Source organism: Notamacropus eugenii, chromosome 3 (genome assembly GCF_028372415.1).
Source record: "Notamacropus eugenii isolate mMacEug1 chromosome 3, mMacEug1.pri_v2, whole genome shotgun sequence".
NCBI classification, from domain to species: Eukaryota; Metazoa; Chordata; class Mammalia; order Diprotodontia; family Macropodidae; genus Notamacropus; species Notamacropus eugenii.
This window is the reverse complement of record NC_092874.1, coordinates 386,246,364-386,318,452: the sequence shown is the minus strand read 5'-3', so window position 1 is coordinate 386,318,452 and position 72,089 is coordinate 386,246,364. Positions and strand designations below refer to the sequence as shown.

Here is a 72,089-nt window from a genome sequence, read left to right as displayed (position 1 = left end):
CTACCTCTGTGGAGAAAAGGGAGATACATTTCACTATCAGTCCTTTGGAATCAGGATTGGTCATTGTATTGTACTGATCTGAGTTCTGATTTTTTTTTTAGATGTAGTACCTACCCAAGGATATCTTTCATAATAAGCAAGCTCCCCAGAAAGCTGCTCATTGAGTCACAGTGCACTCAAACTATAGCTCACATGCTCCCACCAATGTGTTTACTTTTATTTGTCAGAGAACATAGATTAAACAAAAAGACATCTAATCAAACAGCATCACAAATAAAGTGACAAGAAAAGATTCCCCCACGTATACATAGAGTATTCTCTCCCATAGGTTACCATTTCCCTCAATGGCATGAGCTGGGTATGTATAATCAGGTAATGTATATAAAGAACACATGTAAGGAACACATGTGACCAGCATACAGATAGGAGATATATGGTCAGGAGATGTGTACCTCACACCTCTTATTCTGAGGTGTGGCTAGTGTCTTTTGGTAATATTATCACAGTGCTCTCTGCTGGGTTATTGGCTTTGCTAGATCCATTGTTTCTTCTAGTTTGTATTCTTCAAGTTTTTCTTTCTGCTACCATTTTCTGGGCTTCATCTTTTCAGGACCATCTGCAAAGATTTCAGCTTCCACTTGCATGGGGATTTGTGCTTAGAAAACTTCTCCCAGAAAAGAACAGGCTAATAGCTTGTCCTGAACCAAAGCTATAAACTACCGTGACCACTGGCAAACAAAACCAACAAAAGCCAGTTGAAGTGCTCTGGACTGGGATTGTCAATTCTTTTTGATTGCCTACGCCTGATGCTAATTCAGTCTGTGGTTCTAGACAGCTCCTTGACTTAAAGTTGAAAAATTCCTTTGTATATGGATATGTGTACCCCAAATCATTTTGGGGACTTCAGTATGGCATCCTTCTCTTTGTCTTTGATAGCCTAGGAGTAAGCATTCCTTCTGTAATATTCTTCCCTAGGATGTCAAAGCAGCTGTCAGAAACAGAATGCTAGATTGGATAGGTCATTGGTCTGACTCATTAAGTTGGTTCTTACATATTTTATCTATTTAGATTTTTGTTCTCAAGCAAATCCAAGTACTGTAATGAATTTTTAGTTTGAAAGTAGTTTTCAAACCATATTGTTTTTTAAAAATAGTTTATATTAAAGGAATTTTGCTTCCAACTGGTCTTTTCCCCAAATATTTTGACTAAAATGGTGTTTCCAGAATATTTTTGTTTGAAAAATTTTGGAACTACAAAGTTAATTTTCAAAATGTTTAGGTTTCAGACTATCTTGACTTTAGGATGGATTGGTTTCTAAAAGGTTTGGTTGAAAAATATTTTGACTCCAAAATAGTTTTTAGAACATATTCTTTTAGAAATGCTTTGGGAGTTGGGTTAGGGTAGGATACTGGGATGGAAGAAATTATGGCAGGATATTTCCAGGGTGAAAACTTATTCTGAGTAAGTTTTCATAGTTTTTCTTATAGGCTTATAGAATGGGATTTAAGAATTGTGAAAGAATGCGGTACATTAAAAAGAGCATTAAATTTGAACCAGGAGCAGTGTGTTCAAATCCTGGTTCTTCTACTTACTACTTGTGTGATTGTAGGGAAACCAATGTACCTTTCTGTACCTCAGTTTCCTTATCTGTAAAATAAAGGGATTAGACTAGATCATCTCTGAAATCATTTTAACTCCAAATTTATGAACTTATTATTTGGAAATGGTCTTGGGCAGGAATTTTAAAACCACTTCAGGGTTAGTTGGGAAAATGCATGAGGATGGTTTTGGGATGAATCATTTGGAATCTCTTTAGTTTGGTAAGTTCATAAAGTTTCCAAATATTAGAGCTGGAAGGGATTTTAGAATATCTAATCCAATTCTCCCATTTCATAGGTGAGGAAAGAGAGGCCTAAAAAGGGAAATTGATATAGTCAATTCCATAGCCTTGTGACTCCCAATACAGGGTTTCTCTGATCCTTCCTCACGCCCTCCACTTTTTCTTTTGATAACTTCATCTAGATTTTCCCAGCCTTGATCTCTAAGGGGCTTACTTTAAGCTATGTATTAAGCTCCCTGAAAATACTTGTTTTGCCACTGAAACACTGAATCATTATCATGAGTGCCATATCATTAGTTATATCAGCCTCTGACATTCCTAGAGACAAGGTCAGATATAGTCTTTCAGTGATCTTGGAGTTCTAAAGACCTTGAGATCTCATATGACTTTCCATGAAAGATCCTGAGAATAATTACAAGGTAAAGGGTCCAGGAAAGTTAAATCTAAACTTGTCACCAGGCATTTTCTTTTCTTCTTCTTTTAAAATAAAATTTTATCAGTAAATTTTTATATCACTAATATTTTCCTCAGCATCCCTATTCCTTCTCCCTCTCAGACAGTTATTCTGTATAATAATAATGTTTTTAAATTTTAAAAAAGAGGGTAAAAATCAGCAAAACTGATCAATATATTGAAGAAGTCTAAAAATATATTTAATGAACCATATCAGTGGACTTCTCATCTCTGCCCTGCATTCCTCTACAAAGGAGTTCAGTGGGATGATCTTATTATATCTCTTCTTATATCTTTTATGTGTCTTCTTATATCTCATGGCTTTGAGCTATGGTTCGTTTTGATATTTTTTGTTTGTAATTTTGCGTCTTTCACTTGTTATTGTTTTGTGATAATCATTTTCTTTTACATTGTTCTAACCCATATATACATATATATATGTTGTTTTCTTGGCTTTGTTTACTTCAGTCTACATTAGTTCATGTAAATCTTTTGATAACTCTGTATTCATCATATTTGCTATTTCTTATACACAGTACATATTTGCTGTTTCTTATAATGTAATTCCATTACATTCATGTTCTACAGTTTGTTTAGTCATTCCTCAATTGATGGTTATCTACTTTGTTTCCAATTCTTTGTTATATAAAAAAGTGCTGTTATAAATACACATTACTGGTGTATATGGAAACTTTTTATCAATCATCTCTTTGGGAGCCTAGTAGTGGAATCTCTGGGTCAGAACATATGGACGTTTTAGTCACTTTATTTGTATCATTCTAAATTAGTCACAGCTCCACCAATAGTGCCCTAGGACAAGAATTTCATTTTTGCTCTATAGACCTTTTTTGTATAGGTAAGATTTGAAAATTGCACCTCTTCCCCACCCTCACCCCATTTGAAAATCAATCACTTTTTGTGTGAATCTCCAATGTGGACTTTGAACTTTCACTGTAAAATGTGTGACCTAACCCAAGGCAGATATCTACCATGTCTTGAAGAGGAGGATGTTCTGATTTTAAAAATATGTACATTTATAAAAAGTCATTAAGAGGTGTTTTTTTGAATGCATCTTCCTACCTACCTTATTTTCAAAGGTGGGAGACTGTGGGCGTGGAACATATAATACTCATATTGTCAGACTTGGTTGATGAGTTTGGTTAATTTTGCTGACTTGTTCCCCTCTTCCCCTTTTTTCTTTCCTTTCAATTTTGTTACAAGAACTGGCTCTCTAAGGGAGAGGAGGGGGAAAGGAAAAATTTGGAAGTGGAGGTGAGGTAAAAACAAAATATCTCAGTACACATTTTGGAAAAATTAAAGTGTCTTTTCTTATATGTACACTTCACACATCTCCTCCTCTAACCCTCCAAATATGTTGTTCCCTAAGCTGCTGCCTTCCTTACCTACCTCTAGTGGCTGGCTCTTCTCTCAGCTCTGTTTGTAAGAGACTTAGAGCACCAATGTGAAAAGGCCTGAGGAGAAGCAGCAGCAGTGGGATTTGTGTTTGGCTTGGATGCTGGACAGTTCACTGTGGAAAAGTGAGAGGTTGACTGGAAAGTGCAAACAGCCAGCACAGAGCCCTGAGCCAGCAGTGGGCTCTGGTCGGAGGCATGAAGCACTGTGGGCATGGACGACTGACAGCCTGTTTTCCACTGAGGAAAAGTCCAAAGCAAGAGAGGAGGAGAAAGGAAAAATCCAGCAATTTATTAAAAACAGCTCTAGCCAAAGAATGAATATAGTGGAGCAGTCAAGGTGTTGACTCCCTCACATCCCTTTCATACCATTGTTGCTACTGATTGAGTACAGAAAAATGTGTCCAAGCTTTTGAAAAGTACAGATCAAGACTGGATAGCTGGTCTATAAACAAAACTGTGGATTAGGCACTGTGTAACTCCTTCTCCCCTCCTATCTCCCTTCCCATTCTTAGCATTCCATTTCCTCTGATGAGTAGGATTCCTCACCCAGGTCTGTTCATCTCATAGCAATGCCTGGGGATCTGGACTCCCATAAATACCTGCTCCAAGCTTGGTAGGGTTTAGAAAGGATCTGATGTGCTATTTCACACAAAAGTGCTAACGTCAGCTAACGATGGAGCTCTTCCAGGAGTATTTAGATGAATGGAGGTTAGTCAGATTTGGAAGGACCCTTAGAGAACCAATCTAATCTCATTTTAAAGAGGAGGCAACACCCTTGGAAAAGTAAAGTGAGATGACCTACTAGAGATGACACAACAAGGTGATAAGAGTGGGGAAGATACTAGAATCAAGCTACTCTGATCTGCATACATAGCATGCTTCCCCTTAGAGAGGATACCAGGAATAGATCTGAAATGATGACATTTTAACCATCAGCAAGGGCTTTTAAGGGAGACCTTTCAAAGATGAATTTCAGAGATCAAAAATTTCTTCCTTTTCTTAGCCTGACAATTACCCTAATCACTTCAAGGAGGATTCCTTCCTGTTTTGCCTCTAGGTGAGTTAGAAACTGGTTAGGCATTCCATAAGAATAATGCAAAATTATTTCAGTTCAGGAAATTATTTTCCTAGAAGGTTGAAAGAAGTATTGATGAGGTTTTCTTCATTCACATAAGTCTAGAAATGACTTCAGATTGGAAAAATGTTTATTTCCTAATATTTTCAAAAGAGGGAGGAAAATTATGGGGGATTGTGTGTGTGTGTGTGTAGTTAGTGTGTTTCCATGACTGGATCATCTCAGAGTCCTCTTCTAGCTCTAGCCATCAGCAAGGACTTTGGTAGAAGACTTTTTTTATGTTGGGTAGAAAGATGAGACCTAGATCTGAAATTTTATGAATCTCTGGTTCTATGTAAAGATAGAGAAGAACTAGGGACTGGACTTCAATTTCAATGAGCATTTCTTAAGATCCTCCCATGTGGAGAGTACTAAGTCATAATAAGTCATAATAAGTCTATACTAGAATAACAGAATTTTAAAACTGGAAGGGACCTCAATAACTATCTAGTTCAATTTAGACCTGAAAGGGAATTCCCACTATAATATATAAGAAAAGTGGTCATCCATCCTCTGCTTGAAGACCTCTAATGAGAGGGAATCTATCAGCTCCCAAGGCAACCCATTCGACTTTGGGGCAGCTGTGGTGGTTATGACATTTCCCCAACACATCTAGATTCAATTTTCCTCTTAGCCACTTTGTTTTTTATTCTACTCACTGGGCCCAAACAGAAGTCTAATCCTCCTTGCCAACTACAGTCCTTAAAATACTTGGACAGCTGGCATGCCCTCTTCTTATCATTTCTTCCTCCTGCCTCCTCCCCAGTCTTCTTATCCTCAGGATAAGCACCCAAAGTTCCTTCAAGCTCTCTTTATATGACATGGTCCTTCACTATTCTGAGTACCCTCCTCCAGGTACTCTCCAAAGTGAACACAATATTCTAAGTGGTTTGACCAGGACAGAGTAAGACTATAAATTCTTTATTCTGGCAAGTTGTAACTTGTCTTTATGTAGCCTAAGTTTGCATTAATTAATTAATTAATTTTTGCCTGTGTGAGAAGCAATAGGAAGACCTGGGTTAAAATTCTGTCTCTGCCATGGGCTGTGTGACCTTGGACAGATCTCTTAAACTTTCAGTGTTCTAGGCCAGAGACATTCAGCATTTGGGGGTGGTAAGGGTTGGGTTGGGGAGACGGCAACCAGATGGAAGTATTTAACAAAATAAAGAAATAATACAATTTGTTGTTCAGTCATTTCATTCATGACTGATTCTTTGTGACCCCACCTGGGATTTTCTTGGCAAAGATACTAGAATGGTTTGCCATTTCCTGCTCCAGCTTATTTTGCAGATGAGAAAAATGAGGACACAAGGTAAAGTGACTTGCCCAGGGTCACACAGTAAGTGTCTGAGGCCAGATTTGAACTCAGGAAGATAAGTCTTCCTAACTCCAGGTCTGGTGCTCTGTCCATCAACAGTGAATTAAACTTGTTCTGTACGCAGACTTTACAAGTATTTGACTTCTAGCCCTGAGGGGTGGGGAACCTGTGACCTCAAGGCCACATGTGGCCCTCTAGGCCCTCAAGTGCCCCTGATCTTTCCAAAAGAGACAGAGATAAAAAGATAGACTATTTATCAAGCAGTTACTATGTGTCAGGAACTGTACTAAACATGGGATACAAGGCATTTATACTATAAGAGAGCTACAGTGCAGAAAGGGGAATTAGCAGGATAAAGGAAGAAGTCCACACATGGCAACATGGTTTGGAAATGGTGTCAGGGCATCTGCAGAAGAAGCAATATATTGAACTCTACATGCACTTGAACAGACTAGGAATCACTCCACAAATGTATGGATTGTAAGTGTGTGTGACTTTTAAAAATAACTGTTTTATTCTAAATTAGTATTAAATTCCCATGGTATATAAAATTTTCGAAGAGAAAGATGTTTTAAATGATTGCTTTGGTCTTTTCATAACCTCTGTTTTGTTTGAAAGAAAAGTGTCCTCAAGCAAAGGGACAAGTTAGTGGAGTCCTTCACCTGGGAATTCATTTAACAGAGCCAAGAAAACTCTACTGAGATCAGGAAGTAGAGTGTAATAGACATAAGGCCAAACTGTGCAGCATTATAGTTACTGAGCAGTGATACAGTGGTGGGTTTGGTCTTCTGGCCTCATTATTTTGGAGTACAAATTGTCTTTTTTTACCTCAACATGTAATTTTTAAATCAACAGAATAAACTTACATACAACTTACATTAGACATAAAATAAATATAAACTTTAAAAAAATATGCCAGGAGAGATTTAAGAAAAATATTCTCATATATAAGACTTCCAATCCATTCTTTTGTCTATACCTCTGAGGGCTCTAAAAGGGGGCCAATACAAAAAGGGGCAAGAGGATAATTGAAAAAAAGGGGGGCATAATTAAGAGAATCTGCTCTGATTTTTCCTGTTTTGTTTTGTTGAAACCAATAACTCAAGTCCTTTTACTTATAAGATCACAGGCTACAAATCTGTTAGGTCCTATTATTTGGGAACCACTGTAATAAAATTCCTTACTCAGTGAGGAGGCTCACAGCCTTGATTGAAATAGCAGGACAAATAGGCATAGAGATGATAGAAAGGGATAATTGTCCTCTTTAATCATGCCACTATCCACCCTGCCTGCCCCCAAACCTTGATTCACATTATTTATGTACCTGCCATGTAACAATAATACCTCTCATATATAAAGTGCATTAGGCTTTAAAGAATGCCTTTCCCACAACAACCTCAGAAGGTTGGCATTGCAGATAGTATTATGTCTGTAGATGAGGAAATGGAAACTTAAAGAGAGTGGGTGACTTGCCCAGGGTCACACAGCTCATTAGGGTTGAGGCTGCGTCTGGAAACAGAAGCCATCCTCATGGTCTGAAGTTAAAAATAAAAGGCTTTCATTTTTAAGTCCAGGCCTTAATGCCCCATTGGGCTTGTTCTGATAATATCTCATAAATGTCCTTACTCAGTGTTTCAATAAACACTGGTGTACTATTTCAAGGCTTGAATTAAGAGTTAAGAGGCCCCCGAGGATCCCTGGGCTTCCCAAGATCTGGTGGCAGTCAGTTCTGCCACATCCCCTCTTCTCTCTGAGTCTGATTCTTCACTCAAGAAATGGAGACGCTAATACCTGTACTCAAGATGCTAATACCCAGACTATTATCATAGGTTTTGTAAAATAAAAATTAAAATAAAAGTGTAAGCTCTTTGAGTTTTTAAAGAGATTTAGAGATTTATGTACATTGGTACATAGTGGATAGAGGGCGGCACTCGGTGGGAAGGAGTCCTTTGTCTAAGTGCGGCCTTGGACACATACTAGCAAAGCCATTCAGCCTCTGAGTGCTCCAGGCACTTGATTCATCTGTTAATTACATAATATTTGCTGCTTTGGTAGAAGCAGCTTTCTCACTTGGAGATGCCTACCCTATGGAAGCTCTGATATAGATTCCCCAATATCCCTGATGAGCAAAGTGTCTAGTCATTCTGGTTCTGAATTTTTTCCCATCTCTGCATATTGGCTCCATCTCCTAATCTCAATATGGCCTCCATTTTCTTCAGTTGGAAATGAGTATGCTATAGGCAATAATAAAGAACAGGGGCCCAAAGCCCAGAAGCCCCAAATGATTTTTTTTATACTTTAAAATAAAGTTTTATTGTATTTAAAAATGTAAAAACTATTCTTGGCTCAGGCTGCACAAAAACAGGTCATGGGCTGGATCCCCCTCACCCTTTGGTAATAGTCTATCACCTATCAACCCCTGATATACAATATTATTCATCAATGAAGTATACAATGGGAAGGATATGCTAAAAATTATGTCTATATAAACCTATGCTAAGCTATTTATTTATGTGAAAGTAAAAAATCAATACTTAGGGTATTAATTCTAGTTCTTTTTGTAAGTAGTTAGATTATTCTTAAATGATGACACTATTTGGAACCAAAAAAAAAAAAACCAAAAACGGAAATGGTGTGAGGAAAGTAATGTAGGAACCTGTTTCTGAGTAAGACAAGGTGAAAATTCACTACCAGAACCCAGCATTCAAGCGGCTGAGATAAATTGAAACAGAGAAATTTAGCTTATCAATTCATCAAGACCCTTAACCCTAGCTTTTCCATCTGGGGCACTGAGGAGGCCCATTCCCAATGGGACTAGAGAACCAGAAAATCAAGTTTTGTGTTAGTGTTAGTTGTGCTTGTTAACAGTTTTATAAGTGAAATAGAGTGAATGTCACAATAGTTGTAGGGGAGAGCTGACTAGATGTCTGTTGTGCAGTCTGATGGAGAAGGTGACCTCCGGGTGAGGGTGAGAAGAAAGAGATGTAGGGAGGAAGTATAGACCGGAGGAAGAGGGAGAAGGAATCGCAGGAGGTTGTATGGTGCGCCTCACTGTATTTTTCTCTTCTCCAGAACCCAATCACTCTGCAACTGGTAACCCAGTGTAGCCAGAGGGATGGCTCTGGTCCTAAGTATTCACTAATAGAAGCTATTTTCATGGGCCAGCTGCAGAGCTGAATTCAGAACTGAAAATACAAGGATTTGGGTCTAGATGGTTAGAAAAGTTTTCATGACCAGTGTTCTAGTTTCTTCATTTTTAAAAGAGTTCTTTCTACTTGGCTGCTTCCTTGAGTTTTTACTAGGATAAACTGGAAGTAGAAGGGTACTTGCAGAGTTCTAGAAGTTTCTTGGAGAAAGATTTTCTGAAAGAGACTCAGGAGATGTGATCTTTGTAGCTCTGTGATGGTTTTAGATGTTGCTCTAGTTTTATGGATGAACATAGATTAGTTTTTGGGCCACAGTGCTTCGCAGGGTTTGGGGTGGAGCTGGGTATAAATGACAGACAGTGATCTTCACCACACATCTCCGGCTCATATGTGTCAGATCCTGACTTTGCTAACACGTTCATCTATCACTTTGCAAGTTTGTTGTTGTTGTTTTTAACGGGAGGGTAAAAGACATGATAAAATCTTAGAATGGGAAAGGATTTCAGGGGTCACATAATCCAACATCTCAAATAGTGCCTGATAAAGGCTGGAGTTTGGAACAAAGTATTGAAGTAGATAGCAATGCTTCACCACAGACCCACTTATTTATTTTTTGTTTTTTTATCTTTCCTCCTTCTCATTTGCATGAGAGACCCAAAGAATCTTCTGCTGAACGAAAATCTAAGTGACTCAGACCACATTTTTTCACAAGTCTGCCTCTCAGAATAGTTTTGTGTTACAGCACCTCCATAAAGGAGTTAAACAGAAGTTACAAAGAAATTTTAACCTTAAATCAGAGAGTTGCCAAATGTGATTTAGTCCCAGACATAGTAGGTTCAAGCAGAATAAAGGCCTGTGGACGCAGATAACTGACGGGCTGTTTTCTGTTTCAAAGGAGCTTGGTTCCTAGAGGCAAAAACTGTCCAGCAGAGAATAGCCACCCATTGCTTTGAGACTTTGAGAACTGACAGCTCTCTTCCTTATGGAGAAAAAGGCAGTTGTTAATGTGTGTATGAAGGGCCTGCCTCTCTAAAAAAGCTGAAACTTAAATATTTAGGATTTAAGCAAACAGAAATTTCAGAGAACACTCCAACCAAAGCTACAAACTGGGAAAAAATAAAAAAGAAACAGTCTATCACTACAGCTGTTGGATACCATAGGATCTATGCATAGGTCCATAAACCAAGCAGAGAGCCATATCCAGGAGAGATTACATGCGGCACATGACCACCATTACAGTGATAGCACCAGAAGTGTAAGTCGCCCTTTCATGCATATGTCAAACATTCTTGAAGTATTCCTTATATGCCTATTCTTTTCCCTGATGGTGCATCTGTTTGTTGGAGGACATGCCCTATTTGTGGGGAAAATATTCTATTGCTATTTTTCTCATTATGTTTTATCATTAAATACCTTTTCTTTGAACAAATAGTGTCCTCTGCATGACTGGTACAGATAAACTCTGTGTGGGGCTCATAAGCTAGGTTTTGTGAGTGGAAATGTCTCCATAAAACATCTCAGACCTTGTGTAGCTTTGCTGCTGCTGGTGCTGCTAGTGGTGGTGATGGTGGTGTGTGTGTGTGTGTGTGTGTGTGTGTGTGTTGGAGTGCCCAGGTGCTACACAAAAACAAAACAGTTCCTGCCTTCAAGGAGCTTGTATTTTATTGGTACATGAGTCTCCCCTTTTCAAAGGTGACCTAATTTCTTTTTCTCTTTTTAGTAGAACAATCAGCTTCCTAGTATTTCAGAAGGATTATAGACTATCCTTTGTATGCAGTAACTTCAGCAGGTACTCTTTGTTTAGAGGCTCACACCTCAATTTTATTGAGATATATGAACTTGGAGCAGAGCTGAGGTTAATCTGTCCCTATTATGCCTCTCTCACAATGACCACATTTGTTCAGTCTAGCTGACTGGTAGTATTATTAATGGATGTATGCCTTGGTTTATGCAAACATCTTATGCATTATATAAAAAATGTCAGCTTTCACATTTCCTAACCTTTGCCTAAGCATGTGGACATGAGAGTTTGTTACTATGAGATTGTTTATCAGTGAGTACTATTAGTAGGCGTTTCTCCAGCCACAGGAGTCCACATCTGACTTTGTATATGTGTTTTTCTGTTGGATAAAAACCAGGGGGAGAAGGCATACAGACACTCATCTAAAAATATCCACAGGCATCTGCCTGGTCAACAGGCAGATTTTTCTCTGTGAGAAGTGTCTGAGTTGGGTGTTTTGATGGGGGCGGGGATTAGGAAGAGATTAAATAGCTAATTTCTGACCCAGTGTCTGACCCTGTGTGTTTATGATAGGTTAATGCAAGATCCAAGCTCCACAAATGTTATTCATCATCTTTTCTCTTCTCACTCAATTTCTGGGTTGGAGATATAATCATACAAATTAGAGCTTTATCCCTTGTTACCTTTCTCTTTCTTACTTATGAGGAATAGCTGCTTGGGCAGGGGAGGGGGAAGGGTAATATTCAGAAATGATGATCATGTAAAAACAAAAGTGCTTTATAAACCTTTAAGTGCTATATAAATGCTAGCTATTAGTATTTTCATTTTTAACGTTTAAGAACTTAGAATTTATTTCCTTTATCTGATCCCGATCCCTTATCTTTTTATCTCTCCTTATGCTTCACTGCTCTTGAACTTACTTTGTCCTCAAGGTGAATTTACAGTCTCACCCTCCCCTAGGTTATCACCACTGCTCTGGTTATGTTCTTATCACTTTGAAATCTTGACCCCTTGGTCTACCCTATCTCATCCTATCACTGATCATGCCTTGACAACCCCCCATCCTAGATTACTCTCACCATCTACCTACTTGAGTGGAACTGGAGGAAATCATGGCTATGATGACTGGGTCCTGCTAATTTATGGAATCTCATCTCTGCAGGGCTCTCACAATAGCAAAGCAATGCTATTACCCTTCCCTAGTGGATTCCTCATCCCTATCTTTCTAGTAGCTGATTTGCAACTTTTCTTTTTCCCTTCAAACCTCCTTCACCATTTTCTTACCCCACCCTCTGCACTGACAACCTTGCCTCATACTTGACATAATACATTTTGATCATTAACAGCAGCTTCCTCTTGCCCCCTCCTTTTCCTTTGATATCCCTCTGACATTGCCAAAACCAGCCCTTCTACATGTATCCTTGATCCCTTCCCCGTCCTTTCTCTCCAGTAGATTGCTCCCATCATCATTCCCACTCTTTCTTTAGCCTTCAACATCCTCCCTATCTACTGGATATTTCCCCCTACCAACAAGCAAGCCCAAGTCTCCCCCATCCTTAACCCCACCCCCACCTTACTATGCCTGCTAGCTGTCACCCTATATCTATCTATCTTCCTCTTCCATCTAAACCGCTTGAAATATATAACTATAATTGGTGCCTCTGATTCTTTTCTTACTTCTGTACTCTCTGCAACTTGGCTTCTGACCTAATCATTCTACCAAAACTGTCCTCTCCAAAGTTCCCAGGGATCTGTCTTTGACAAAAGCACTGTCTCAATCATTATCTTTCTTGACCTTTCTGCAGCATGAACACTTAATCTGAGCACCTTCTTCTGGATACTGTTTGTTTTTTCTCCTTGTTCTTTTCCTATCTGACTACTCCTTGATCTGTTTTTTGCTGGATGTGCATCCACGTCATGCCCAATAACACTGAGTAGCCCACAAGGCTCAGACTTGGGTCTTTTTCTCTTTTCTCTCTACGCTCTCTCGCTTGGTGATCTCACCAACTCTGATGAGTTCAGTTATTACCTCTATTTTTCTGGTTTTTCCCCTGAGCTCTAGTCCTGCATGACTTCACTCCTGTTGGACATTTCTAACTGAAATTCCCAAAGGCATCTTAAACTCTACAAGTATAAAGCAGAGTTTATTATATTTTCTCCATAACTCACTCTTCTTCCCAACTTTCCTATTAATGTCAAGAGAACCACAATCCTTTCAGTGAACAAGGTTCACAACCTCATCTTTGATACCTCTCTATCACCCCTCATGTCTAAATCAGTTGTCAAATCTCATTTATTTCTGTACAATATTCCTTACATATACCCCTTTATCTCTATTCTCATAAGCAGTAGCCTTTTCAATGGTCTCTCTATCTCAAGTCTCTCCCCACTCCAGTTCATTTTCCATTCAGCTAACAAAGTGATTTTCCTGAGGCATAGATCTGACCATGGAACTCCCTATTCATAAACCAAAGTGGCTCCCTCTTATTTCTAAGATTAGAGAGAAAATCCTTTATCTGACACTTAAAACACTTCACAATCAGGCTTCTTCCTCTTTCCCCCAAAATTTTGTGTTCTACTTCCCTCCATGCACTCTCTGCTCCAGCCATAATGGCTCACTTGCTGCTTCTCCCACCCAACACTCCATCTCTCATTGCCTTTGTGCGTACTGGCTACTCTTCATTCCTGGAATGCTCTCTCTCTCAACCTCAGTGTCTTAGAACCTCTGACTTCCTTCAAGATTCAGCCCAAGAACCACCTCCTCAGAAGACTCCAAGAGTCTTGTAAGAAAGAATTAAAAAGAAAAACAGAGGAAAAGTAGTTCAGCACCGCCTTTGCTGGTTCCCTTCAAACTCTAGTGGTATCCTCTCTAAGACTACCTTCCATCTGTTCTGTATTTATCATATGTAGTGGTTTATTTACACATTGTTTCCCCCATTAGAATGTAAATTCCTTGAGATGAGGGATTTTTTTGGGAGGGGATAATCCATGGAACTATAGCAAATGCTTAATAAATGCTTATTGATTGATTGGTTATAGTTTCCATAATGACTACCCTTTCACTAGTGTTTTGTAGTTTGCAAATCACTTTCCCTACATTTTGCACTACTCTGCAAGGTAGTTAGTGCAAACAGTTATTTATCCTCATTTTACAGATCAGGAAACAGGTTCAGAAATGCAAAATGACATTAATGGTGGAGCTAGCACTTGAACCCAAGCCTTCTTGTTCACTAATCTTTTTACTCTGTCTCACTTCAATATGAGATTCTTGATCTGGCACTGAAATACCACTTGGCTGAGCCCACAGGGACTGGAGGGATTACCCTTCCCTGCTTTGTACCCAGCCGTTTGGTTTGGATTGGATCCGGTCCTGGGAAGCCTGGTCTCAGGGAAGGGGAGGGTTCCCTTTTCTCATACTCATTGGTTTATGTAATCCCTCAGTCTGCTTCCACAGGGACAATTTTATTAAAATAAATGAAATTATGTTTCATACGTCTCAGAGGTTCCCCCAAAAGTAGGATTTTAAAAAGATATTGAATGTGCAATATGAATCAGATATGATATTTAGGTATGGGTAATTTATTCCTACACAGACATGAAAGACTAAACATAACAAAAAAGAAAACAAATCTTACCACCACATGTTAACAGATCAGGATTTAGTAACAATTTATACCTGTTGGTACCATCTACTGAAAGATTGATTCTTAAACTTCATCAGGACATAAAGCAAGACTTCTAATTAGGCATTTTTAAAAACTTCATCTGGTCATACACTGTAGAAACATCTGGTTCTTGGTAATGTGGGCATCTTCCCTTGCTGCCATTCAGTTCCAGTCACCAAGGGGATGTCCAGTGGGTCCTTCAGACCTTTTGACTTCACAAAATCCATGAGATACTTGTTTGCTTAAAATCAAGAAAAAACACACACGTAAGAGGCAAAGGTGGCCAGGACCTGGGCAGAAGCTTCCCTTGTTGAGTCCATGTTCTATCTGGGGAATTACAATGAAATTGCTATAATATTATCCCTTCCCTCTACTCACTGGAATCACATGGTATGTTGCAGCCCTTTAGGCTCCAACAGAATTATAAACTCAGCAGTTAAGAAGGGGACTTTGGCACCTCAGGGTGCAGTCCCTTCATGCCCTAGTCTTTTATGCCCAGAGGCTAGCCCCAAAACTCCCCCAGAAGGTCAAACCTATGTATTTAAGACTGGGCTCTTACTAGGAGTATGATCTTACATACTAGGAGTACCACCGTAGACAAGTCTCTTCATCTTTATGTGTCTCAGTTTTCTCATCTGCAAAATGGGGATAGTAATAGGAAGGCAGCTCTGTTCCCCTTTTGCATTTAGCACCAATTGAATTTCAGATATTAATCAGCAAAAAAAAGCACCTTGGTCCCTTGACTAGGAGCATTTATTTCTCTCTGTACTGAAAAAGATGTGGCTGTCTGAACATAGAGTGTAAACTTTTTCTGAAGCAGCCAAGCTTTTCCCTGTGGCTGAGTTTCAAATGTATTGAGCATTCAAGTCTAGGTTACTTAATTTTTCCTCCAGTTTAATTTGCATTTTGTTATTTGCACGAGTCTTCCTTTTGCCAATTTCTCCGCTCTACTTGGGCTTATTTAAGGTCTAGAGTTCTGATTTCTCTCACTCTTTCTCCATCTTTTGTGAGGCTATTTTGGGAGCTAAAACCCCAAGGATCCAGCTATAATTATCTCCTATAGTGGAGGAAAGGAAGGACCTGACCAGCCCCTGGTTTTCTTCTGTCCCTCTGGGATTCCACTGGCGCAGGGAAAATGGGAAGCATTTGATATAGAGACCTGCCAGCTAAACACAGTGTATGAGAAATAATGATGGGGAAGTATACACGCAGTTTCAAAATAAGCTCCGTTATTTTCTTTTCACCTGACAAAAGCACGGTCTCTGGAAACAAGTCTAGATTTTGACTTGGCTCTTAGCATATGTATGCAGACAAGCCCAGTGGCTTCCCTCTTATCCAAAGTCCTTCATTTTTATAGTCTGTTTCAACATGCCTAGTTCTCAGTCACTCTGCCTCCTGCTACCCTTACATCCTTCTGAAACAAAAACCAGGAGGCAACTGCTTTATTGCTAATTCCTTCTAAGTTTTCAAAATAATATCTCCAAATTTTTTATTGATATTTTTCATTTTTATATTATCTTCATTTTCAAATATATCCCTCCAAGAGTGATTTCTTGTAAGAAAGAATTAAAAAGAAAAAAAGAGAGAGGAAAAGTAGTTCATCAAAACTAACCAACATATCAACCAGGTGTAATGGTCTATGGCAGGGGTGGGTAGCCTGCAGCCTCAAGGCTTTCTAGGTCCTTGGGTGTGGCCTTTTGACTCAGTCCAAGCTTTACAGAACAAATCCTTTTTATTAAGGGGATTTGTTCTATAAACTTTGGATTCAGTCAAAGGGCCACACTTGAGGACCCAGAGGGCCACATGTGGCCTCGAGGCCACAGATTCCCCACCCCTTATCTATGTTATATTTCACATCGAAAAACCTCCCATTTCTACAAGAAGGGGAGGAGCTACATTTTCTCCTCTCCTGGTCCAAATTTTATTATTATTATACAGTGTTCAGTTTCATTCGTTTGTGTTCTTCTTTCCATTGGCATCACTGTGGCAATTATATTTACTGCCTTTCTGGTACTGCTTACTTCATTTTGCATCAGTTCATAGAAACCTCCCCATACTTCTTTGTATTTCTTCTAGTCATTGCTTCTTATAGCATAATACTCCATTACTTTCATGGACCCTATTTTTTTGGCCATTTTCCATTTGATGATTCCTAAATAATATTGACAATATTAAAACATTTGTTTTATAAAGCACATCTCTCACTCTACCACTGTGAGGTGATAGTTCAAATGATACCATCCCCATCCTATAAGTGAGAAAACTGAGACTGAGAGATGAAGGGACCTGTTCATACAATTACACGGCTAGTAAGGATCACAGCCAAGGTTCAGAGTCATGAATTTCATGCTTCCAAATCAACCACCATGTGTGACCAAGGCAAGTTCCCTAACCTTTCTGAGCCTTGGTTTCCTTATAAAATGAGAGATTTGGACTAGATGACTTCCATTTATCTAGTCTAGAGCTAGAAGTCTTCCATTTATCTAGAGTTAGAAGTCCATTCTAGCTCTAAATCTATGATCTTGTGACCACTTGACCTACACCAGACCTCAAGCTACTTCCTGATATTTCTAAATACCCCTCCAATAATTGCTGCTCCCTGTAGGTTCCCCTCTGCGTACTTTTACAACACTCATCTATCCAGCCCTACAGTATCACAAACTTCTGATGTAAACAGTGGAGCACATTCCTACATTCTCTCATATCATTTACTCTTGTTTGATGAGTTTATTACTGTTGTTTGCCCCTCTAGGATGTACATTGCTTTTTAAATTTGTTTTGTGAGATTGGAAAACTCATTTAACTTCTCCAAGCTCCAGCTATGTCATCTGTAAAATGGGAGGAAATAGCCTATCTGCCTAAAAACAAAGAGCCAGACTAAAAAAACTCCTTGGTTTATTGTTTCATTGATTGTACTTGACCAAGTGATGCCAAGGTCAATAAATGAAGATTAAGTTTAAAAGCATGTCATGTAATTTTTTTTTAATAGAATCCGTTGTTAAATCCTTACCAGCATACCACCGAGGACAATCAATCATGGTGGTAAAGAACTTCCAGATCATGATCAAAGAATGGAGGGTGCTTGGCTTTGAAAAGAGAAGATGGGAGGAGAAGGAGAACCCAATAACTGTTTTCAAATATTAGAAGGGTTGATCTGTGGAAAAGATACAGCAGGTAAAAGTTACAAAGGGGCAAATTTAAGTTTGATGTAAAGAAACAACTTCCTAACATCTAGAAATACCCAAAATTCAGGAGATAGTGGATTCCTTCTCACTAGAGTCCTCAGGCAAAGGATAGACATCAAGTAAGTTGTAAGAGGGAATTTTTGTTCAGGTATGAGTGGGATTAGTTAGCTTCTGAGACTCCATCCATCTCTGAAATTCTGTGATTCTCTGTTCTCTTAGGCCAATTCTACTTATAAATCCTACCATCAGGAAAGCTAGTGACCACATAATACCATTCAGCTGTAAGTATAACCCAATATGATTCAGCTGGAAGTATAACCATGCATAAGACCCTTTCCTGGGTACCGTAGAGGAGGAAACTGGCCTAAGTACTGGCAACTAGGTGGCAGAGTGGATAAAGCCCTGGACCTTCAGTCAGGAAGACTCAACTTCCTGAATTCAAATCTGACTTCAGACACTTATTAGCTGTATGACCTTGGGCAAGTCATTTCCCCCTATTTGCCTAATTCCTCATTTTAAAAATAAGAAGGAAACAGCAAACCCTTCCAGCGTCTTTGCCAAGAAAACGCCAAATGGAGTCACAAAGAGTCTTATACAACTGAAAAACAACAACGAAGTATTCCCAAACCCTTTCAGGTGCTTTAAATCTCCAACAAAAGAAATTCCACTCTCTGGCTTCCTGTGAGTCATGCTTTCGCTACAACCCAATGCCAAGTTCTTCTCTGGAGTTTTGGCAGAGTCGTTGCCACTTTTGAATGAGCTCAGCTGGAAGGGAAATAGCGTGTTTGGTGTTTGTGAGGAGTACTTTGTTTTCAGTCAGTTTTGTACTCAAATAAATCAAAAGCATCTTTGTGCCACCACTTAGTTATTGGCAGAGCCCAGGCTCTCAGCGCCGAGTGCGGACCCTGGGGAACTTGTCAAAGAGTTTAACGTGGGCTTTGTTTTCACTCCCTTGAATTGTAGATTTCTCCAGGCAAGGGTCACATTCCTGATTATGAATAATAATGGTCAAGGCCAGAATGCATAGGCTTGGGCTAGTCCTGGGATTCATTCATGTCTGTATTTATCCATTCACTGAAACATTGATTAAACATTTACTGAATGGACAGCCTTATACTAGGTCCTAGTTGGGAAGGTGGGGATGACTGGGAGAGGGGAGAAAGATACAAAGTTTGAATAAGGAACAGTTCTTGTCCTCATAGAGCTTATAATCTAGTAGGGGGATAAGGCCTAAGTTAAACAAAAAAATCCTTACGATATACACTAATAGTTTATAAAGTACAAATCATGTGAGGTGAGGTCCGAGAGGGAGAGGGCCATCAAGGAAGCCTTCCCAGGCACGCACACACATACACATGCACACACATGCACACACACACATACACACACATGCACACACACACGCACACACACATACACACAGATTTTCAGCTTTCTTTTATTTGCTGTTTTCCTCCTGAAGACAAGGGCTATATTTTTGCTTCATCCTCAACACTTAACACAGTGCGCAGCATATAAACCAACATGGTAATAAATGCTTACTGACTTGGTTTGACTCCTCTTTACTGTGCTCTCCCTTTCTTTCTGTCCCACTCAGACATTCCTTGTGCTCCCAACTCAAATGCCTCTCTGTTTGCCCTGGCAACTGGAAGTTCTCAAAATGAAATTCTCAACATGGATTCGCAGATTTCAACCTGGGAGGGAACTTAGAGGCCATTGAGTTCAACCCCCTCATTTTTAGAGGAGAAAACATGCAGAGTGGTTAAGTGTGTGAGACAGCATTAGAGTTACTAGACAATAAAGGTAGGATGTTAGTCTCAGAAGGCCCGTAATAAAATGCACAACAATTACTTGGGAGCTAAAATGAAGACTCCCTAGTCTCCCCTACACCCATACTAGAAACACATGTCTGTTAACACTGAAAGAAATGAAACTGGAATATCTTATAACCCTCTGCTTAGGTATTCTAGAATCGGGAATGTGTCTGTTCCTTTTCCAGTTTAGAACCTTTTTTGTTTGCATTTATGTCTTGATTTTTTTTGTTGTTGTTTCTTACAAAAACATAGATAGGAAAACAACAAAGGAAAATTCTCAGGGAGTCAGTTTATTGTTATCATGTTCTTCTAGTTTTAATCTTTTGATTTATATATTTTACTTTAATATCGCTTTCATTTCTGAGTGTCTTTTCCCCTTCTCTATCCCCCCCATCCCTTGTCACAATGAATAAAAAAGAAAGGAAAAAAGGATTCAACAAAGCCAACCAACACACCACATGTCTGACAGTGCGTGCAATATCCGCTCCCACAGCGTCCTGCCTGTAAGGACAGGAGGGAGGGGCATTTTCTAACGTCTTGGAGCCAAGTTTCATTATTATAATTATGTAGCAACATATAGATTATTGGGTAATTATAGCTAATAGCATCAATATATAAATAGTAAGATCAATAATTAATTTGTATAATTAATTTTCTTGTATTCTAATAGCTGTGTATATTCTTTTTCTTTTTAAAAAATCAATCTAATCACATTAGTTTATAAAAGATTGTTAATTTGTATAATACCTTGTTAATTGTTCTTTCGGAGTTGCTCACTTCAGGGGGGCTAGGCGTCCCAGTGGACCTAGAATCAGGAAGATCTGAGTTCAGATTTGGCCTCGGACACTTACTTAGCTGTGTGACCCTGGGCAAGTCACTTAGTCCTGTTTGTCTCAGTTTCCTCCTCTGTAAAGTGAGCAGGAGAAGGAAATGGCAAACCATTCCAGTATCTTTGCCAAGAAAACCCCCCAAAACAGGGTTGCGCATGACTGAACTCCTGCTCTACAACTTATCTTAGGACTGTAGATTTGGAGCTGGAAGAAATTCCTAGAAGAATTAGGAGTTTCTTATTTTTTTTTAAGAATAATATCCTACTTGTTTGAAGCAAAAGATTTGTTTAATATGTAGCTTCTCTGCTCAGTTACTCATAATTTTCTGTTGTCTTTAATAGGAAGTATGTTTATTTTAAAATAGAGACATTGGAATCTCATTTTGCAGATAAGGAAACCAAGTTACAAAGAGGATAAATGAATTACGTATATAATATACAAAATATAGATATTATTTGTATAATATAATATATAATATACTATATATTTATAAGAACTATATGTAGCTAAGAACTATATATCGACAAGAACAATATATGTAACTATATGTAAGGAGGTGGAATTTGAACCTACATCTTCCTTACTCACTATCTAGCCCCCTGCTGTGATGTGCTCCCTCTGCAGAGTTTTGTGTGATACCTTAGCAGGCTTTCTTAGGAATGGCTCAGGAGACCCCCTTGATCTTCCACCAGGCTAGCGATAGCAATGCTATTCTGTTTTCCCCAGGGCATTATCCTTCCTGCCTCAATGAATTTAGTGCTTGCGTTCTTAAGAAGTTATTCTTTCTAACCATATGGTAACATTCCTGCAGTCATGGATCACAACTTATTTGATCATTCCCCAACTGATGAGTATCTATTTCTCCTGGCTCTGGTTCTTTGCCAATGCATAAAGTCCTAAAATTCTTTCTAATATAGTGATTCCCAAATTCTCAAATTATGAATAACCTTTCTTAAAGTTATAGTTTTAAAAAATCTTCGCATAATACTAGTTGTACTTAAAAAAACCCAAATGTTAATGTTAATTTGTTGTAATCGACCCTTTTGTAGCTTCTAACTAGCTCGGCATTCCACAGCACCATTACTGATGTCATCGATGGTCTCAGCGTTGTAACCCACAGACTAGGCTGTTCCAAATGTCTCTTTAATGGTTCTAAAAAGATCTCTTGCCAATGATTGGTGCCTCATCTGCCAAGCAATGTTGATAATCTCATCGAGACTGATGTTTCCACCTGTTTAATATTTTTCTACTCCTTCTGAACTGAGGAGGTTTCTTTAAATCTTTAATGATCAAGGCTGAGCAGAAGGCACAACCTCAATCTTGGCTAGTCTTAGCCTTTTCCGTTAACCAGTTGCCTTGGCAATGTCATCACCACTCTTTTGAGGAGACAAATCCAAGGGACCAGTTTTGGAAGCCAGAGCTGATATGGTGCCAGTGTTCCCACCAGTGTATCTTAAAAATATGACTTTAATTTCATTAGGATCAAATTTGGGCAGCATGGAGGATGAAAGTGGAGGCTTAATCTGGACCCTGCAGGATGGCTGCTGGTGTTGGATGACCAAAAGACATTGTATCTTCACTACCCATGAGTGGGGAATCCAAAGAGTTGACTGAGAAAATACAATATGACAGAAAGATCCCAGGAATAAGTAATACCTTTAAATGTGTTTATATTTTATTAAGCACAACAGCATCCATATACATCTGAATATTAGCAATATACTTATATGTGAGGGTTGTTGTGTTCGTCCTTCATTGCTGAAGAAGATCACGCCATCAGAGAAATGATGACATGATTTGCACTTGACTCTGAGTGAGGGAGGGCTGTGCAGGTCACCAGTCTCACTTCTCCTCCAGAGCCATCTGGATCCAGTGACCAGATATTCATCAGGATGACTGGAGATGACCCAAGATGCACTGAGAGACCTTGGCCCCTTTAGGTCAAGGTCTATGCAGGCACGCACTTAGGGTGAGGTGATACCCATTCATTGCATAGACCTGTTTAAGAAGTAGCCAGGGCATGGCTCCTTTAGTGAGACATTCAGTCTGCAGAGGACATCTTTGCTTATTTATGGATGTCACTACGTATTTGTGGACACCTTGCCCAATCTCCCATCTATCTGCAGCTTGAGGTCTCAGAGAATCTTTGACATAACAGATGAAATGGCCTCATTTCATGAATGAGGAAACTATGATCCAGAGAGGTTAAGTGACTAGTTCAAGTTCACATGGTAACAGGTCAAGGAACCACTGTTCTCATACAGTAGCAGAGATTCTTTCTATTGATTAAGTAATGAAGATTTGACTGTCAGAATCAGAAAACTTGAGTACAGTTCTCTCTTTCCTTCTTACTAGCTCTGTGAGCCACCCACCCAGACCTGGGGCCACATAGACTCTACCCTGGATTTAGGCACTTCTGGTAGAGAGAAATAGAAAATTATCCTTGGAGGAAGGAGGCTTGGTCTGCAGAGTTGCTGCCATTTACTGATTGATCTGGAACAGGTGATGTAAGTTCTCTGGACCTCGGCTGTCTCATTTTAAAATAAGGAGGTGTCTCAGAGAAAGAACTGATGGAGTCTGAATGCAATTTGAAGCATACTTTTTAAACTTTATTTTTTGCCTTTGTTTTCTTTTGCAACATGGCTAATATGGAAATATTTTGAATGACTACATATGTACAATCTATATCAAATTGCTTGCCTTCTCAAGAAGAGGGAAAGGGGGAAGGAGAGAATATGGAATTAAAAAATTTTTTTAAATTGAGAAATTGAGAAAAAAATAAAAATTGAATTCAAAAATAAAAATAAAACAAATATATAGATGCCTTTTCTGCAAGAAACGAGGAGTTTAAGGTCCCTTTTTAGTCCTAAAGTCTATACAGGTGTGGGAAACCTGTGGCCGCGAGGCCACATATGGCCTTCTAGGTCTTTGGGTGCAGCCTTTTGACTGAGTCCAAGTTTTACAGAAAAATTCCTTTTATTAAGGGGATTTGTTCTATGAAATTTGTTCTGTGATTCAGTCAAAGGGCCACACTTGAGGACCTAGAGGGTCACATGTGGCCTCGAGGCTACAGATTCCCCACCCCTGGACCTTACTTCCAACTTTGTGAGAAGCTATATAGAGATTGACCCTCTCACTCAGACCTGTAGACTCATGGCTCCCTCATCCATGAGACTTCTCATAAAAAAAAGAGAAAGAAAGAAAGAAAAAGACCAAGGAAGCCTCCGCTCACTAATGCCTGGGGAGAGGGAAAGGAAGATCCATTTTGCAAAAAAAGGGTCTTGTGGTCTTGTCTACAGAGGCTTTACCACAAGGGGGCAGTGTTGGCCCAGGAAAATGCCCAATTCTAAAACAGCACTGTAATAGTGGGGAAAGGGTAAGCTTTCCGTGGATCACCATGGTCTCAATAATTGGATCAATGGGCAAGTCAATTTTGTCCTCTGGGCTTTCATTTCCTCCTCTGCAAAATAAAGGTATTGAACTAGTTGAGTTCAGTTGACTAAAGTTTATTTGGGATTATCAGTGCTGCTGCTTCCCCAACTTTAGTATAAATAAGCCAAGAATTGGCTGTATTTGATTAAGACCCCTCATTTATAGTCTGTTCCTTGTAATTAGGGATTAGAAGTCATTCCCTAATTGATACGGGGTCAAAAGACCCTCCTGGCATGCCCTGAAACCCAACAAGCAGTTCTCAAAGTGAAGAAATCTAAGCTATCTGTAACCATATTTTAAAAAAATGCTCCCAAATCACTAATAATTAGAGAAATGCAAATGAAAGCAGCTCTGATGTTCAAGCTTATACCCATCAGGTTAGTGAAGATGGAAAAGAAAGGAAAATAAGCTGTGGGAGGGGCTTGCAGAAGGACAAACACACAAATGCATTGTTGGTGAAGCTGTAAATTAGTGAATTGGGAATTTTAGAAAGAAATGTGAAACTGCCCAAAAGTTAATGAACTATATACTATCCTTTGACCAAGCACTACTACTTTAGTGGGCCTAAACCCCAAAGAGATCAAGGAGGGAGCAGAAGGACCCCAATGCACCAAAATATTTTTGACAGCTCTTTTTTTCCCCGGTGGGAAGGAACTAGAAATTAAGGGGGTGTCCATCAATTCAGGATTTGACATATGAATGTAATGGAATATCATTGTGTTATAATATGTGATGCAAAAGATGGTTTCAGATAGACACTGGAAAAGTTTTATGAACTGATACAGAGTGAAGTGAGCAGAGCCAGTAATGGCAACATTGTAAAGACAGACAACTTCAAAGGACTTAAGAATTCTAATCTTAATGACCAACCATGATTTTAGAATTCCAGTGATGAAGCATATGGCTCACCTGACAGGGAGTTGATAGACTTAAGGTACAGAACAAGATGTAAGTTTTTGGGATATCACCAAGGTGGGAATTTGTTTTGTTTACCTTTGATTATTACAAGCGGGGTGTGTGTGTGTGTGTGTGTGTGTGTGTGTGTGTGTGTGTGTGTGTGTGCGTGTAAGGTAAGAGGGAGAGAAAATAGATTATTCTTATTTGAAAAAATATAGTAAAATTAAAAAAAAATCAGGGATGGATGAGGTAAAGAAGAAATTTTCCCCTTCTCTGGGTCTCAGTTTCCTGACATGTAATGGAAGAAAATAAATTCAATGATCTCTGAGGGCCCTCAGCTCTGACATTCTGTAGTTCTAGAATTATTAATTATTGTATATTATATATTATAATATAGATTATAGAATTATTATTAAAATTATAGCATATTAAAGTGGAAAGAGCTTTGACTTTGGAGTGAGAGCACCTGAATTCAAATGCTACCTTAGTCACTACCTGTGTGACCTTGGACAAGTGACTTAATCTCTTGACCTCCATTTCCTTATCTGTAAAATGAAGGGGATGGACTAGATGACTTTAGATCTAGGATCCTATGAATCCATGATTGCCCTAACCCTGGGCTTTCAGGGGTTCCCAAGTTATTGACAACTAGCCCAGGATAGGTAGATGCCAACTACTGCTAAAAATGAGCTGAGGTCTTTTCCTTTTCAAAGTTGCCTTGGTAGTTTATGTCTCCTGAATCAAAATATTAGTAAGGACTTAGAGAGTAATAGGGTGGTCAAAGACATGCCAAAGACACATTTTGCCTAATTTTCAATTTGCTTCATGCTGTCCCTGTTTTGAAGTATAACACCCCTCCCAGGTTACTCCCTGCAAACTGCACTCCAAGTTTGTGGTTCCCAAAGCGGGGCTGCTTACTATCGGGACTCTGAAGGTATCCTGGGGGTGAAGGGCAGGAAAGCTATATTACTATCATTATTGCCCATGAGCAAAAGTATACTTTTCATTAACTGTTGTCCAACATACTTAACTAGCTTTTAGAAAAGCAATTTAGCAAAAACACTAGGATGGTATAGTAAGAACAATTATTATAAAAACATTGTATTCCCCACTGCTCATGTCTGGGATTCACTGTCCCAGTGATATATGCACTATCCAAGAGGAGAATTGGCTCAAATTTAGTGTACAATATAGTGGGGGCACATGTGTATAGTGAAAGAGTAAACTCACCACTCCTGGTATTGAGAGCTCTGTCATGGAATCCTCAAGATCTGTGTCTTTCTAGAGTCCCTAGCTATGGATCCTACTATAAGGTAACACTCCCTGAAACTTTCTACTTTATAATTCCTAGTACTGGAAGTCTTTTCTCCCTTCAGAGTCCTCACACAGCTTCCCTTGGATGATTTTCTCCATGTTTGTCTTCAGTGGATCTCTCTGCTCCTAGGGAAGGTTTCCTACTTGTCCTGTATCTTTGATGATATGGTCAGGGGAGGTGGGGGGTGGAGAGAAAAGATAGATACTCTCTCTTCTTACCCTCCCTTCTTAAGAGTGATTTCTTCTCAGACACCCAACTCCTCTTTTTTCTTTATTTTTAAAAGTTTATTTTGGTTTTCAATATTCACTTCCATAAGTTTTAAATTTTCTCCCTCTCCTTCCCCAACCCCCTCCTCAAGATGGCATTCATTCTAATATAGGCTCTACATACACGTTTCTATTAAACATATTTTCACATTAGCCATGTTGTATAGAAGAATTAGAATGAATGGGAGGAACCATGAAAAAGAAAAAAACCAAAACAAAAAGAAAATATTCTGCTTCACTCTGCATTCAGACTCCATAGTTCTTTCTGTGGATGGCATTTTCCATCATGAGTCCTTTGGAACCATTGTAGGTCCTTGCATTGCTGAGAAGGGCTAAGTCTATCAAAGTCAGTCATTGGACACTGTGGCTGTTTCTGTGTACGGTGTTCTCCTGGTTCTCCTCATTCTGCTCATTTCAGCATCAGTTCATATAAGTTCATATAAGTCTTTCCAGGCTTTTCTGAAGTCTGCCTACTAGCTCTTTCTCTTGAACTGGAATCCCCAACTACCAAACTGAAATCCTCCACTATGGAACTGGCTCACCACTGGACTGGTCAAGTGTTGAAATTCCTCCCTGTTAAAGTTAAACTGTTAAAGTTCCCAGAGATGTGCTGAGCTCATTTGGTTAGCCAACCGATTATTCCCTTCAGCCAATCAAAGAGGTTTTGACCTCATGAAAAGATAGCAAGGTTTAAACTATCTTTACACAGGTAGTCATCACATGTGACTCCATTTTAGGATTACATTAGCTCAGTTGCGGAAGGAATCACACACTCCTTCCCCCATCATAACACAAGTAATCCATATTTAATCTGTTCTCACCTTATTGCCAGGAGAGGAGGTAGGAGCTTCCTTTTTATTGTTTTGCATAGTTGGGTTGAAGCTACTCAATCTCCTTTCTTCCCCCTTGGAATGTTCTGCCTTCTTAATTCCATCTCTGGGATGTTAGCTTCTCTCAAGGTTTCATTCGAGTACCCACTCCTACAGGAAGCCTTTTCTGATTGCTGTAATTTTTAATGTTCTCCCTTGCTACAAATTACCTTTTATTTCTGTACCTGTAACCCCCACATTTTATAAACTCCTTGAGAGAAAAGACCTTTCAAATGTTACTATGTCCCCAGGACTTAACACAGTTCCTGGCACGTAGGAGATTATTTGGTACAAAGTAAAGTTTATTGACTGGATTTGCATTGAATCCTAATGGGCTGCTATACGACCTTCACATGCTTCAGAGAGCTGTTAGGACTGAATGAAATGATGCAGGCAAAAACAGTTTGAAAAAATAATGCAAATAATTGTCTCCAGTTTCTTATTGCTGGAAATTTTGAATGTGTATTTATTGAATTCTCACAGTGTGACTTCCTTAGTATAAAAATATTTCTCATTGAGGAGTGGCCTTTCCCTAGTACTTTTATTTATCTATTTTAAATTATGATGTGCCTTAAGCTATTGCATTAAGAAGCAGAAGCAATTTACATAATTTATATCTATTCTGACTTTTAAAATTAAATTTTATACCTATTATGTCCCTGAGACTTTAGGTCTCTCAATTTTGCTAGATTTTGGCTTTGTAATGGACTCTTCCCATTTATCTGATTTCCCCCAATTCTTTTCTCTGTTTGCATTATTATACTAATTACTCCTCTACTGTCTTCTGAGCATATGGGATGCTCTACTTCCCCTACCTCTCCCTTATCCAAATCCTACTTAGCCCACCTCTACCAGGAAGCCTTTGGTAACAACTCTGACCCACTCTAATCTCGTCCTCACTTAAGTTTGTATTGTACTTAGTACCCGTATAGCATATCTGATCACATATTGGTTTGTATTCTCTATTTCATGAGAGTTGGTAGGGTCCTGTAGCCCATGATGGCTAGGGCCCACAACGTCTGACACAGACCTAGGATGCAGAAAGTGCCATCAAGGAAGCAGCTTTCACAGACCTTATAAAAAAGGATCATTATTGACTACATCCTTTAGAGTTTTCTGTGCTCAAGACCTCAGGTCACTTGCAGCACAGTCTTATGTGCAAGACTTTCCACAGGGACAGCAACAACAAGGATAACACAGACACCCAAAGAAAGACTCCTGGGGCTAGGAGGTGCGGGGAATAGAGCCTGTGCCTTGGAGTCAGGAGGACCTGAGTTCAAATTGGACCTTACTAGTTGTGTGACCTTGAGCAAGTCACTTAACTCCAATTACTTCCATCCCCCTCCAAAAAAAAAAAAAAAAGACTCCTAGGAACAATAGACCCCTTCAAATTGCATAGCTGCCACAAAAACTCCACCTGACCCTCTTATTTTCCCTTCTGTCAACAAAATCAGGTGTGAAAACACAATGTAAGTCCTTTTAGGAGCACTATCCCTAAAACTCTCTGTCTCCTTGCTTTTTTCTATTACCCACAGGTCTCAGAATGAAAGGTAGACTATTGACAGCAACAGATGTCTTCTTGACTTCAAGGTTCAACCATCCTAACTCCCTGATAGTGATAGCAGTTGTCTTATGTCCTTAACCTGACTGGGGGCAGACCCTGTGTTTGGTTTCTCTTTATATTCCCCTCCCTGCTACAATGTCCAATACAGTGTTGACCCATGATAGCTATTCAATGCATATTGAATAGGAGTGAATTTGTCTTCTGGACAATTTCAGTCCAAAAATTATATCTTTTCCTTTTTATTAATAAGCCTGATTCCTTTGGATCCTAGTGCTTATGGTTTTATATCATTTTCTTTGCATGGTTACTTTATACTGTAGATTAGATTTCCCCCAGCGTTCTTCTTTAATAAGTCTTCACATTGTCAGGTCATAGACATTGTTATGTGCTTACAAGATGGACTCTTGTCTTTTGCCATGAGAGAGGCTGAGAGAGAATCTTGAATGTCTGTTTTGATCTGAGTGTCATTGTCTCTGCATGAGATTGTGTTTGTGCATTGACAGGAATTCCTAATAGATAACAGCGTTAATGTGCATGGGCTAGGGCAGAGCACACGTGATATGAGCGTGTCTGCGTGTATGAGAAGGGCACACGTGAGTTGGGGGAAGGGACTGTAAGCCACATGGTTTACAGAATTCACCATAGATTGGCAGCAGCACATTAAAGCCTATAAAAAATATCTAACATTGGCGGCTGATTGCTTTGGGAAAAGCTACCAAAGAAGCTGCTCCCTAGGTGCCCAAGGAAGCAAGTCAAGAGCCCTCTAGGTCATCAACTCAATCTTGGACAATCTTGGATAATTAAAACTTGGTTTTAATTAAGTAAGCCTCAGAATGCCATGGAGCTGCCTCCATTTCTCCATCCTGCACAGGCATGAGATTTTATTCTTTGGAAAGGAATGCCTGTTTCTCCAAATGTGGCTATTTTCTTGTCTTTCTTTTTGTTTACAGAAGGGGAGAAAAACTATAATATCCAAGACTTTTTCTCTGGTCCATCAGCTATAGCTATTCTCCGCATTACCTCATGGATCAGGAAGTTACGTGCCTCTTCTTTTTCCAAACCCTCTCTCGCCCTATCTCTCCACATGCACATTAGGTATCATCTCCCAGCTATGAGAGAGGCAAAATGAAGGTCTTCACAGTCATGCTGTAGGGTAGGAGGAAAGGGAAGGCTAAGAATACAGCCAGGGCTAAATGGAGATTCTACAGGGGAAAAGATGAACTATATTAGTTTTGCAGATGGTAAGTATGGCATGTAAAGGGAGCATAGCATAGAGGTGGAGAGCTGGTCTTGAAGTCAAAAAGAGTTGGGTTGGGGTAGTGAGGTGGCCCAAGAGCACTGGACCTGGAGTCAGGAGGACCTGAGTTCAAATCCAGCCTGATATACTTACTAACCGTGTGACTTTGGGCAAGTCACCTGAACCTGATTGCCTCTCCTCGTAAAAGAAGACTTGGGTTCAGGTACTGCCTCTGACACAAACTGGGTAAGCTATGTAACTTGGTTTCTCACCTCATAAAATGAGGGCATTGAACCAATTGGTTTCTAAATTCTCTTCCAGTTCTTAATCCCCAGTCCTAGGACATTACAGGGAATGCATTAACTTGCATTGGTAGAGGGAAACTTCTCGTGTAGAGGTCTCCATACCAATGAAATCACAGGTCTCAAAAAAAAAAAAAAAAAGCATGATAGAAAAATCCTTTGGTGAATCTTTGCAGACTTGGATCCTGATCTCTGCCACGAGAGATGTATTTAGATTTTGTAATCCCTTATGTCCCTTCCAGTTTAGACATGCTATGATTCCATTTCATCTTCGTCTAAATGCCCAGCATAGACTGGTCTCTCCCTCCATGAGGTTCCTATCACATAGAGAAAAGGAGATAAAAAATTCACCTTTGTGCAGATTTATCATAGGATCATAAATCTCTAGCATAAAGGGAGCTCAGGGCCATCTAGTCTAACCCCTTCATTTTACATATGACAAAACTGAGGCCCAAAGATGTTGTGATTTGCCCATGGTCATATAAGTAGAAAGAGTTAGAGGCAGGAATTGAACCCGGGGCCATCTGATTTCAAAACTAGTGCTCTTTCCTGCTAAACTATGCTGAATAAATGAATACATAACATTTCCTCTAGGGTTACTTTTTCACCCCATTCGAAACGTCAGATTTTATCCCCAAAGTATGGCTAACTACTTCTCCTGTTAGACTCTTAGGGTAACCCTGAGGGTCTGGGTTTTTTTTCTAGTACTATTGCTTGTGAACCCTTACCAGGGTGTTCCACATTAGCCAGGTTGTTATCCCTTAGCTGTGCATAGTTAATTAACTTTTAGTTAAGAATATTTACTAAGGTATAGAGTAAGGTAAATTAGTACAGTAAGAACAGCTGGTATAAAAACATTCTCCTAAAAGTTTGGGACACGCTCCTCCACAGGTACAGACATAGTCCAAAGGAAAATGGGTTCAAACTAAGAAAGCATATATGATGAGGAGGTAACACAGCTTCTGGTTGCATGGAAATCCTTTGCTCTATTTGTGGAGTCCTCATGAATTTCCCCCAAGGTGTGTATCACTCCTTGGTGGGCCCTGAGGGTCAGGGCCATTGCAGAAGACAGAGGCTGTTCTCAGAGGGTCTAATTGGTCCTCTCTTCTTGGTGCAGAGGCTGTGGTCCTAGGGACCTTCAAGCTAATAGGGATTCCAACTCTTTCAATCTTTGGAAGGTCACAAAGTTTTCCTCTGGTTAAGAGGATGGGGAAAAGATAGATACTCCTTCGTCTGTCCCCCCATTCAGTTCCTTTTCAGGGGCTTGGCTAAATCTAGTCCACTACTAGACTGGCCTGATTCTATACCAGATTCCAAAATGCTTTTCTCTTTTATACAAGCCCTACAGGGCATGAATGAGTCTTTTTCAATCCTAATATACTTCCTGTGGAGTTTTATATAATTTTGTCCAATGACTCAAAGGAGTTCAGTCCTTCCAGATTAATTAAGTACTCTTTCTCATCTAGTTTATGCTTTTGATTGATTTAATAAAAGTGAACCATTGTCCATATCGGTTTTAAACCTTTGATTGATTCTGTAAACTCATTTTGTTAGTTAAATTAGGGTGGGTCAATTTTAAAAATAGACTTTTATTAATATCTTCTGTTTTTACATTACCTAGATTTCCTCCTGTATATCTCCCCACTCAGAGCCATCCCTTATAAGAAATAGGTTTTTTTTTTTAAGAAAGAAAAATAGGAAGAGGAGGGAAAAAATTAGTAAACCTGATTAACAAATACAAAAAAATTGATTTTAAATTCAGTGAACTCTGTAGACCCTGACTCCTGCAAGGGAAGGAAGGGATCTTTTCATATCTCTTCTTTGGAACCAAGCCAAAATCTTCTAATTTCCCAACATTCAGTTTTGATTGTTTTGTGATGTTTTTTCTACGTACACTGTTGTAGAAATTTATTTTGTATGACTATACATATTTGTAATGTGTTTTATTTTTCTTGCCCTCTCAGTAGTTGGGAGAAGGTGTAAGGAGGGAGAGAGGTGAGAATTTGGAACTAACTTAAAATAAAATTTGAAAAAAACACCTGCAGAAACAAACCGATAACTCCCATCTTTCTCCCAGATGTGCAGGGAGAGTGAAAGTCTTTGGTCATAAGAGCTTAGGATCATGGCTTTTGTGTTGGAAGGAATTTTAGCAGAAATCTATTTTGACACCCTCATTTTACAGACAAGGAAACAAATACCAAGGGATTAAAGCAGTTTCCCTAAGGTTACATAGGAAATAATTGGTCAAAATTTGAATTTGGGGAAGGAGGACCTTTAGGGAAAGAGCTGTACTAAGGATGCCTCCCTGTTCTTTCTATGTGGTGGGCAGGAAAAGAAGAGTGTTAGAGAAACAAGATTTTATTGTTATCTCTTCAATTAGAGCTTCTGGTGACCAGACACATCACTTATTAAAAGAACAGCAGGAGAGAGACTGCTATACTGTCTGGCTCATAAGCAAGCCAGAAGCCAATTAAAGTAGTCCCTTCTCTCTGATCACCTTCATTTGAGGCAGGCAGCCAGGGTCCTTGGCAACTTCCCTTTGAACAACAGAGAGCCCAGTCAGGGAATGGAGCACCTCACACAGCACTTTGTACATGTTGTAATGGATACTCAATATATGTGGGTAAGTTGGATTGGATTGAAGTGGTGGGATCTCATTGCTAGACCAATGCCAGAAGAAAGGACCATGAGCTATGGGAGGTATAAATGTTTGCTGTCATTATTTTTAAATACTTTGCAGCTCAATGACAGGATGAAAATCTTACTGATACCATACCACAAAAGATGGATTTTCGGTAAGTATCAAAACTTCCTTAGAACTGATCTGGGGGACCTTTGCCATTAGCTGTAGCACTTAAAACATTACTACATGGAAAGAACATATTTTTAACTCTTGAATCTTTTCTCAGTATTTGGGTAGTTGGAGAGATTGTACATACACACACACATACACATAGATAGATAGAGAGTACAGGGTGTGTTATATAAGAAGGGATGATATCCACACACACACAAAATAAAATAAAATAAAAATTAAGGGATGAAGGAGGAAAATTCTGGGAAGAGAAAGGGAGTAATGGAATGGGGCAGGCTATAACTCATAAAAGAAATAAGAAAAATCTTATTCAGTGGAGGACATAAGGGAGAAAGGGAGAGGGGGAAAAATAAAGCTACTCTCCCCACATGTGACTGAAGGAGGGAATAACATGCTCATTAAATTTGATATGAAAATTTATATACACCACAGGAAAGCAGAAGAGCAGGCAACAAGTGGGGTGAGGGGAATGTTAGAAGGGAGGGCAAATGGGAGAAGGGAGTCACTGGAAATAAACACTTTCAAGAAGGGACAAGGTCAGTTGTAGGGGGAGAAAAATAAGGGGGGATAGGGTAGGTCACAGGGCAATATAATTAGTATTACACAACATGATTACTATGGAAGTCTTTTGCAAAACAACACATATTTAGTCTGTATTGAATTGCTTGCCTTCTCAGTGGGGCTGGGCAGGGAGGGGGGGAGGGAGAGAAGTTGGAATCCAAAGTCTTAGAAACGAATGTTGAGAATTTTTATTACATATAATCAGGAAATAAGAACTATAGGGATAGGGGTGTGGAAATTTATCTTGCCCTTAAAGAAAAGAGAGAAGATGGGGATAGGAGAGGGGTGGGGTGTGATGGAGGGGAGGGTACATTGAGGGAAGGAGAAATCAGAATGCAAGCTATTAGGAAGCAGGGGGAGGGGAGTGATGGGGAGAAAAATTGGACATGTTGCAAAGTGAGGTAAAAGCAATTAGTATTAAAACAATTGACTGAATTAATTACTGAGAATAAATCAATGACATCTTTAGTTTGGAGAAAAGAATTTCAGTCTAAATTTCCTAGAGGAAGGTAACCTCGGGTAAAATTTGGCACTGATGGAAAAGTCAGGGTTTTAATGGTAAATTTGATTTTATGATTGCAATTTAATCAGGAACCAGAACATGTATAGAAAGGCATGTAAGCCACTGAAGACTTGCCTCAAAAGATGTTCCTTAGCCAAAGTGAAACTATAATCATATTTGAAACCTGGTTATTGGAACTTGCCATTTTCAGATGCTATGGGACTGTTAAGTGACTGTTCTTCTGAGTCTAACTCCAGGTATGGGTAGCAAGAAAGGCACTTTGAGCCTCCAATCCATGATGCCAGTAAGCTGATGAGATGTTGGTATGAACTGCATAGGTGATCTCAAGGGAAGGGTGGGAGAGCAACTGTTCAGCATGGGCTAAGGTGGGATTCTCCTGACTCAGCTTCCCCACTGACACCTGGCAGACTTTAAGCCTGACTGAATTCAAGTGGATAATCTACTCCTGCCTGGAATTGACATGAAGTTGGGGAGATATTGTATCCCTGCAATGTCCTTACTATTGGTGGCAATTTCCTATAGTCAAAAGGTTTGTAAGCTTAATACCAGATCTACTCAATTATAGATTATGGGTAGGGGAACATCCGAGGTTGTCTAAAATTAAGCTATTAGGCATAGGACTTTAGACCAATAACAATAAATTAGGGTCCTTTAATTCTTAGTAATACTGTGGAGACAATTAGATCAAGAGCTTGTGAAGTTAGCAATGTAAATATTATTTGTGTCTCAGTTGGTTAACGTTTAAAAAAAAAAATTCTTTTGTGGTCCATATTGTAAATGCTTTAAAAAGAAGTATTACCAAAGGAGCAGAACCAGGAGAACTTTATGCACAGCAACAACCACAGTGTGTGAGAGTTTTTTCTGGTAGACTTAGATTTGTGTAATAACACAAGAACTTCTTACCAAAAAAAAAAAAAATCCCAATGGAGGATCTCAAGGCAAAATGCCTGCTACACTCAGAGAGAGAAATATGGAAGTCACTCACATATTGTAGCAGATCATGTTTGTGTATGTGTATGTGTTTGTGTATCATGATCAGATTTGTTATACGATTTCTTTCATTTATCTTAGTCTGACTACATAGCATGACTATAGTGAAAATATACTCAATAGGAAAGTATATGTAGAATCTATACAGAAGTGTATGCAGTCATGGGGAGGGAGGGGGGGAGTGGGGGGTAGGTGGGAGGAATAAAATCACAATTGTATGGCAGTGATTGTTAAACATTACAAAATAAAAAAAAAAAAGAAGTATTACCAGACCAGAAGTTGGAATTGCTTTATCTGTTATAAACTGTGTTAAAAATAAATTAAAAAAAAGAAAATAATTGAGTAGGAATAATAGTGGGTGTGCTCATTTTAAAATCTTTATCCTACTGGCAAAACTTATGAATCGTAAGCCTTCCTTGTGTGCATTGTTAAGGATACACATAAATCACATAATTAAAGTAAAATAATCTGAAAATATTTTTCAAAAATAAATAAATCTGGGGGCCCTCAAAGAGTTTGTATTTACAGTTGACCAAGTTACCCAAGGCCTTCTGCTTCATCCCATAGCAGTAGCCTACACATAGAACCGAGGGTTGAACTCAAATGACCACCTTTTGACCTTCTATTTCTAGTTCTCCTTGACCTTGTAATCATGAGTGAGATCACCAAGAGCTTTCACAGGGACAGCTCTCTTCTTTGCAAATTTCTGATAGTAGCTGCTTGAGTCTAAAGAAGTGTCTATGGATTCAAAATATTTGGATATGGCCAAGCAAAAATGCTTCTTCTGTCTTCTCAGAGTCCCTCTGGAGGCTATTTGTGATCCACAATCTTAATGTATCTTCTGCAGAACTGGTTCTTGTCAATTGATAGCAACTGAATATCCTCTTCTATCTCATTTAACATTCTAACAAACACTTTCATTGGCTTTTTCTTATGTCCTTCCAATGTCTTTCCAAATATGAAATCATGCAGTTATACAACAGGTCTCCCAGTAGTTCATGTCACCAACTATCTTCTGAATAAGTTGTTCTGTGACCTCAGAGATCCCTTTAAACAATCAATTAACAAGTATTTCTTATATGCCTATTATGGACCAAGCTCTTTGGCTTAGAATGACTTTGTAAATAGTAATTATTTTCTGTTCCAGCCAGAAACTCTGAGGGTCTCCCAGACTGATGTAAGTGACCCTGAAGATCTTCCCCTCCTAGCTTGAATTTTTTTTATTATTTTATTATTGAAGGGGCCATCCCATGACTCATTTCTTATATAGGCCTAACCCCTGAATGGGCATTGCCTCACTCAAAGTGAGAACTCAGAAGACCTTAGCTTAAAATGGCCAAGATCTCCCACATCATCCTGGACATCCCCAGCTGCCCTAACCTATATCTGGTCACTGGACCCAGATCATTCAAAAAGAGAAAGTGAGGCAGTGACTGCACAACCCTTCCTTACTTAAATTCAGTTCAATTGCAAGTCATGGCATCATCCTCCTGATGTTGTGGTCCACTTCAAGAATGAATAACAAACCAGGCAACTTTTGTGGTTGGTAAATTAGGCTATCTTTTGTCTCAATGTGGCCTTAGATAAACTGAGACCTGGGAAAGACCTTAATTTAGAAGGACCAAAGTCACCCTCTGCATCCCCAAATGGGATCACAAAGAGTCAGACACAACTGAAAAGTGACTCAACAACAATAAAAGTGTTCCTTTCATTATACTAAGCTCTGAACATTCAAATAAAAGCAACAAAACAAAGCAAAAAGAGGAAGACACAGGTTTGTGAATCTTGTCTCATATACTTACTAGCTGTGTGATCCTGGACAAGTCACCTATCTTCATTGTACCTCATGAGGTACAGGAGATATGAGATCATGCAGTTTTACAATATGTCTCCAAGTAGTTCATGTCACCAATTATCTTCTGATAATGGAGGAGATAAGGGAGAAGGGGAGAGGGGGGAAAATAAGTTGTTCTGTGACCCAGAAATCCCTGACCTATATCTGACCACTGGAAATGGAAAGAGATAGACTTCGTTACTTCTAAAGTCCCTCCCAGTATGATTCTATGATCTTCCTCATTTTCAGATTCCCAAAATCAGGGAGCCCTTATTCCAATTGCTGCAATACTCTAATTTAGTGACTTGTGCAGAATGTTAGGGAGAAAATCAGGAAACTTATTAATCATTGTCTTATTTTATTCCCATCCCTAGTAGTTCCTTATTGTGACATCCTCACAAAGAAAAGGTACTCTCTGGATAAATGAAGATGTTCTCAGGGAAGAAGCAACAGTTTGGATATTCCTTCCATGGGAGTGATGAGGAATATTCTTCTCTAGAGATGCTGTTGGACCACCTGACCTATTTGGTTGGACAGGATTTACTGTTTGGAGTTTGTGCCAATGAACTGATTGGGATTGGCTCAGTGAGAAGAACAGACAAAAGGAATATTCAGCTAAGACTACAGTCCCCATGTCCTTTGCCCTGATCAGGTCTGCACTTAGGGGGAGGAGGTTGTCCTGGATTGAATCTAGTCATGGAGCCACATTCAAAGCAGGTCATTAACAAGTTGGAGGAAGCCATTGAGGATGATCATTCAATCAATTAATTAACAAGAATTTGTTAAGTGCTTACCACATGCTAGGCATTAAGTGCTGGGGATTCCAAGGAAGGTGCATGTGCTGCAATGCCACATCTCTGCCCTCATGAAACTTATATTCTAATGGAAGAAACAATAGGTATAAAAATAAGTACATACAAGATGGCTATGGAGTAGACACTCTGTTGCGTCAGAAGGGAAGATTCTAGAAGCTGGGGAGTGGGGTGAGATTGGAGGGAAGGAACCAGGAAAAGCCTCCTCCAGAAAGTAACTCTTGAGCTGAATCTTGACAGAAGCTAGGGATTCTAAAAGGCAGAGGTGAGGTAAGAGAGCATTTCAGGAATGAGGAACAGCTAGTAAAAATATAGGAAAATGGGAGATAGATGATTCTGTGTGAAGAGCAGTCAGTAGGCTGATGATAAGGCAAGAGATTCAGTACCTTGCACTGGATACCACATAAGGAACTGTTGGGGAAAATTGGAATGGTTTAGCTTGGAGAAGAGAATAATCAGGGGAAATGTGAGAGTTGCTTTTCTATATTTAAATTCCATGGAAGAGTGATTAGAATGGATTTTTCTGTTTGTTTCCAGAGAGAATGCCTAGGAGCAATGGAAGTGGATGAGATGGAATTATAGGGAGGCAGATTTCTGTTGGAGGTAAGGAAAACACTTCCTAGCAGTCAGAGGGCTCCAAAGGTAAATGGGCTGCCTTGGGGGATAATGAGGTCTGTAGGTAAAGATTGGATAACTACTTTTCTGGATTGTTGTAAAGAAGAGAAATCTCAGCTGGGTAAAAAAGTTTAAGAATATGAAAATATGTATATATATATACACACACACATATATATATGTATATACACACACACATGATCAAAGGAACTGGAAGTTTTCAGATGAAGCAATCAATGACCTCTATAGTCATAGGAAAAAACCTCTTCCCCCACTTTCTCTATCTGTGACCCAGCTTTCTCATCTGTAAAATGAGACCTAAGGCTCCCTCCAGCTCGAACATTGTATAATTCTGTTACTCCCAGAGTTCATAGGATCATAGATTTAGATCTGGAAAGGATCTTAAAGCCCATTTGGTCCAATTCCCCTATATTATACTTGAGGAACTGAGGCCAGGGAGAAGTGAAATGACTTGCCCAAGGTCACATAAGTGCTAAGTAGCAAAGGATTCAAACCCAGGCCATACATGAAAGGATCCAAAATCTAGATTTTAGATTTTTTAGGATTTTAGAGGCCATCTTAATCCAACTTCCTGTGTTTACAGTGAGGAAGCTGAGGCCCACAGAGGTTCAGTGACTTGCCCAAGCAGGATTTGAACCCAGGTCCTCTGTCTCCAGAGCCAACATTCTTTTCACTCTACCAAGATGAGCACCTGTCATTCATGCTGCCCTCTGGATATGAGCCCCTGATACCTGGCTCTGTTCAGGTGAGTGTTTCAGAGCTTCCTTGGGGCCTCCTGTGAGGCAGAGATTTGAAGAAGGAGCTCAGCTGAGGAGCTTTAGAAGACTCAGATGGACAAACTGACAGACAATGTGGTACAATGGAAAGAGCAGGAAATCTGAAGTTCAATGAATCCTAGGTGGGACCTTGACTGAGATGCCACCTGCAACAGGTAAGACATTTGCCTTCCCTGATCCTCAGTTTCTGCATCGAGGGGACATATCCAGTGGCCTCTTCCTATAAATCCCACAAATTTGCTCTAAATTCTATAAAGTTGAGTCCTCAACTTGAGCAGACCTTACAGATAAGCTCCAGCACTAGCTTCACCCCCCTCCCAGCCTCACATCTCCTGAAACTACTCAGGGTTGGGAACAGAAAGGTTTGCCAATGTTGAAAGATGAAACAAACACCACTAACCCTTTCTTCAGTTGCATTTTGGTTCATTTCTGAATCATTTTCTCTAATGCCCTGGAATAGTAGCACCCAAGTGTCCTGAACATTTCCAAGAATTCTCAGGCTTAGGGTTGAAAGAGGCATCTGAGTGAAAATATTTTTCTGTCATGTTAATAGCCAATTATTCAATTAGGATTAAGGCTTTTTCTCTCTATTTCCTCATTCAGGGATTGGTCAGTCTCCGAAGGACAATGGCTGATAGATGAGACTGCTCAAATCTCTGAGTACATGCTCCAGGATCTTGAGCTGGACCCCACCCAACTAGGAGATCTTACTTCAGTTTAGAGTGTGAACAGAATCTAATCTAGGTGAATTCCAGTCACAAAGCATTAAGCCCATGTCTTTGAACACCACCTCCCCCCTCCTCCCATTGGACTTTAGGATAAACCAGCTCATGAAGGAGAAAACCAACCAGAGTAGCTTGGGTGGAGAGGAATTCTTCTGTCCAGATTGCTGGAAGAGGCTGAATCTCTGATCATGCCTCATTCTTAGCCAGAGGAGCTGAAGACTTTTAGCCCACCTCATCATTTGAAAGTCCGCCCCCTTATTAATTGTTCACCAGTCAGAGTTGATTTCTCCTGTTAGGAGCACTCCAAAGGTATTTAACCAATTAGTGATCTCCATCGTTTTGTCTTTGGTTACCAAGAGAAATCACTGACTATCAATTTATTATCAGCTAGCCTGTTGGCTGAAAGCTGCCTCATTAACTTGGGGTTTACTGGCTAGATTTCTTTCTCAAAGACTGTGCCTTAAACCCAATTCACTCTGGAGCTCATGGATTGGACAACAAATAATAGATCCCTGCCCTCCTAGCACAGAGTGAATACAGAGCAGTTAAACTGACTTCATTGTTGTGTGCCTGTGAAACCTGGACAGTCTACCAGAGGCAGGCCAGGAAACTGAATCGCTTCCATTTGAATTGTCTTAGAAGATTCTGAAAATCACCTGGCAGGATAAGGTACCAGACAATGAGGTCCTTACTCGAACTAAACTGCCAAGCATTCAAACTCTGCTTCAGAAAGCATAACTCTGATGGGTTGGCCATGTTGTTCGAGTGCAAAACATATGCTTTCCAAAAGACTGTTTTATGGAGAACTCACACAGGACAAGCATTCACATGGTGGTCAGAAGAAGAGATACAAAGACACTCTCAAGTTCTCTTTCAAGAACTTCAGAATTGATTGTGTGACATAGGAGACACTGACACAGGACCATGCAGCATGGCATGCCCACATCGGAAAGGATGCTGTGCTCTATGAGCAAAGCAGAATTGAAACAGCTCAAAGGAAACAGAGGATGCTCAAATTTAGAGTATCCACCTCAAATGTTCACATGGACTATTTGTCCCTGATCTGTGGTAGAGCGTTCTGAGTTCATATTGGTCTGATCAGCCACAGTCAGACACATTGAAACTTGACTTTAACATAGTGATGTCATTTTGGTTCTCTTTGAGAGTGAAGGACAACAACCAACCAACCAATCAACTGAATATAAATAGTAAATGGTAACTTTCTCTTTGGTCAGCAACCCTGAGGGTCTTCCCCTCCCAGTTGGATAATAATTATTTTATTTTTATTAAAGGGGCCATCCCTTGACTCACTTCTTAAAGAGACTAATTGACTGAATGGGTGTTACCTCACTCAAAGTGAGAACCTGAAAAGGTCTTAGCCTAAGAAGGCCAGGGTTTCCCAATTGTATCCTGGGCCATCTCCAGTCATCCTGATGAATATCAGGCCATTGGATCCATATTGGCTCTGGAAGGGAAAGGGAGGCTGGTGACCTTGCACAGTCCTCTCTCCCTCAAATCCAAGTCAACTGCAAGTCATGTCGTCATTCCCTGATGTCATGGTCCTTTCAAGAATGAAGGACAAACCCAATCAACTAGCCTAATTAATAAATTGATTATTAATTGCCCAGAAGCTCTTCCCTCAGGCTTTTCATCCATTTTCATCATATTCATTTGGATACATGTCTCATTTTCCCTATTAAACTGTAAGCCCTTGTAGGGTGGGGAGGGCAGATCTAGTTCTTCTTTGTATCACCAGAGATTAGCACAGGTGTTCAGTGAGTGCTTGTTGAATGAATGAATGAATGAATGAATGAATGAATGAAATAGAATTGGCAGGGAGAAGGCAATATTTACCCCCTGAGAATATTTGTCTTGCTTCCCCCTTCCCCTATGCTAATGGTTTTTCTCTGAGATTGCCTCCAATTTTCTCACATGTACATAGTTGCTTGCATGTTGCATTCCCCCATTAGAATATGAGCCCAATGGAGGACAGAGACTATTTTCACTTTTTTTTTGGTATTGTCAGCCTTAGGAATTGCCTCAAAATTATAAAAACTTATTAAATACTTGGTGCCTAAGAAATGGATTATTGATGGAATTTAATGCTCTATGTCAGGTAGTTATAATGTAGAAAAAAACTGATGGGAGGGGAAGAGGGAGGTGGCTTCAGATTACATCAAATAACCAATTGCTAATGATCAAAATCGCTCCTAGTCCCCATGCCCCTGGAAGTACCTCTTCCATCTTCTCCCCAAGTGCTTTTGGCTGTTATCCAGCTGGGATGAGACTTCTGAAGGGGGCTTCTGCCAGTCTCTGAGAAAAGCCTGTACCCACTAGCTGAATTCCCTTCCCCTTACTGTGGGGACACTCTTAATCACACCTTCTTAATGAAGTGAGACTGGAAATAAGAGCTGCTTCTTCTTCCTTGCCATTAAGTTCCTCCTTACCTGTTTCATGGGGGAATCTCAGGATGTTATTATCCAGTCCCACAGGATAGGTCCCCATCTGCCAGTGGGAGCCCATTTCTTGCAGGAAGCTCTAGAATAGTTGTCCATAGCTACTTTATTTGAAAGGGGGAGGCAATGCTTGTTTTGAACATGGAGGGGGCAAAAGGAACCATTCTTGTCAGTCAGAAGACTTGATAAATCTGGGGACCGTGAGGATGCTAAGGGGTGGAATAGGAAGGAAGAGAGTACAACCTGTCCTGGATATCATGCTCATAGACATGTACACATCTGATGTCTTCGTCCCTTGGTAAACATGGGGGAAGAAAAGGGGTGTTAATCAAAAAATGATGCATTATGAATGAAATCATCCAACAGATCAGGACCTGATACATGTTTAGCTCTTATGTTTTCGCTGTCATTCTTACAACACCTTTGAAAGAAATCTAATTATTCATGTCATAGATACCACGTAGAAAATGACTAAGGTGGTCCACAGGAAAAAAATACATCCCAGGAGATGGGGGGAGGGGATCTAGATTCCAGGACCATGTCTACTACCAGTTGTCTGTGGTCAAGTCATTTCCCTCTCTTTGAGACTTAGCCTCTCCATCTCTTAGAGATAATAATAATACTGAGGCATTGTGTTCCTCAAGGTTCAAATTATATTATGGATGTGAATGATCTATATGAGAGTATTGTTTTAAAATTATTCATAACAAAACTTTTCGTGGTAGCAAAGAATTTGAAACAAACTAGATGTCCATTGATTGGGAAATGAACAAATTGTGTGGAATGAAATATTGTTGCATCACAGGAAGTTATGAATATGAAGAATTCAGAGATGCAGGGGAAGACTTATATGAAGTCAAATGAAATAAGCAGAACAAGGAAAGCAATATAAATAATCACTACAACGACATACAACAATAAAAATCCCTCAGCACCCTGAAATGGAATGCTTGTGTTATGATAATGATCCACTTGGCCCAGAAGAAGAGATAAAGGAAAATACCTTCCTCCCTCCTTCACAAGAGTAGGAGCCTAGGGGCTTTGCATATGCTGTCAAATGTGGTTGATATGTTCATTAGTTTTTGTGAACTTTTTTTTTTTTTTGCTGAAAGGGAAGTCTCAGTGAGTAGTGAAGGAAGGAAACATCTTTACAAATGAAGGTATTGAGCCTGGCATAGTGGCGTATGCTTGTAATTCTTACTACTGAGAAGGCTGAAGCTGAGCTTAGGAGTTCTGAACTGCAGAAGGCTGGATATGCTGATTAGATATCCAAAATGAGTTTAGCATTAACCTGATAGGAGTTAGGGAATGGGAGTGGGAGGCTGCCAGGATGTCTAAGGAGAAGCAAAGTGGCCCAGGATGGGAACAGAGCTGGTGAAAACAACTGAGCTGATCAGGGTGGGGCTCAGCCTGTGAATGGTCCTTATACTTCCAGCCTGGACAAGATGAAGAGACCTAGCCTTACAAAAGAAAAAAGAAAAAAGGAAAAAGGAAAAAAGAGAGAAAGAAAAAGAGGAAGAAAAAAAGAAGGAAGGAAAAATGGAAGGAAGAGAAATGATGATGTGAAGATAAAAGACATTAATAAAAAACTAAAACTATAGAATATAATAAAATTTTGAAGATGAAGAGGTTGAGTTCCTCAAGTTTGGTTCCTGAAGGCTCCTGGGAGATAAGATGACTGCCGTCAAAGCCTGGACAAGGCATGTGTGCCCCTAAGCAAGGGTGGAAGATTGACTCTCCCTTGAAAGTATGAACACAGTTTTCCATATGAAGACAGTTTTGCATCATAAAAGAAAAATTTATTTTAGTTTTGAGCTGGAGCAGAAGCAGGACAGTCACAGAGTTACTCAGACAGAAGCAAAATTGCCCTTTTCCTGGTGATCCCATTGGCTGTTCTTATTTCTTTGTCTGCAGGGCCATTGATCACAGCCTCAGAATCAATGTACTATACTTAACTAAGGTATTGTACTTAACTCAGGCATTCTATGGTCTGTATTTGATGTTCTCCATTGAATTCTGTGGTTGTTTATACTCTCCCCACCCCCAACCCTGATAAGTACATTACAGCAAAGCATAATTTACAGAAGCATACAATGGACAAAGAGAATTCTTGATAGTTCCATTTTCCTTGATTGTTGCGTATCTGGGAGCAGTGTTCTTATCTGCCAGAGGCTTTGAGCCTTTACTGTAGTACATGAAACATGACTGCTCACAAAGTGAGTACTACCTGCCATGGAGAGCAGGATCTTCTAGCACATACATACATACAAGATACAGCATGATAGAGGAGAGAGAGAGGCAGCCTAGAAGAACTTGGTTCAGATCCTGCCTCTCACATATACTGATTGCATGACCCTAGGCAAATCACTTAACCTCTCTGTGTCCCAAGCTAAGTTGCAGAGCAGGTGTTGATCTGCACTGGAAGTTCCCTATATGAATGAAATCACATTGTGCATTTTTTAAAAAAAAGAAATATGAAAAAAATATCCCTCATTGGTCTCTGCAGCACTTAGCAGAGGTCTACATTGCCTACTCTTAGTCCCAGTGCTGACTTAAGGACAAATGTCTGTCTTCTTTGTATGCAGTTGGTGGTTCAAGTCAGGTGGTCATTTCAGAAGGAAACTTTGGAGTACAGTGAGTGAGACACAATTCAAGGAAGGTATTGGAGAGTTTGGCCTCCTGGGCTATAGGATCTTGGGAGTCAGAGTTAGAAGGCACCAACACCCTCCTTTAATTAATAGATGAAGTGAACTGATTTGCCCAAACACAGTAAGTGATAGAACCAGAATTAGATCTCAGGTTCTCTGGCTTCAAATCCAGAAATCCTTCTTTGCTACACTATATACTGCCTTTAGGTTGTGATGAGACTTGCTCTCCTTTGCTCAGGGAAATCAGAGAAGGTTCTGTGCTCAGGTAAGCAGATGAAACAAGAGGTGGGGACTGTTCCTTGATAATTCACATTCATCCCTTCAAAATGAGGATCAGAGTAGTATAGTAGTATCATGGAGTGCAGGGAAATAAGAGACTGAGGCTTGGAGTTCATGTGTATGTGTTCAATTAATAGCCTTCAATAGCCAATCTGGAGGGCAAGTAGGTGGAGAAGTGGATAGAGCATAGGGCCTGGAGTAAAATCTGGCTCCAGACTAGCTATGTGACCCTAGGTAAGTCATTTAACTCTATTTGCCTCAGTTCCATCATCTGTAAAATGAGCTGGAGAAGGAAATGGCAAATCATTCTAGTATCTTTGCCAAGACCATCCCAAATAGGGTCACAAAGAGTTTGACATGGTGGAAAAATGACTGACCAACTAATCTGAGACTCATTCACACCTGCCTTTATCTTCCAATATTCCGCTTCTCTTCCCATTCCCTCTTCTGTGCAAGCTCCCGCCCCATACCATTTTGTTTCAAGAGTTGGCCCCTCAGAGCTACTCCAGCACCCATAGCAGCAGCTGCAAAGGTGCCATTGGAAAAATTCTACCCCATCTCTCAGAATACTCATCTCTTCTCCCCCAGATCACCTGGTGGCAATAGCAGGTACCCCTCAGAGGGCAGGCTCTGTGGTCCAAAACAGTGTCTGATGAGTAAAAGCCTCCCCTACTTTTTGTTTGGATGGTATTTAGTCGGGGGATCAGTTTTATTTCTGCTAGGGGCCTCAAAGTCCATCTTAGTCCCACTCCCTTAAGTGAGGAACTTCAGTTCCAGAGAGGATGGGATTTGTTCAAGGTTGCACATAGCAAACCCAGATCCTCCTACTCCAAGTCTTAAAGACTTTCATAGCTCACATGTCCCTAGTGTTCTGAGGTTTACACAGCACTTTTTCTTTCAGATATACCAAGATGTGGCTCTCTGTATCCTCCAATAGGACCTCCAGAGTTTACTTTAATTTTTCCTTCCTTGATGTGAATGAGACTAATTGGCCCTATACTCTACCTTTCCCATCCTGACCTTCCCTCCCTCAATTTCCCTGACTGTGTTGCTCTAGGTCAAAGTGTTTGGTGTTAGTTCCTTGTAATTGGCTAGAAAAACCCAAAGGAAAGGATTATACATCCTCAGAAACTTACTAGAGATGTACCACTTGGCAAGTCACTTAACATCTCTGGGCCTCAAGTTTCCTCATCCACAAAATGGGGTAGGGGTTGGACTTAGTAATTCCCCAATGTCCCTTTCATCTCTAGATCTATAATTTATGATTTGGAGATAACTCAATGCTGGAGAATATTTTGTTTTGCTGACTTGGAGGTCAGTGCTATCAGTGGAAATCCTTGGAGAGTCTGGATGACCTGAAGAAAAGACTGGGGTGCATGGCCAGTCTGCTGGGAAAAAAGGCCTGGAGTTCCCAGAAACACCCACTCTTTGCACCGGCATCTCTATATACCCCACACTCAGCTCCTGCCTCTGAAAACCAGACAACTGTAGAAGAAACAGGTTTTTTTATGTAGTTTTTCCAATCCAGGAAAAAGTGTGGTTGTGCCTAAGTCTGAATTGGAATTTGATCTGAGACAGTAATGAGTGACCTTAAACAAGTTACTTGGTTAAGCAACTCTGGGCTTCAGTTTCCTCATCTGTAAAAGAAGGCTACTGGACAAGATGGTCTAAGATAACCACCTGGGTGCTTCTTGGTAAGTCTCTTACCCTCTATGAGCCTCAGTTTCCTGAATGAAGGAGTTAGATCCCCTGTAATGGTTTTTGAGGTCTCCCTTCCATTTCTGGAAAGCAACAGGAATGATTGATGAGCAGAACTCGGACTTCTTATGATGGTGGTGATGTAGTTGTGGTGGGAGGAGAGTGGTTTGAGGAACATGATGGGCTTCTCCTCTCCTGGCTCTGGAGAGGCCGGAGCGTAGAATCCTGTCTCCTTCACTTCTCTTCTCTGTCTCTCACCCCCACCCGAGACTACCCTGAAGCTCACAGTCAGCTAATGATTGTGGCCTGTTGATATGCACGCTAGAAGCACTTGCACGACTGCGAGGAGGTTGTCCTGGAAACCATTAACTGCTGTCCACACTCTCCCTCCCAGCAGCTTCTCTCTTGAGGGACCCATAGGGGACCTGAGGACTGATGACAATAATTATGGTTCACATTTATGCAATGTTTTTAAGGTGTACAAAGCTTCTTCCTCACAACCGAGCAGTATTCTTAGCTCTGCTTTTTACGAATGAGGAAAGAGAGATGCGGAGAAACTGAGACATTCATCCGAGCTCATAAAGCTAATAGAGCTGTGTCAGGAGTCAGTGAGTAATGGTATCTTAACTCAGGTTTTCTCTCTACGAGTCCAAGATTCTTTCCTTTATACCCAGCTATACCCAAACAGGTTGAAGGCCAGAGATATCTCTAAATGCATGAAGTGGGTACAAAATTCAATGATCTTGGGTTTCTATGGCCGCCCCCACCCCGACCTGGGACACACACACACACACACACACACACACACACACACACACACACACACACACACACTCTCTCTCTCTCTCTCTCTCTCTGTCTCTCTCTTTCTCTGTCTCTCTCTGTCTCTCTGTCTCTCTCTCTCTCTCTCTGTCTCTCTTTCTCTCTCTCTATCTGTGTGTCTCTCTCTGTCTCTGTTTCCTCTTGCCTTCCCTGTGCGAGCACCTTTTCTCCTCATGGGTGGTGCAGTGGCCCATTCGTTAGTAGGAGACATGGGGCTGGGTGATGGGTGCATGGGTGATGGGTGCATGAAGTGGGTACAAGATCATTGTTCAAAGGTTTTTATGCTCCCCTCCCCCTGCATCTTTGCATTCCCTCAGCTAGAGTTTTTTTTCTCCTCATATGTGATGCAGAGGCCCGTTAGTAGGAGACCTAGGGTTAGCGATGGAAATGGGGTGGGGGAGACAGGTTCATTTCCTGTGAGAAAGAGAAGCAGTTCTAATCCTAAACTCTCCATTCTCTTCCACAGTGAGACTCGTGTCAGCTAGATGCTCACAGACACGTGCGAGCACAAACACACACCACTGAGCTGCTGTAATGAGGACAAAGGATGGGGCAGGGAGGTGGAAGGCAGAGAGAGGAGAAAGCAACAGGGAGATGCAATTTGCCAGGAATCACAGAGGTCGAAATAACTGTAGGTGAAGGAATCACTTTGGCAAGCTGGAGTGAATGTCTGAGTGGTCAAAGACTCCCATGCTCGCCCTTCCAGCCCAGCCTTCTATCCTCTGGCCCACTGAGTCACTTGGTGGAATGGGCAGCCAGCTGCACACAACCAGTGTGGGAAGCTTGCTAAGAAGACTCCGGGAGTTAGGACGTTAACTGGTGGTGCATTTGAAAGCGTGGGGACTCTTTCCCGATTCCCAGACTGATAAAGAAGGTGTGTGTGTGTGTGTGTGTGTGTGTGTGTGTGTGTGTGTGTGAGAGAGAGAGAGAGAGAGAGAGAGAGAGAGAGAGAGAGAGAGAGAGAGAGAGAGACAGAGAGAGAGAGACAGAGAGAGAGAGAGAGAGAGAGAGAGAGAGAGAGAGAGAGAGAGAGACAGAGACAGAGACAGAGACAGAGACAGAGACAGAGAGACAGAGAAGTTTTGTGTTGAAAGAGAAAGGGCAGAACCTGTAGAAGGAAATTATGTGTATGACCTAGGCAAGATTTAAGAATGAGTTCTCCTTGCTTTGAGCCTTTAATGTAACACCTACTCTTTGACTAATAGCAAAATAAATACCTCCTTGTTAGGAAGAAACATTTTCTAGGCTGGTCATTTATAAACAGTCAGTCAGAAGCATTCTTCATTGTATTCCCTTACATGTTGTCCCCTAAGAGTCTGCTTACTTTGCCAACTCCTGGTCCTGGTTCAGGATAGAGGACATCCTCTCTGAAGGAGGTTTATGGATTTATTCATCAATATTGGGTTTTCCCCCAGATATATACCAGAAGATTTGCAAATAAACTCAATTGGTTAAAATGGTGATGGATGAAGAAGTATGAATATAGCTCAGTGCAAGCCAAGTCCCACTTAAAATCTGTGTCTCCCCTCCTGATAGCAGATCAGGATGGAGTGACCTCTTCATATGTGTAGAATGGTATATTACATTACAAGGGACTCCAACTAGGGTTTTTTTTTTCGTTCTTGGAGACCAAGGGTTAGGGGTGTGGAAGCAGTCTGGAAAGATTTCCTTGGAGCAGGAGGAGGTGGGAGGAGGAGGAAGAAGAGGGGGAGGAAGAAGATGAGGAGGTGGTGGTGGTAGAAGCAACAGACAAAAAGCTGAAAGGAAAAAAGAAGAAAGGAAATAAGCAGAACCTTGAGTCTTTGTTATAAAAGTGTTTGGACTTAGGTGAGCCCCAAATGCATTTGGCTATAGGAATATATAGGAATATATATAGGAATATACAGGAAAATCATGAATAGAGCTTTTGTATCTCTGCTCTCTCCCTTCTTCTCCAACTCTGTAGCCAAGCATTCAAAAAAATACTTGTGGAATTGAATTGAATTTGAAAGGCTGGTGGTATAATGGAAAGAAGCCCTGGGTTAGAAGCCAGGAGAACTGAACTCTAGTTCTACATATGCCACTAATTAGCTGTGAGACCTTAGGTGAGTTACTTCTTCCTAGATCTCTATGTCCTCTGTAAAACGCAAGAATTTGAATAGATCAGTTTTGCTTAATCAGGGGTCTGTAAACTTAGATAGAAAAAAATTACATTTTTATTTTTGCTCCCATGGAACTGAAATCCAGCATTTCCTTCAACTAAGATTTTTTTTAATTCTGAGAAGCGTTCACCAAATGACCAAAGGGGTCCACGATACAAGAAAGGTTAAGTATCTCTTGATTAGATGGTCTCTAAGGTCTTTTTCAGCTCTAACATCCTGGGGTTACTAATTATGATTCATGTAAATATGACAGCAGGGTTTTGAAATAAACCTGAAAGGGTCTTGGAACTGCCATGGGACTTTTTACAGCTTGCCAAGGATTTAGGGACTAGATTAACAAGCATCTTGCAAAGAACAGCCTGCCCATGTCAGAAAGTTCCTAAAGGACAACTGACCCCTTGGGTTTTGCTCTTATTAAGTGATTCATGTTTCTATAGAGTTTCAGCTTTACAAAGCATTCTTCCTGCAACAACTCTGTGAGGCAGGCATTCAAGTTTTTACAAGTGAAGAAACTGAGGCCCAGAGAAGTGATTTGTTTATAGTCACATGCTAGTAAATGGATGTGAAGAGGCTTCACACAAGCTTTTCTGAGGCAGAAGCTTCTTTCACTGTGTCTCCCTGCCATTGCCTCCCCACACTCTAGCATATTCCTAGAAGATAGAAGTGACCACTCCTGTGCTGCTCAGTAAGGTTGTCAGCCTTTACCTTCCGAGGTTCAGTACTGGAGCAGAGAAGAGTCACTGACCACACAGGATCTTTTATCAAAGACTGCACCTTTGTTCTGGGATCATTAGGTCTCCAAGCTGTTTGGTGGGTAGTGGACATTTCCTCCCTCCCAGCTTTCCCACATTCTTTGACTGACTGGGACTTCAAAAGAGATTTCTACCACAAATGGGAGGAGACCATAAAGAGCCTAGGATTACCCTCCCAACTCTAGTGTCCCACTTTCCCTTTCTGTGGGTCTTAACCTCTCTGGGAACTGCCTGAAGGCCCTGGGATCAGAGGCTCAGCCAAGCTAGGGGTGGAGGCACATGGGTGGGGTGGGAAGAGGCTCCAACTGTGTCCAAAATGGAAGTATTCTAGACATCTCCCTCACACGCTGTCAATCTCAAGCCTCACCTTCAACCAAATATCACTCCCTTGAAGTTCTGGCTAGTTAAAGAGGAAACAAGTATGGACATGGACATAGACTAAATTTACCAGATAGGAAGGGTGGCTGAAGGAGAGGAACTGGTCTACACAGAAGGAGGTTGTGGAGAGATCACAGCCTTGAGGGCACTCCAGTGCATCTCCTGGCAGAGAAGAGAACTCTCCAAGATCAGCAGTCCTGCTCCCTCTTCTTCCCCCTTCTAGTCCAAGGGTTTGACAGGAGGCAGAACTGACCAAAGGGAACTTTCTCCTTCCTTCAGTCAACAGCCTCTTGTTGGGAAACCCGGGGGGAGGGAGCCACATCCTTGCTTTCTACTTCCGTGACCCCTTCTCTCAAGGGAGTTCCCTCGGAGATCGATGGTCGGAACAGGGAGCTGAGCCTCTGGCGATAGCGGTGCCTCATCTCCCGGGCAGTTCGGGCCAGACTCCCCACGAAGCAGTAACAGAGTGGATTGAGGCTGGAGTTGGTGAGGCCCAGCCACTGGGCGAAAGGCCTCAGCTGCAGAACCCAGGCTGTAGTGGGCTTCCCGGGGGACCAGTCCGGTGTGTGGAAGTCGATCCAGATGTCCAGCAGGTAGTTTGGCAGCCAGGTGACGGCGAACAGGGTGACCAGAGCAATTACCATGTGAGCCACTCGCCTCCTCATCTTCAGCCGCGAAGCGGGGAGTGCCGGCGGCGATGACCAGGGCCCCGCACCCTCCCTGGGGCGTCGAGCCCAGGATCCTGGTGGATCCTGGAGTCTCCTCACGGTCAGCCAGCCCAAGGCTAGGTTGAAGAGCACTGGTAGGCAGTAGAGCAACCCGAAGAGGAGGCAACTATAGGCCTGCTTCAGCAGGGCCCCAGGCCACACCTCACGGCAAATAGGGAAGGTCAGTGGCAGCCCCTCCACCAACTCGATCTCATCTCGCCGGTTGGCAAAGGCCAAGGGCAGACAGATAGTCGCTGACGCTGCCCAGACGGAGAGGATTGTGGCGAGGGCGCGGCCGCGGGTACAAGAGGCCCGAGCGCGCAGGGGCTGTCGGACGCCGTAGTATCTGTGCAAACTGATGGCCGTGAGGCTCAGGGAGCTTGAGGCCACAGTGAGCGCTTGCACGAAGGGTGCAGCACGGCACAGGAAGTCTCCGAAGACCCAGGCCTTGTAGAGTATGTTGCCCACAGTCAGGGGCATGCAGATACACACCACCAGTAGGTCACACACCGCTAGGTTGGCCAGAAGGCGGCGGGTGGGACTGGGGCCTTCTCGAGCAGTCCTGGAGCATCCAGCCCTGCGCTTCTCCCCAGACAGCAGAACCCATAGGGACGCGGTGTTGCCAGCTAACCCCACGGAAAAGGAGAGCAGGTAAAGGGCGGTGAGGCTGATGGCCACAGGCTCCTTGGCGAAAACGAAGAACAGTTCTTCCAGCTCCGCCCAGCTCAGCTTTCCCAAACTGTGGTTGCTTGCAGTCGCCTGCTGAGTGGTGTTCTCCCCTTTGGCGGGGGAGATCAGGTAGCTGGTGTCCATAATAAACTTGATGGATTTAGGAGATCCAGGGTGTCCTCCAGGGTCCAGTGAAGTTTGGTTCGAGCCTAGGAAAGCATGAGGATCAGGAATCTGGCACCTCGAGAATTCCCCTGGAAAACAGACCCTCCAAACTCATTCTGAATAGATTTTCTCTTCCCTACATACCCTCTCCCTTAATTCTTCTTTCTACCTCTTTTTGTGCTGAGGGTCACCTATGGATCTGGAGATGGGCTGGGGAAGGCAGATTATCCCATTTTAGACTACGAGAGGGGTGCACGGGAAGATTTTGAGGGTTCCCGAGGTGTGCTGGAGGCCGTGGCATGTGGAGGAACCCTCTCAGAACCCTGACCAACTCAGGGTATGTACGTCCTCTGCTCCCTCCTCCTTGCTTTTCCTTTCTACTATGGATCGGTGATTCTTAATTCCTGAGTAGGACGTGGGGAAGAGTTAGGATTTAAAAAAAAAAATCTCTTCTCCCCCTCTCAGCTCTCCTCTCTTCCTGTCGTGGTGTTCTCTTCCCTTACCTCGAAGGGTTTATTTTACCATTCCACCTTATCATTCATCATCCCAGATGGAAGTATCAACTTCCTGCCCCATCACACCAAAAGGGTGTGGCTCCAGATCGTTCTTTTTCCTTATTCGGGACAGGAATATCATCCGTTTCCATCGCCTACGACTATGTTTCTATCCGTACTGTCCTTACTAAAATACTCCCTCTCCCAGTCTGCTGCGTCTCCACCACCTCGGTCTCCTCAGGCGTGGTCTTTTCCCCAATCCTCCCAGACTGCAACCCGTTCGCGGATCTCCTAGAGCAAGGAGTTATTCTTTTATCTACCCTCTCCCCACCCCCGTTCTCCCAAGGGTTATCTGCTCACCTACCTATTCATTCCGGTAGCTCCTGAGTGGGTATAGCGCTTTGCCTCAGAAGGTGAAGCCTGGACTCCTGGCTGAAGGCAGAGCTTCTGTTGTCTTTACCCTCCTTCTGGGAGAGTGGTAGGGTGGGGACAACTTTTATTCCAGTGGCCCACAGCTTTTATGGGTGGAGCCGCATCTAAAGACCTACTCACTGCCCCCCTCCTCCTACCAGAAAGAAGGGTACAAGGGGCCGCTTCGGGGGTTCTTATAATGTCCGGAGTTGAGGAAAGTTTTTGTGTCTCCTCTCTCCACTCCCCGACACTCTTCCCGCGTCCCTGGCCCCCTCCCTCGGCAAAATCCACCGGCTGGGGCGGATACAAAACGGGAACAGCTAGTACTGAATGGACAGCTCCCTCTTTCCTTCTGCTAAGGTGAGCACTATCCAAATCCATCCCAGTCACTGTCTCAATGACCTCTACCTTAAGAGAGAATCCTCGTTCCCTTCTCTTGAGGGCTCTCTGAAGAATATTCTAAGCCGATTTCCAGGTTCTTCTCTTGATTGCAGGAGAGAATGGCACCTGAAGCAATCCCTACCTCCCTCTCCCTGCTGCTTCTGCAGGTACCCACAACTGCTATTGGGTAACTCCTCTTATGCCCACCAACTCCAACCCCCAAAAAGGAGGAGAGACAGGTTGGGGAGAGGGAGGCAATTGTGGGGTTGGAGTTCAGGGAAGAGTTTAAGCTCATTACGTAGATTTGGAAAGCATTTGCATGACGTGATAATTGAAGCCATAGAAGTGGATGCTATTGTCAAAAGGGAGAATGTGGAGAGGGACTAGAAGAGGAGGATGAACCATCAGTCTGAAAAAAATGGTTATATGGGCAGGAATGGGAGTCAAGGAGTCACAGAATCCCAGAGTTGGAAGGGACCTTAGGGGCCATCTAGTCCAACCAGTACTTAAACAAAGATCTCTTCTACAACATAAGTGCTCATTCAATCTTTTCTCAAAGACCTCCAAACAGGAGGAATCAATCAACAAGTGTTTATCAAGTGCCTTCCTCGTGTCAGTCACTATGTTAGATATTGGGAATAAAAAAATAATTAAAAAAAGAAACATCCCTGCTCTTAAGGAGCTTACATTCCATCAGGGGATTCTGCACATACATGCATACATGTCTACCTATAAGTATATGTGTGTACATACGTACATATATATTTCTGTCTATATATGTATGTATATATGTATGTATACACACATACATATATGGATAGATATACATAGGTAGATAGTAGTTGTAGGGTAGTTGAGAGATCAAGAAAGTCTTCATGTAGAAGATGGTGATGGACTTTGTCCTGAAGGAAGTGAGGGATACTATGTGGTGGAGGGCAGAAGGCAGCATTGCAGGTATATGGAATTTGAATGGCCAGTGCATAGTTAATGAGGTAGGAAATGGAGTGTTATGGGTGAACAAAGGGAATGCTAGTTTTGCTAGACTGAAGAGTTTGGACAAGGAGGTAAAGTTTAATGAAGCTGAAAAGATAGATTGAGGTTGATCTGTGAAAGGCTTTAGCATCCAAACAAAGGAAATTATATCTTAACCTAGAACCAATAGGGAGCCATTCGAGTGTATTGAGTAGGGGGAATGTTAGATCTGTGCTTAAGATAAATCACTTTGACAGCTCTGTAAAGGATGTATTTCAGTCCATAGAGACTAGGCTGGGAGACCAGCTAAGAGGCCATTGTAATAATCCACATGAGAGGTGATGAGGTTCTAAGGTGATGGGCCTATTGGAATAGAGGAGTCATATGTGAGAGATGTGGAGGTAGAAACATTGAAATTTGACAACTGATTGAATATATGGAGAAGGCAATATCTTCCAAAGTAGCCCATCCCACTTTGGATTGTTCTTGGTTTTCCCTTATTTCAAGTCTAAATTTGTCTTTTTGCAACTTCTATCCACTTTTGGTTGTTCCTACTTTTACCTTCTAGGACCAAGCAACACAAATTTTATCTCTCTTCTACATGACCTCCAAGTAGATACAGGTCAAGACTTGGAGTTAAGAAGACCACTTGTCCTCTACAACCACTGTGTAGAAAGAAATTGGGACTAAAGAAGTTCTTCTTTTTTTTAATTTTTAAAATTTCTTATTTATTTATTTTCATTAAATTTATTTATTTGACTTTTAACATTCATTTTCACAAAATTTTGGGTTACAAATTTTCTCCCCTTTTATCCCCTCCCCCCCCAAACACCAAGCATTCTAATTGCCCCTATGACCAATCTGCTCTCTCTTCTATCATCCCTCTTTGCCCTTGTCTCCATCTTCTCTTTTGTCCTGTAGGGCCAGATAGCTTTCTATACCCCTTTACCTGTATTTCTTATTTCCTAGTGGCAAGAACATTACTCGACAGTTGATCCTAACACTTTGAGTTCCACCTTCTTTACCTCCCTCCCTCTCCACCCCTTCCCTTTGGAAATATAGGCCAAATCTGTGTAGTTTTGCAAATGACTTCCATAATAGTTGTGTTGTATAAGACTAACTATATTTCCCTCCATCCTATCCTGTCCCCCATTACTTCTATTCTCTTTTAATCCTATCCCTCCCCATGAGTGTCGACCTCGAATTGCACTCTCCTCCCCATGCCCTCCCTTCTATCATCCCCCCCACCCTGCTTGTCCCCTTATCCCCCACTTTCCTGTATTGTGAGATACGTTTTCCTACCAAAATGAGTGTGCATTTTATTCTTTCCTTTAGTGGAATGTGATGAGAGTAGACCTCATGTTTTTCTCTCACCTCCCCTCTTTATCTCTCCACTAATGAGTCTTTTGCTTCCCTCTTTTATGAGAGATAATTTGCCCCATTCAATTTCTCCCTTTCTCCTCCCAATATATTTCTCTCTCACTGCTTGATTTCATTTTTTTTTTAAGATATGATCCCATCCTCTTCAATTCACTCTGTGCACTCTGTCTCTATGTATGTGTGCGTGTGTGCATGTGTGTGTGTGTAATCCCACCCAGCACCTGAAATGTTTCAAGAGTTACAAATATTGTCTTTCCATGTAGGAATGTAAACAGTTCAGCTTTAGTAAGTCCCTTATAACTTCTCTTTGTTGTTCATCTTTTCATGGTTCTCTTCATTCTTGTGTTTGAAAGTCAAATTTTCTTTTCAGCTCTGGTCTTTTCATCAAGAAAATTTGAAAGTCCTCTATTTCATTGAAAGACCAATTTTTCCCCTGAAGTATTATACTCAGTTTTGCTGGGTAGGTGATTCTTGGTTTTAATCCTAGTTCCTTTGACTTCTGGAATATCCTATTCTATGCCCTTCGATTCCTTAATGTAGAGGCTGCTAGATCTTGTGTTATCCTGATTGTATTTCCACAATACTTGAATTGTTTCTTTCTAGCTGCTTGCAATATTTTCTCCTTGACCTGGAAACTCTGGAATTTGGCTACAATGTTCCTAGGAGTTTCCCTTTTTGGATCTCTTTCAGGCAGTGTTCTGTGGATTCCTTGAATATTTATTTTGCCCTCTGGTTCTAGAATCTCAGGGCAGTTTTCCTTGATAATTTCATGAAAGATGATGTCTAAGCTCTTCTTTTGATCATGGCTTTCAGGTAGTCCCATAATTTTTAAATTGTCTCTCCTGGATCTATTTTCCAGGTCTGTTGTTTTTCCCATGAGATATTTCACATTATCTTCCATTTTTCCATTCTTCTCTCTTTGTTCTGTGATATCTTGCTTTCTCATAAAGTCATTAGCCTCCATCTGTGCCATTTGAATTTTGAAAGAACTATTTTCTTCAGTGAGCTTTTGAATCTCCTTTTCCATTTGGCTAATTCTGCTTTTGAAAGCATTCTTCTCCTCATTGGCTTTTTGAACCTCTTTTGCCAATTGAGTTAGGCTAGTTTTCAAGGTGTTAATTTCTTCAACATTTTTTTGGGTCTCCTTTAGCAGGGTGCTGATCTGCTTTTCATGCTTTTCTTTCATCTCTCTCATTTCTCTTCCCAGTTTTTCCTCCACCTCTCTAACTTGATTTTCAAAATTCTTTTTGAGCTCTTCCATGGCCTGAGCCCATTGGGTGGGCTGGGACACAGAAGCCTTGATTTCTGTGTCTTTGCCTGATGGTAAGCATTGTTCTTCCTCATCAGAAAGGAAGGGAGGAAATGTCTGTTCTCCAAGAAAGTAACCTTCTATTGTCTTATTTCTTTTCCCTTTTCTGGGCATTTTCCCAGCCAGTGACTTGACCTCTGAATATTCTCCTCACACCCACCTCGCCTCCTGATCCTCCCAGCCAGCGTTTGGGGTCTGAGATTCAAATGCTGCTTCCAGCCTTAGGGCTTTTGGCGGGGGCAGGGCTGCTATTCAGTGTGAGAATTAAGTTCAGGTGGTCAGGTCGGGGCAGGGCCGCCTCTCAGGCTCAGTTCCCTCAGGGGGTTTATGCAGAGACCTTCCACAATGGATCCAGGCTCCTGCCTGCTTGGGGAGCCCTGGTCTGCAGCTGTCTCTCAGCTTCTACCTCCCGGGGGGGCCTGAATTATGGGGGCACCCCACTCTCCTCTCGACCTGCCAAAGAGACTCTCTCACCGACCCCCGTCACCTGTGGGTGGAGGGACTTGTGCGGCCACTGGAGATCCTGTCCCTGAAGCCTGCTCGGATCTGTATCTCTTGGTGCCGCAGCCACTGCTGCAGCAGGTCTGGGCTGGGCTCTGCGTCTGCAGCACGACGGACCTTTTGCGAGAGGTTTGCAGGTCCCTCTGTGGGTGGAGGGACCCGCGTGGCCTCTGGAGATCCCGTCTCTGAAGCCCCGCTCAGATCTTTTCCTCTCGGTGCCATGGCCGTGGCAGGGCTGCACTCAGCTCCCAGTCCCGGCACCCAGTCCACAGTGCGAAGGCCCCCCCACGAGAGGTTTGCAGGTCTCTCCAGAACAGAAATCTCCCTCGCTCCAATGTTCCATGGCCTCTGGGTGCAGAATTCGCCGTGAGTTACTTCCTTGTAGCTGTTCTATGTGTTGTGGGTTCGGAGCTATGTGTATGTGCGTCTTTCTACTCCGCCATCTTGGCTCTGCCCCCTAAAGAAGTTCTTCTAGTATCCTGGAGTGTTTCCTGATGTTGTGGTCTTGTATGGTCAGTAGAATGTAAAATCCTTCAGGGTAAGGAATGATTCATTTTTGCATTTGTATCCCCAGTGCATAGCATGATTCCAGGCACATAGAAAGCATTTAGTGAATTCTTCCTGAATAGACTTGGGTCCTTGATGATCTTGTGTCAGGCTTATCTCAAGTCTCTTTTTGATTTGTTTAGGCAGAGTGGGACCAAATGATTACTGCCTAGGCTGGGTTCCACCAGCTCTGACTTGGCAAATAGGATCCAGGAGACAGCATAGCATATTGAGAATTGGAGTCCTAAGTTTGAATCTCAACCCTGCTACTTCCTACCTACGTGACCTTGGCATGTCATATAAGCTTTCTTGGCTTAAGTTTGCTCATCTTTAAAATGAGGGAGCTAGCCTAAGTGATCTATAAAGACCCTTCCAGCTCTAGAGAGATGATTCTATGTTCTAAGATGGCAAGGTCAGGTGGACAGTTGGACCAGTCATGGAGGGACCTCAGTATTAGAGGAGGCACTAGAATTATAGAAATGTAAAGACCATCATTTTTCCCTTCATTTTACATTGAGGAGGATAAGACTGATAAAAGTTAATTGATTTTCCCCACGTTATACAGTTAATTAATGATAGGAATAGATCTGGAGTCTAGATCTTCTGAATTTTGCTCCATTCATCTTCTTATTACATGTTATTAATATTAGTGTTACCACTACATATAACTTCATGTCATTTATTGTGTATTACCCTTAAAAACATTACATACTGTTTGTATTAGTATCCTCATTTTATCAATAAGGGAACTGAAGCAATTGATGCAGCCAATTAATGGCAGAGTCCGCTCTCTAATCCCAATGTTCTGTCTAGTGCTCTTTCCACCCTTTTCACTGCTTCCTTAGGCCATTGTTATCGATCTTCGAGATCATCAAAGAAAGATGTTCTTTAGTATCAGACATCACTAAAATAGGTCTTTTCTTGTCTCTCTTGAACCTTGAGGGGAGGTGGGAGGTGGAATGTTCTTATTCCGTATTGATAGGAGAAAATTGACTTCTTTTTTCACTAAGAGGAATGAGTCTATAGTTATAGAATGCAGAACTAGGAATCTTCCACCATAAGGAGAGAGAAATAGATGCAGAGCACCAAAAATGTGCTGAAGAACTGATCTAAGGCTGTAACTTCTAAGGTCTCAATTTAGATGCTGAGGAACTACATCTAGAGCCATAAGTAGGTAGCGGTGGGTGATAGCTTTGACGGGTGAAAGGAAGGAAACAAACATTTGTTAATCATCTAATAGGTGCCACTTAACACTTAATGGTTAAGTGATGTACACATATTATCACATTTAATTCTCCCAGCCGTGGTAGGTGGGTGCTATTATTATCCCCTTTTAACAGTTGAGCAACAAAGTTTAAGTGACTTGCCCAGGGTCACAGAGCTAGAAGTATTTGAGGTCAAATTTGAACTCAGGTCTTCTTGACTCCAGGCTGACCCTTCAATATATCCACTGAACCACCTAGGTGCCTCCAGATGATGCCACTCACAGCTTGATCTAAAGAGGAAGCTCAGATTGGTTCATTCCAATCACCTACCCCATTGTGTCTTTTTGATCTGATGGGAAGACAACAGGCAAAAGAATCCATGGTCTTCTGTCTCTTTTCAGTTACTAATTACTGTTTCTCTCTTAAAAGAACTGTGGTTCTTTGTGATTAATTAGGGGCTATGGTACAAATGTTTGTATACATTTTGACATAATATTCCTTCACCACCACCCTGCTTGTGTGAGGGAGGAGAGATTGATGGTGACTTAAAAAGATATTCAGTGTTCAGAAGAGGCTTACGTGGGGGAAGAAAAGAAGGATAAAGGCAAGGAAAGAAAGAAGGGAAGAGACTTATGTGGGGGAAGGAAAAAGGAAGAAAGGAAGGGAAAGAGGAAGAGAGGGAAGAAGGAAGAAGGAACTGAAAATGCATTTATCCAGAACTTATTATGTGCTAGGTACTATAAGTAGAAATGCAAAACAAGCAAAGTAATCTCTCCTTCACAGAACTTAGACTTTAAGGATAAGATTATATATACGGGAGAGTGGTGGCTGAGAAGGGATGGTTTTGTCAGGGAAATCACAGAGATGGAGAGTGGAGAGATACACATTGGATAATTGTCACATCCTTTCCAGGAATGGTACCATTGCTTGGTTATTATTCCCAGACTGTATGTGTACAGGGTTATTATAAATGGGAGATGGCCAGTATGCAGCCTGGTAGATCTAAGAATGCCTAGATGTATCGCACTGATCAGGAGTGCAGAATCACAGAGAAGAACCTGGAGTCCATGTCAGAGGAGGAGGAGGAGGAGGAGGGCAGAGAGCAACAGCGTATTAGGGATATGAATGAAGTGCTGCATGGTGAGTGTAGACTCTCTTAGCTTAGGCAAGTACCTTCAATAGTTTCTACTGACTGGTTGAGATTTGGCATGGAGTTTCAAAGCTAGTTTTATTTAATTCATTTTAAAATGTCATGTATTTTATTGGCTTTTGGGAAAGAAATTGTTTGTCTGAGTTAAATTACTCTAATTTTTGAAGTGACAGGAACATTGTGTCTATTTTGGATTTACTTGGTTTTTCCTCTGGGAGGGACAATCTAGTTCACATGCTAAGTGATTGTTTATTAATGTATATGGTACAACCAGGCAAGAAATAAAGTAGGTAAAATACTTCATAAATTTAAAGTGCTTTATAAACAAGGCTATTATCATTTGCAGTCCTAGGAGACTTTCTTATTGACTCTGTGCCCAGGAGGGTGAGTCTTAAATATGGTTGGTAGAGTATGTTGGACGGAGAAAAATGATTTGGGTCTGGTACCCAAAGGGGATCTAGCAGTTCTGGCTTAAAAGTAATCAGAATTTAATTCAATTGAACTCAACATACATCTCTTTGGTATTTATCATGCTACCCTATGCAGCCTTACTTTGCAGGGTGGTGGTGAGGATCAAATGGGATAATATATGTAAAACCACTTACCACAGTGTCCTTAACTGTGCAGACACTATGCTTGTTCCCTGCTTCCCTATTCCCTCCCATCACAAAATACATGCCAGGCAACATGCTGGATTCTGGGCATTCAGAGATGAAAAAGAACATGTTCCTCTCCCCAAAGAGTTTATAATTTAATAGGGAGGAAAAGATGTCCGCAAAGAAGTGTGACACAAAGTAGAATATGATAGTGGTAATGGAAAAAGCCTGACAAAGTGCTTTGAGAAAAAAAGTGAAGAGGAAAAGTTTACTATGCACAGGATATGTGTGGTGGAATCATGGAAGAAATGGCAACCTGAACTGGACCTCGAAGAAAGGGAATTTCCACACTTCTAATAGGGAAGAATACATTCAATTGAGCTTAGAAAACTTAGGTACTACCCAATTTGAAGTGAGGTAGATTTTTTTACTTATAATTGTAGTTGCCTCTCCTGTTGTATTATTTCTTAGTTAGCATATTTCTGGCTGGGAAGGAGCAGATCTTGGCAGTGACTATTTATACCCAAGAGGGCACTTCCTTTCACAAAGATTGCTGGGCAGCTAGGATGGAATAAATAAATAAATAAAGAGGTCTTCATGCTGCTCATTCCCCTTCTGCTCAAATCATTTTTTGGATACTTGGAATCCTAGGTTCCCCTTTGTATTATCATTATTGCCATGGTTATCATTATTATTGATATCTGATTTTCCTTTTTTTCCTATGTCAAGGAAGTGTACTGTGGTGAATAAAGAGCCAGCCTCAAAGCTGGGAAAATGTGGGTAAAAGTCTTGCCTCTGATACATCCTGGCTGTATGAACTTCGACAGGTAACAACTTCTTTGTGCTCTGGTCAACTTTCTAAGGGCAGCTAGGTGGCACAGTGGATAGATTACCTGGCTTGGAGTTAGGAAGACTCATCTTCCTGAGTTTGTGACACCACTTAGGGTTTTCTTGGCAAAGATACTGGAAGTAGTTTGCCATTTCCTTCTTCAGCTCATTTTTTTTAACAGATGAGGAAACTGAGACAAATAGGGTTAACTGACTTGCCCAAGGTCACGAAGCTAATAAGAGGCTGGATTTGAACTGGATAGAATCCTTTTATTTATACTTAGTCCAATCTGGCTGATTTTCTCATCTTTGTTTTATTTAATACCATTTCTACCCCAGAAGCACAAATGAGTGCTTCTCTAGGGCCTCTAGATTCTAGGGCCCAAGTGTGGGGGTTCTTTTGTTCTTGATGGAGAAAGAAATTTTCATAATGATTTTTACAGACCTTTTTCATTTCCTTCTGTCTGTCATCCTCTTTTCATTCTCAGCCTTAAGTGCACTTGGGATGATTTTGCTTTAATTGGATATCAGGTTTGCATTGTTTTGTAAATAGAATTTTATTGATGTCAGTTGTTCTTGCATCACCTACAGTGCCCAAATTATCCCTCACCTTCTCTCCCATAGAGAATCCCTTATAACAAAGAAAGAAAAAAAAAAGAGGAAAAAAATAATCCAGTTAACCAGCATATCAAAAAAAAGTCTAATGTTTTATGTAATATTCCATGCTCATAAACTGCAGTCTCCTTCCCTCTGCAAAAAAAGGGAAATCTTTTCTTATGTCTCTTCTTTTTCAGGAGTTGAAAGAAATTATTTCCTATTAATAACCCATTATTAATTAGGATCCAGACTTTTTGTCTTCTCATTCAAGGACCAACCTCTGTAGGTCAGCCAACCAGTCTCTGAAGGACATGGCTGATAGATGAGACTGCCCAGATTCTTGGGGAACAAGCTTTTCAATCTTGGGCTGGACTCTACCCAACTACAAGACCTTAACTCTCTTTATAGTATAACCAAAATCTAACCTAGGTGAATTCTTGTCCCAAAACAATGAACCTTTGTCCTTGTACCCCTCCATTAGAGTTTAGGGTGATGCATCTCATGAAGGAGAAAATCAACCAGAGTAGTTTGGGTGAAGATGGATGCCCCTGCCCAGATTGCTGGAGGCTGCTGAGTCTTATGATCAAGCCATGTTCTTAGCAGGTAGAGCTGAAGATTTTTAGCCCACCTCCTCATTAAATGTCCACCAGTCAGGATTGATTTATCCTGTCAGGGGAATTCTTTTTCAAAAAATAATTAAGGCATTTAGTGTCTCCATTAGGTGTCTTTGGTTACCAAGAGAAACCACTGGTGATCAATTTATTGATTTCTAACTAGCCTAATTAATAAATTGATTATCAATTACCCAGAAACTCTGTCTCTCTTGTTTTTTATTCATCACAGAGTGGAAACAGTAGGCCAGCTAGGTGTTACAGTGGATAGAGCACCGGATATGTCAGGAAGACATATCTTCATGAGTTCAAATCCACTTTCAGATACTTTCTAACTGTGTGACCCTGGGCAAGTCACTTAATCCTGTTTGCCTCAATTCCTTCATTTGTAATATGAACTGGAAAAGGAAATGCCAAACCACTACAGGAACTTTGCTAAGGAAACTCCAAGTGGGGTCACAAAGAGTTGGACACAACTCAACAGCAACAATGGAGACAACTCGATCACTATCATTTTGCTGTATTCAATTTTGATTGTTTTGTTATTTCCATTTACATTGTTTGAGTCATTCTGCATATTTTCCCCTAGTTCTGCTTACATCAGCCAAGCTTTCTTTAAACTAGTTTTATTTATACTTTGCTGATTTTCCCATAATCATCCATCATTATTTTTTTCTTTTTAAAAATTTATTTATTTTAGTTTTCAACATTCATTTCCACAAGATTTTGAGTTTCAAATTTTCTTCCCATCTCTTCCCTCCCCCCACCCCAAGACACCATGCATTCTGAATACTCCTTCCCCCAATCTACCCTGCCTTCTTTCACACCCCTCCCTCCCATTATCCCCATTTCCTTCTTCAGCTCATTTTTTTTAACAGATGAGGAAACTGAGACAAATAGGGTTAACTGACTTGCCCAAGGTCACGAAGCTAATAAGAGGCTGGATCTGAACTGGATAGAATCCTTTTATTTATACTTAGTCCAATCTGGCTGATTTTCTCAGGCAAGATACATTTCTATACCCCATTACCTGTATTTCTTATTTCCCAGTAGCATGCAAAAACAATTCTCAACATTCATTCCTAAAACTTTGAGTTCCAATTTCTCTCACTTCCTCCCTCCCCACATATATCCACTGTGAAGGCAAGCAATTCAATATAGGCTATACATGTGTAGTTATGCAAAAGACTTCCATAATAGTCATGTTGTGAAAGACTAGCTATATTTTCCTCCATCTTATCCTGTCCTCCCATTTACTGAATTCTCTCTTTTGACCTTGTCCTTCTTCAAAAGTGTTTACTTCTAATTGCTCCCTCCTCCCATTTGACCTCCTTTCTATCATCCCCCCACCCCACTTATTCCCTTCTCTCCTACTTTCCTGTAGTGTAAGATAGATTTTCATACCAAACTGAGTGTGCATGTTATTCCTTTCTTAAGCCAAAAGTGATGAGAATAAGCTTCACTTTTTCTCTCTCACCTCCCCCCTTTTCCCCTCCATTGAAAAAGCTTTTTCTTGCCTCTTTTATGAGAGATAATTTGCCCCATTCCATTTCTCCCTTTTTCCTCCCAATATATTCCTCTCTCACCCCTTAATTTTATTTTTTTAGACATCATCCCCTCCTATTCAACTCACTCTGTGCTCTCTCTCTGTCTGTGTGTGTGTGTGTGTGTGTGTGTGTGTGTGTGTGTGCGTAATCCCTCCAACTACCCAAATACTGAGAAAAGTTTCAAGAGTTATAAATATTATCTTTCCATGTAGGAATGTAAACAGTTCAACTTTAGTAAGTCTCTTGTGAGTTCTCTTTCCTGTTTACCTTTTCATGCTTCTCTTGATTCTTGTGTTTGAAAGTCAAATTTTCTATTCAGCTCTGGTCTTTTCATCTAGAATGCTTGAAAGTCCTCTGCTTCATTGAATTACTATTTTTTTCCCTTGAAGTATTATACTCAGTTTTTCTGGGTAGGTGATTCTTGGTTTTAATCCTAGTTCCTATGATTTCTGGAATATCATATTCCAACCCCTTCAATCCCTTAATGTAAAAGCTGCTAGATGTTGTGTTATCTTGATTGTATTTCCACAGTACTTGAATTGTTTCTTTTTAGCTGCTTGCAATATTTTCTCCTTGACCTGGGAACTCTGGAATTTGGTTACAATATTCCTAGGAGTTTCTCTTTTTGGATCTCTTTCAGGAGGTGATCTGTGGATTCTTTCAATATTTATTTTGCCCTCTGGTTCTAGAATATCAGGGCAGCTTTCCTCGATAATTTCATGAAAAATGATGTCTAGGCTCTTTTTTTGATCATGGCTTTCAGGTAGTCCCATAATTTTTAAATTGTCTCTCCTGCATCTATTTTTCCAGGTCAGTTGCTTCTCCAATGAGATATTTCACAGTATCTTCCATTTTTTCATTCTTTTGGTTTTGTTTTGTAATTTCTTGGTTTCTCATAAAGTCATTAGTTTCCATCTGTTCCATTCTAAATTTTAAAGAACTATTTCCTTTTGAACCTCTTTTTTCATTTGGTTAATTCTGCTTTTTAAAGCATTCTTCTCCTCATTGACTTTTTGGACCTCTTTTGCCAATTGAGTTAGCCTATTTTTCAAGGTGTTATTTTCTTCAGCATTTTTTTGAGTCTCCTTTAGTAAGCTGTTGACTCACTTTTCATGATTTTCTTGCCTTATTTCTTTTCCCAATTTTTCTTCCACCTCTCTTACTTGATTTTCAAAATCCTTTTTAAGCTCTTCAATGTCCTGAGACTATAGCATATTTATTTTGGAGGTTTTGGATTCAGAGGCCTTGACTTTTATGTCTTCCTCTGATGGTAAGCATTGTTCTTCCTCATCTGAAGGGATGGAAGAAAATACCTGTTCACCAAGAAAGTAAGCTTATATAGTCTTATTTTTCCCCCTGTTTTTGGGCATTTTCCCAGCTAGTTACTTGATTTTTGAGTCCTTTGTCAAGTGGAAGATATACTTTAGGGACCTGTAAGTTCTCAGTTTCTCCAGGGTGACACAATCAAGGGAGAGGAGTTTACTCTTCTCCTGGCCTGTGCTGTGGTCTGGGAGCAACCACAAGCTTTTCTGCCCAGGGTCTGCAAGTAGAATTCCCTTTCCACAACCACCTTCAGCTCCACCAGCCAATGCTCCTCCTCATCCCAGGACTGCCACTCAGGGTTGAGATTCAGATCAGCGGCTCAGTTCTCTCCCGGTCTTTAGGCTGAATGCTCCAATAATGGATGTATTCTTCATTGACTTCTGCAGCCCTGGACCCAGTGCTAGGCCTTGTTCCCTCCCTTGCTCCCAGACCTTGCTCCCTTGTCACCCAGGTGAAAGAGCTTTCTTACTGACCTTTGAAGCTGTCTTTGGCATTTGTGAGGTGAGAAATCTTGGAACCGCAGTGTTGCCCAGGATTCCACATGCTCCAGTCCTGTCCCTGTTGCATGGCCAAGGCTGGGCTGCACTCTGCTCTGAGTCCAGTGCTATAGACTTTTCCTGTTGGCCTTCTAGGCTGTCTTCAGCTGGAAATCTCTTTCACTCTGTCGTTTTGTGGCTTCTGCTGCTGTAGAATTTGTTTAGAGTCATTTTTTACAGGCATTTTATGGGCTTTGGGGGCAGGGCTAAGAGCAGATCCATCCTTCTACTCCACCATCTTGGCTCCGTCCCCCATCATTCTTTGTAAGATTTTACAAACAAGTTTATAGTCTAATTCAGTGTTCCCTTTGGCAACCATCTCTTTTCAAATTTGCTGACCAAGGCACCGTTTGGGCTCCTTTCCTTGTTGGGCAATTAATTTACATTAATTCAGCTTCTGATTAAAATTATCCTAATTGGGTGGGGTGTCTATGCCATTTCTATTCTGTTTCAAACACATTCCTCATTACCTTAACCTAGTGTTTTGTTTCTGAATTTGTATGTTATTTTTTTCCTTTTGTAAAGTAGTCATAGGGAATTCTTTCTGATTGCCTCAAGTGTGAGGAGATGGATTAGAAGGGAAAAAAAAGAAGGAAGTGGGTGCTAAGATTGAGGTATCTGGAGATGGAGGTAGCAAAGTGAGACAGGTAAACTTAGTTGTAGAGTGTCTCTCAGCTTTAAATTCTATGATCATAGGATCCCAAGGTGTAGCAGATCAATGAACCCAAGTAGCCAAGGTGTCAGAGACCCAAGAAAATCAGAAGGATAAATACCTTGGGTCAGGGTTCAACAGTCAGATAAGTTTAATCTGGAGTGAAAGGTTCAAATCCTAGGACCAAAGAATGTACTTTAAATTGGGGAAGTGGTGCCCTGAGTCTATAATCTCTAGATCAGGACTAGATCTTTACATTTTTAACATGCTATTTTTGAAATTATCATATTTCCAAAAGATCCTGCACCTTGACTTCACAGCTCATTTATCTTAAAAAAAAGGGAAGAAAGAAAAGCAGTGACAGAAAATTGGCCAATACGAAAAGATATCTAGCCGTGTCTTTCACATTTGTGATCTCTAGTCATCTGATATTTGGATTCAGTGTCAGTTCTTACATTTATTATGAATTCAGTTGCCTTTTTGTGTTGTTTTCATTTACTTTACTGTAGTCAAAATGTATGATGTTCTCTTAGTCCATGTACTTCACTGTACATTAATATCTTTCCAAATTCCTTTAAATTCTTCATATTTATTGTATCTCGTGGTACAGGTGCTATAATAGTGTAGGTAGGCTGTGCAGTGGATAGAGCATCAGGGCTGGAGTCAGGAAGACTCATCTTGAATTCAAATCTGGCCTCAGACACTTACTACCTGTGTGACCCTGGGCAAGTCACTTTGAAGTGTTTGCCTCAGTTTCCTCATCTGTAAAATGAGCTGGAGAAGGAAATGGCAAACTACTTCAGTATCTTTAGCAAGAAAACCCCAAATGGGGTGACAAGGAGTCAGACAGGACTGAAAAATGACTAAGCATGTAGAAAACAGGGTGTTAGGAGTTGAGATACACACACGTATACATATATATACACATACACACATATATACATACATACATATATATACACAATATGCGTATATATAATATAGACCATATCCTATAATCTTACAAAGACAAAATTCCTATTACATGTAATTTTTGATTTTTCAAAGTCAAGTAGCACCTCCTTCCCCTCTCCCTCTCCATCAAAGCTCCTAAGATCATCCCCAAATATTTTCAGTTAGGCTCTGGCATCCAATATGTATGATACATTGACCCTGTCCTACTCCCTCCCACCCCAGTAAATTTGCTCTTCTAATTTGTTGGTTTAGAGGTGAATTTTGATCACCCAACACTGACATCATATCCCCTGATTTATTTTAAGGATTCCTGGGCCTTGTCATTTGTCTTTCCACTGAGCCCTTAGGGCAAGAGTACAGAACCTGCAACCTTGAGGTCACAAGTAGCCCTCTAAGTTCTCAAGTACTACCTTTGGACTGAATCCAAATTTTATATAACAAATCCTTTCATTAAGGGGATCTGTTCTGTGAAATTTGGATCCAGTCAAAGGGATGCACTTGAGGACCTAGAGGGCCATATGTGGCCTCAAGGAGGTTGAAAGTTCCTCATCCCATCTTAGTTTCCAGATTCTGTCCATCCTGATGGAAAACTCAACTTTCTTTCTGCGTTCTCTCCCCTAATTAGAATGTGAGCTTCTTTGAAGTCAGGAACTGTCTCAGTTTTTCTGAGTGTGTCCTCTGTCCTTAGCACAGTACTTGACACTATTAGCTTTTGCATTCATTCGTTTATCTTTGGTACCTCAGTATATGGATGCTAAGGGGACTCAGAGCTATGTGTATATGGGGCAGAAGAATTCTCCTTTGGGACAGCAAATTTTTCAGAAAAGTTGGTAAGTCATCTATAGAAACTGAGATAGGACAGTGACCATAAGAGGATTTCTCAGGGTGTCCTAGGAGTTTCCCTGAATGTAAGAGGACATGGATTCAAATCCTACCTTTTGTGATTTTGAGAAAAACCACTTAACTTTCCTAGACTTCAACTTCCTCATTTGGATTGGACTCGATGACTTCTGAGGTTGCTTCTGGCTGAGTTGACCAGTCAACAAGCATTTATTAAACACAACTTAAAAGTACTTGTGCCAGGAACATACAAAGAAAGACAGAAACAGACTCTGCCCTCAAGGAGCTCACATTCTAATGGGGAAAACCACATATAAATAATTGGGAATAGAAGTACATGTTATATAGACTAAATGGGATAAATAGTTTTAAGCAAGCTGGAGTGGGGGAGCCTAAGAAAGGTGTCCTGCAATAGGTGGAATTTGAGCTAAGTCTAAGGAAGCCAGGAAAAGTAGGAAGCAGAAATGAGGAGGGAGAGAGACTATTTCAGACTTCAGGGGATTCATAAAGTGCATGGAGAAGAGTAGAATGCAAGAAGCCAGGAAAGTGAGCTAGCTAGATGCAGTGGCTGGGATCCCATTACATGGACATGCCTTCTGTTCTGTGAGAAATAGGAGTTCATGGATGCACCTGTTGTTCTAGTGAGCAGTTAGGCATATGTGAAGAAGGATATTGAGGGTGTGTGGTGGGGTGTGAGTGGCTAGCTAGGGGCAGTGGGTCTATAAGGAAGTTAGAATATTAGGGCTGGGAGCAGTTTTATTAGGATTCCATCAATACTATCCAACTTACTGTGTCTCTGTATTTTTACAGTGGGGTGCTTGTGTGCTTGTGCTGGGACCCCAATTCCAAGATCACATTTCTCCCTAGCTTCAAAACACTATCCCTGACAGTTTTCTCCCCAGCCCAAGGACACTATGCCTAGCAATAACTCATGAGTGGACTGTGGTAAAATAAACATGTTTCCTGGTCACAAGAACAAGCTGACTTCTGAAGACATTCTCTTGTAAAAATAGGACTACCTTGTAATCACAGAATTATCATGTATTGATTCCCAAAGTTATCATATTCAATCCAGAGGTCAAACTATGTACATTAACTCTCAAAGCTATCTTGCTACAGATGTAACAGACCAAAAATACACTCCTGAGAAACCCCTTCCACTGGTTTCCAGTAGTGAATGATGCTTGTGACCAAGGTTGTAAGTTATCAGCTAATTAGCATATCTGCCAGATAATCCACTACTTTTCCTATATAAGTTTTATCATCATTTCTATTAAGTTGCAAGTTCCTTAAGGAACTCTGTCCATTGTAATAGTGTAACTAAACCTTTGCCAACTTGACTTAAAGATTGCTTGAGTCTGTGAATTCATTCTAGATGACCCTGCCCAGTATTCCAGTCTTTAGGGGGTACCTGAACCTCTCAAACAGCATCATCACCAATATATACTAGAATTTCCTCTCTCCTCCTTCTCTAACATGGGTCAGGCTAAATTTTTTCCCTAAGAGGCAACACCTTTGATTGGCAGGGGAGATGGGGCAAGGCTCAAGTTAAGTTTCTTGTATTGAAGTGGCTTCCTAGTCATCAATGGGTACAAAATGGCACCCTTCAGACTTGTTGGATATCCCTTTGCCCTGCCCTGCTGTCTATTTGCGTTTCCAAAGAAATGCAAGGGGGTTGTCTGTATACAAGCCAAGTGATAACTGTATACTTGTCCAATATCTTTTCTATGTTAAGGCTAAGCAAACCTCCTTTTGTTAACTGTTTAATGACCTACCAGTGCCCCATTTTGTCCCAACATTGAACCTGAACTAACAATAGCCAGGTTTTTTTCTAACAATCTTCCCCAAGATTTTTTAAAGACAAATTCTACCATTCTATTGTGCCTGTGTAAGCATCTGTACTTGTAGGAGACAATGTGGGAAGCTGCTGAGCTTGATGCCCACAGAGGCTCCTAGGCACATCTTGGGCCTTCTGTGTCTGTCTCCATCCCCTAGTGGCTGCTAGAGTTACTGAGTGATGGAGACAGACACAGAAGGCCCAAGATGTGCCTTTGGAGCCTCTTTGGACATCATGGTCAGCTGACTGCTGTGGGTCATTGATTAACAGAGTTCACTGGTATAGGGAACCCTGAGTGGTGCCCTTATAAGGCATACTAATTAGCCAGCTTATTCACACCTGCAGCAGACCTCTTTGGGTGTGGAAGGGAGCCAATGCAAGGAAGAGGGAGAACTGCACTAATGACTAAGTTTTGGGCACAGAAAGGCTCTGACCTTGGATAGGCTTGGTTATTTACACATCTTGAGTATTAGCAGTAGACTGGTCAAGGAGTGAATAGAGAAGGGATCTGGATTACTAGGTTTTAGCAACAACTGCAGAGTGAATCTTCCCCCCGGTGAAAGCAGTATCACAGAAAGTCAAGGGCCTGGCTACACAAGTACATGCTACTTTTAAAGACTTTCCAAAAG

General features: G+C 40.9%; 1 protein-coding gene, 2 long non-coding RNA genes and 1 pseudogene across 3 annotated transcripts; 1 reads left to right on the top strand and 3 right to left on the bottom strand.

Annotated features, from left to right (window-relative positions):
* Positions 1-14,585: 14,585 nt before the first annotated feature.
* Positions 14,586-18,105, bottom strand: LOC140531695 (uncharacterized). The gene is made up of 3 exons (XR_011976404.1): positions 17,934-18,105; positions 17,703-17,846; positions 14,586-14,933 (listed from the first exon to the last, which is right to left on the bottom strand). It is a non-coding gene; the product is annotated as an uncharacterized lncRNA (long non-coding RNA).
* A 3,468-nt stretch (positions 18,106-21,573) lies between these two features.
* LOC140531694 (large ribosomal subunit protein uL11-like) lies at positions 21,574-22,020 on the bottom strand (annotated as a pseudogene).
* A 13,533-nt stretch (positions 22,021-35,553) lies between these two features.
* Positions 35,554-42,300, top strand: LOC140497128 (uncharacterized). Its single transcript, XR_011964540.1, has 3 exons — positions 35,554-38,541; positions 39,158-39,505; positions 39,954-42,300. It is a non-coding gene; the product is annotated as an uncharacterized lncRNA (long non-coding RNA).
* Positions 42,301-51,524: 9,224 nt separating this feature from the next.
* Positions 51,525-52,804, bottom strand: LOC140532229 (QRFP-like peptide receptor). Its single transcript, XM_072650686.1, has one exon. The coding sequence runs from the start codon at positions 52,767-52,769 to the stop codon at positions 51,525-51,527; it is 1,245 nt and encodes a 414-aa protein (XP_072506787.1). The 5' UTR covers positions 52,770-52,804.
* Positions 52,805-72,089: the final 19,285 nt, after the last annotated feature.

Coding starts and splice junctions, on each gene's coding strand:
- LOC140532229 (XM_072650686.1), bottom strand. CDS start 52,769: ATGGACACCAGCTACCTGATCTCCCCCGCCAAAGGGGAGAACACCACT.